This window comes from Stegodyphus dumicola, chromosome 3 (genome assembly GCF_044657685.1).
Source record: "Stegodyphus dumicola isolate Sdum_Otavi_A_Nest chromosome 3, ASM4465768v1".
Classification (NCBI taxonomy): domain Eukaryota; kingdom Metazoa; phylum Arthropoda; class Arachnida; order Araneae; family Eresidae; genus Stegodyphus; species Stegodyphus dumicola.
The window spans coordinates 277,730,200-277,793,179 of NC_140770.1; the positions used below are offsets into that span (position 1 = coordinate 277,730,200).

Genomic DNA, 62,980 nt, shown 5'->3' on the forward strand with positions numbered 1-62,980 from the left:
AAAACTATTAAGTAGGAATGTTTCCATTGCTTGGGTGTTACTTGGACCTGATTGCTCTGATGGATTTTATGATTTGAAACAGTATGAAAGACTCAACTTGTGTATCACCAAAAATGTAGAGGCTATCTTTTCTCAACTAAGTCAACCAGCATGGTGACGTCGATGTAGACTCCAAAGCAAGGTTTCTACCACTTTTGTGAGTAAAGTCTCTGAGTAAATAGGCAAGATACATCACTATCTCGAGCATCGAAAAGAGAAAGATTTGGTCTCGAAATAGCATAACCTTGTCTGTTTACTGACCTTGAAAATTCAGTTTTTTGTATACCTGGGCTTTAAAAAAAAGCAATTGTATGAATAACTCCTGTGGATATGCTTCTTCAAGTTCAGTTAGAAGTAGAATTTCAGGACAATATATGATGGACATGTAAAAGTACAATAGCAAGTATTTGAACATGTGGCATTATATTCTAGTAGCGTATGCTGCATGTATTTATTTCAAAATATCATAAATTTAATTGAAATTAAGTTATTTTTGAGAAATCCTCTGATTATTCTCTTTAGACAAATAGCCTTGAATGCATTGAATTAATAATTACTAACGATACCAATCCAATGAATAAGATTTTTCAATTCTCGCAATTTTGTCTCAACTCCTAGCAGAAAAGACTGACTATGAGTTTTATTGGCGTATAATGTAAATATAACTAACACAACTTTTCAAAATTTCTTCCCGAAAGCATGTTTTCCACTTTATCTGCTTCCTAAGTAACTGAAGTCACCAAACTGTTTCAATCAGTTGCTTCGAAACACACTTATTATGTAATTTATGACATAGAAAATGGGTACATAGTCTCTGAAGATATTATGTATAACTCAATAACGTAACGATAAGATATTACGTATAACTCATACTTTGATATATACCTCAAAAATGTGTGTAATAAAGTGTAGTTCCTTTTTTCGTTCTTAGACTATGAAAATCATTCTTAAATTCTGAAACAAACTTCTGTGTCTCCTCAGTATAAAAAGGCTTTATTGTACTTGATTATGAAATTTGTAATTTTTAACATTCTGCTTGGGGCGAAAATGCAGTTGAAGCTAAACTTTTTTACTGTATGGCAAATAATAGTTTTAAACATTAATTTAATAGAGTTGGCTGTTTTATTGGTAAATTACATTTCCCTGATTATTTGTATTTGCATTTTTATAATAGCATTTCATCCATTTAATTTTTCTTTGCATTTATTATTTGAAACATATTTTGAGCTTGTTCTGCATTAAACTACCGGACACGGCAGATATTCTCACATTTCAGAAAGTTCCCAAACAAGTGATTTTACCTTATCTCTGTTATTTACGTTTCAACTCTTTGTAGCCTTATCTACTGCCGATGCGTTTGATCTGTCTAAATCCGGGTTTTTTTTTTGGTTCTTCGGATGCCGCTGTTATGATAGGAACTGCCGTCAAGACTGGTTCATGTGAGGTTGTTCTAGGGCTTTACAAGATAACTGAGCCAGACACGTTGCACTGTGCATCAGCCGATATATAATCTTCTTGGACTGTAGGTTTCTTTTAATAGAAATGATATTGTGACAGTTACGAGTAGATTTTCCTCTTATGTTCTTGCTGTAATTGTGCTTTTCGGAAATTAAATTACTCGTACTCGCATAATTTTCTATTCTCGATTTTCGAAGGATAAAATTAGTTCAAAAAAAGGAAATGGAAATACCCAAGAAAATATGGTACAGTAGAACCTCGAGATATGAGTTTAATATGTGCCAGCATTGAGCTCATATAGCTAATTTCTCGTGTCTAGAAACAAACTTCCCCATTGAAAGCGATGCAAATCCAGTTAATCCGTTCCGCAACCCCAAAAATCTCATTGCCATCTCATCTTCAGTCGACGTACCTGGTGGTTTTCGGAAAAGGTCCAAGTACAGATTATTAGCCTTACCGCAAATGATGGCTTCCGACACCGAATCGCCTTTTAACTGCTTCTCGTTATAATCCACACCAACAACAGCTTCTCAGCATCTTCTAGGAGTTTTGGACGGTGCTTGGATGTAACGGTAATTCCTTTGGCTACATTAAGCTTCTTAATTTCTTCTTCAGAATAGTGGCGCCCAGTTCCGTCACACCACGCTTATGTTGATCTATGATTTCTTTCTTAATTTCAACGGCCAAAGCTTCCGTATTTTTCTTTGCAACACTATCTGAGGCAACAATCTTCTTGGGAGGCATCGTGAAATAATTCGTTTCACATTAAAAGTAAAAAAAACAATTAACTCACAAACGCAAACACGTAGATCAAAGACACTGAGTGATCTGACAAGGGGATCCCCCGATTCGAGCCGGATCGGGAAACCCACCACGCATACCAACAGAGTGGCTCGTTACTCGAGTCAATGCTCGCATTAAGAGACGGAGTTTTTGCTCATGCTTTCTTCATATCTCGAATTTCTTGTACATAGAAGTGGTTCGTATCTCGAGGTTCGACTGTATTACATAATATGAACTCAATAACTCATGTTCCCTGTTTTGTCTGTGCTTGCTGTGCTTCTAAATGTTTGCTATATTTAACGCATGCATGCTTATATTATTCCTTTGGATATGTTGTCTAAATTTATTGTATTGCTAATTTTAAATATGACGTAAGGGACAGAAAGACTTAAAAAAAGAAGAAAAAAACTTCCGAATTAAAAATGATTACATTTTAGGTAGTCACATAGTATATATCAAACTTAAAAATGTTAATATACTTCAATTTTTCCAAAAGTTTAATTCTCTCGCACTGTAATGTTAAAATAATAAAAGGTATATAGGATGCTAATAATAATAATTCGTTTATGAGCACATTTTTACATTTTGTAGGGTCTTCAGTAAAATTGTGATGTGAGTAAATTGTAATAGAGCAAAATCTGATATTAATTTCAAATTACTTAAATTTTAACTTAAATGTTACAACGTATGCATTTGCTTTAACAATTGCTAGTTTGTGTTCTTAAATTTTCAAAAACTTTCATTTATATACTAGTTATAAATTCATTTCTATTCTAAATCAAAGCACACAAAAAGCAAGTAAAAAGCTTTCTTGGTTCAAATATTCATTCAAATTTTGATATAAAGTGGAAAAATTAAATCCATAAATTTAATAAAAACAAGCTCATCAAAAAGACGTTTAGAATTTGAATACATCAATATATTTATTATGCCTGTTAAAATATAAAACTTTGCGAAATAGCGTTCTTTCTGTAATACAAAAGCAACATGCTCATTGATATATTCGCTCTTATCACGCTACCTGCTTACTTATTAAACTTAAACTTTCAAGTATTTAACTATACATTAACATACTAATGATAATAAAAGAAAAATATAAATGCAAGAAGTTTACATAATATGTTTCATTTTCAAATAAAAATATATTTCGCGCTTTCTTCTGTGTGTTGTTCTGTGTTCTTTCAGATTTCACTTTCTTTGTATGGCTTATATTTCTATTTTTCATATATTTTTGTCACCCGCATTTCACATCTCTTTGTGCACCTATATATATGTTTCATTCTGCCTTCTTGTAGCAAACTATCCAATTATGAAGAAAAGCCACAAACTGAGGTGGATAATCCTGCTTTTGAGTAAGAATTATTTTAAAACTTCTTTAGATGATTGTTTAGCCTTAATAGTATTGCCAAACAAGTAGATTGTTTAGTTTAAAGATATGGTTAGACCTTTCAGTTCCTAATTTTCTTTATTTTCTGTAGAGTTACCTTTTTGATAAGTCTCAAAACGTACTGAGAATGAGAATGTTGCATTTGCATAAAACAGTACACGTGAAACATTATCCTAATTTTACCTCGACCGACAATGTTTCGATAGCACCAAACTAACGATCTAGCTAGCAGAAGCAGAATGAGCTTTTGTTAAGTTTTATAACTTCAGTTAAACTGGTTTGATAAAACAGTAGCAGTTGTGCAAACACTCGAGCTTGAAGTTTTTCTTTATTTGATATTCTGAGCACATTATTTTATAGACCTCAGTCAGTCAATGATTTCTTTTCTGAGATTTCATATAATGAGTCTTTGGCTAATATAAAAGAGCTTATTCAGCAAATATTACCAATTAAGGTTTTTTTTAAAGTGCACATGGACCTCAACTTTCCATTCAGTTTCAAAGCTGTATAATCTTTAAAAGTCATTAATGCTTCTTTCAAAGATGTAAAATAAAAGATGGTTCAGTTATTAAGTTTCACAATAACTTCACATTTAACAGAATCAATCGCGCCATCAGATTTTAACTGCATACAAAGCCAAGGGATACTATTCCGATCTAATACTACTTCTCCATGCATTTATTTGTGCACTTCTGTTCTCGTTCATTAATTCAAAAAACGTGGAACGTCACACGGCAATGATTTGTTAAATTCTCAGCCATTTTGGTTCACATGATTATACTTCACATGATACAAAAATTTTTACTAGCCTGCAAAATGCCCATATATGACGTCATAAGATCTCACCTATAGAAAAATGACCACCTACAGAAGTAACAATTAATCTAGACAGTCTATCGTTGGCAACTGGTCTTTGTCTGCATGAAAATGGACGGCTGTCCACTATTTTGTGCATGATGACTGTTTCTTCCATTTTTTCGGTTTTGGTATCAAAAAGACTGCAAAAGATTTCATTTAGTAGTGTCAATAAACTGGTACATTACAAGTGTCCACCATAAAGAATGGCTTGTTATTGTTCAGTGTAGAGAATGTCGCATAAAAGTTATTGAATTCTTCAGTGGAACATGCAAGATGTGGTTTAGCATGTCCACCCTTTTTGGCATTTAACATTTTGAAGGTGAGGGGGCCCTTAAGGTTTGGGATAATTTTACAATACTCTAATCATATACCTAGAGGAAAGTTATTGTTCTTTCTCAGTTTTACTGCGTTTGCTCATTATCTTTACAAACGAAGTCCAAAGAATTATCAGGGTTAGGTGGTGGTCCCACCAAGTTGACCTCAAAACCCACCTGAATGAATTTGTTTTCAACTCTGTCTAGAGTAGGATCTCTGCTAACGGAATCTCACCGTTTCCAATTTAGAGATTTTTCAGAATAACGGAATTTACATTACTAATAAAATCCTTGGGACCTAATTTTCAAACTGTTGGCCAGTATTAAATAAATAATATTAGAAACTGTGTAGGTTATATAAATTGGAATATATACACATAATTTTTATATTTAAAAAATAAAATTAAACAATTTAAAATTTTCCTATCTACCATTATTTGAAAGTTATAAATTTCATAATGGGATGACATTAATATCTGTCTGCTTATGAGATTGCCAGGGTCAATTGACTACAGTTTACACCAACAGCATTATAGTTTTCTAGGGAAGAACAAATGTAAACATGTCGTTTTTCAAAGTGTATTGTTTCTGAAAGTCGCATCGATGCATTAAGATCGAATACTAGATTGGATAAGGATTGTTAAGTTGGGCGGCAAAACCCTAACACAAATGTTTTCCACATCTAAGTCTTCAGATTGTTAGTCCGTATTTTTTTTTAATTATTATTATTTCATAGATCTAAATTTCGGGTTTAAATTTAGATTTCAAAAGTGCCGTTATTTTGATATTGACAGTTAATGAGGTACTGGTTACGAGGAACTTTACCATGCATGAATCCAAATCTGAAAACATTCAATTAGTGTAACATGTCGTGGAATTCGAAATACATGAAACCTGAACTGAATGTAATATTTCCTCAGTTACTTGAATATTTTACGCTTTGAATTCCAGTTTCAAAACATTCTGGATTACTTGTGACAGCATTCAACATTCTGAGATAAACTTTATGGTATGTCTGCATTGAAATGGTACAATAACATTATGCTCATAATGCCAATTCTGTTGAGGATTTTAATACCAACTTTCCTGCAATATTTTCACGTATTAAAATTTTATAAAGCTATTTTCATTACATTGTTTGGGCTACTCTGCGATATGCATAATGAGTGAGACACTCGAAGTTACCCAAAAAGTTTTTGTTACACCTTTGAGATTTCAAAATAATTGACCTTGTTTCTTTCTCTTGCAATGTGGGCTCGTAATGGTTCTCTCTGGCTGAAAGTTAAAATGATATGCACATTGTTACTTAATAAAGTATTTATGACTAAAAAATTGTAATTATTAAATGAATGCATATAGACAATTGTAATCTGTATGTTATTACAGAATTTCATCATTATTGAAAGGGGTTTTATTAACGAAGAGGTGGTCATGTGTGGGTATAAGAGTTACAAAATTGTGTTCTTGTACCTGTGCTCAAGGTTCATAGCGCATGGTGTTCTTTGTTTGAGCTAATAATACAGATGTTACTAAAGTCGTGTATTTTTCTTCGTAGACGAAAAACACCATGATTTTTTTTGTCAGATATTTACGGAAATATTTAAGTTAGCTTCAACTGCATGTTTCGCCAAGAGTTATTTAGATTATCTTGGAAAGTTATGAACCAGGCTTTGCTTTTATTTCGTATCGACATAGACCTTCATTCTTTACATGTTCCAATTTTAGTAAAGGAAAACTGCGTAATGATGACAAGTCTCAGCGCACACAGAATCCTTTCGAGGAGGCACCCATGCTACCAATGAGAAGATGAATGCTGAAAATATCTCGGCCTTTTTGGGTACTAATCAATTTCATGATTCAAATGTAGTGTCTTTCCGTTCGTACGTCCAGTGATGTTGAAAACGCAAAGATGTCAGCTTTCTTTCAAAGTTTTGTCTTGTAATTTCCCGTTTTGTGTCTTGTGGCAAACTCTGTGAAACTCTCTTAACACTTTGCACCTTTTGTTTTGCATGTTTTAATCTTTTGCAGTGACTTTTTTGTATTAATGTGTTATTCATTTTTATATTCAATTATCCTTTTATAATTAATGCCAATGTTTGTACTTTATGTTCATTAAGTTAACAGAATTTTAAACCTTATATAACGTTGCATAAGTATACGTAAAAGTCTAGTTTACAGTGCAATCTTAAAATTGTGAAACGTAATTTAAAATACAGGATGAGCACAAAAACAGTCCCGGGTTTCGAAAGGGGATAACTTTAAATTCACTGCAAGTACTTGTCATACGTAAGTGCTTTTTATACGATTTGTCGTATGTAAGTACTTAGTGAGTATGAAATAAAAATTTTATGAATCAGAGCTTTTTTTTTTTTAATTTGGGAGCAGCAATCGTAGGAAAGTACGCAGGCAGCCAATGGCCTAGGAACGGTTCTGTTACCACCGTTGTACTGGTAACATTCTAGGAAAGCAGAGATGGCCTACCATAGTGCTGATCACATGTGATTCTCTCATAAATGTGCCCGCACTCTTATAAAGATCTGTTTCTTACTTGAGAAAAGCAACTTTTATAAGCATGCTGGCATTTTTATGCCGGATGTTCTTAGGAAGGGCGATTTTCATTTGAATTATTAGTTAGTTATTAACACGATACCGACCGCTAGCGGTTCAACAGCATACGCACGTCCGACCGGCCGCTCCTCTGCAGATTCTCCCTGTCCTAAAATACTGTCAGAACAATCTGATAACTCGTCTAAATAAAAATCTCCAGGATCATTTTTTTCGCTCATCGTGAACGGTAAAATTTTTTAATTCGGTGTGAAAATATGGGAGTTTACGAAGCAACGCACTTAACGCAAGTGAGCAAGGTACCTCAATACTAATGTAGATGATATAGCAAATGGCAATTGTTTATCGCCTTGGCTACCGATTGATAGCCTATTTTTAGGTAGCCCCCGAGAAAAAAGCAATTAGTAGGTTATCGTTCGGTAGGCGCTGGCGAAAAAAAGCCGATTAATAGGCTATCGGTCGATAGGCTTTGGCGAAAAAAAGTCGATTAATAAGCGATCGGTCAGTAGGCGTTGGTGGTATAAGGCCGATTAATAGGCTATCGGTCGGTAGGCGTTGGCGATAAAAAGCCTATTAATAGGCGATCGGTCGGTAAAGTGCTAAACAAAGGATGAAATGAATCTTCAGTATCTATATAGAAAAGTGTAGACACTTGCATGAAGAATAACTCTGCATAGACCCACTGTTCAATTAACTAATTAGTAAAGCAAATTAAAATCAGATTTGCATAAGGGTGCTCTGCCATAAAAGGCGCATTCGCACCTCATACGAAGGTTGCTTTTTTTTTTCTAGTCAAAAACTTCATAAAGATGTGAGCATCTTAATCCCGTCGCATCCTTACAAAGGTTTCTGTCTTTTCGAACAGCGGATGACCTGTATAATGTTACGAGTGCCTATGTGATGCCTTCCAAATCGCAATACCTCCTTCCTTGGGGTAGAATCATAAAATGTGAAGTAAATGTAACAGTACCTTATCAGAGTGGTATAGCTAGACAGGGTCACTTTGCAAAGGGCGGCACAATTTTCGAGAAAGCATTTTTTTTTTTTACTGAAATATTATTTTATAGGGTTTACTTACCTGAATCACCGAAGCAGGTGAAGAACAGTCAGATTCTGAATTGCCATCTGGAATTAAATTGAGAAGAATTCTAGATAAAATATTCAAAATGGCCACAAGATTTCAACAAATAGGTGTACCAGTATTATTACACCTGTTTTATTCGTTTGAAACTCTTGAATAAAAATGGCGAATATTAAGTAAATTATAATCAGACGGCATTCATAAGGAAGAATTCCTATTTAAGATAGAAGTATTTTAGAATTTTATTCCATTATTGTCTAGAAGAACGAAACAGGAACATGGAAGGGCAATCCTTTTGAATATTTGTAATTTGTTCTAAAATACAATCTCCAGAACAAAATTCCGAATATTGTAATACAACTGCTGTCATTATTGTTAGTTGTGAAGACAGTTTTTTTAAATAAGTCATCTAAGGCTATAAATATTTATTCTGCACTTGAGATATCTTTGTATACACTCGACATAAAAGCAACTAGAGTTCTATTGCAATTGGATCTCTATAATGCCATCAATGATATTGCTAACAAAAGAATTACACAAACTAATTTAATTTTGAAATGCTGGAATTCAAAGTTTTTTCTTCTTTCAAAAATAATCATAGTTTTAATTTATTTCCTATAAAGCATTTTCACATTTTTTGTAGTTTGTTTGTATATATGAAGAGGGGAGGCAAAGCTCTTTACTGAACCATCATCCTCAGCTGCCAAAGCGCAAATGAACGGCATGAGATATAGTGATTAGATAAGAATGGTTGGACCAGGGTTAAGCTACTGGCGCCATCTATTGATCAAGAAGAACTAAAACATAGAACAGGAATTATGGTTGTTAACTAGAACAGAAAAAAATTCTTTTTGAATGTGAAAAGCCTCTAGAAAATCTAATCCATCAATGGAAGATTTTTTGGGAATCATTTTGGCTGCAGGAAAATTGAAAGTGTGATTTTTCGGATCAACAATGCTGGGCAACAGAAGACTTCTGTGTTTCCTTTTTTCTAACATATGCCTCATGTTCCTTAAAGCGAAATATTAAGGCTGTCTTAGTTTGAACAATGTAAATTAAAACCACACTGGCAAGGAATCCTGTAAATATCCCAGAAATTCATATCCGGAATGGGATTCTTGAGTATGGAACTTGAAATTTAATTCATACGAGAATAATAAAGTTAAATTTCTGTAAAATACGTGCAATTTTATAACTATAAAATTGACACGACGGAAACGGAAACGAAAATAAACGGAAAGAAAGGAGACAACAGAATTCTTATAATCTCCTAAAACAAGACTGTGCCTTTTGGTGTGTTGAGATGAGAATTTTTTTAACTGCTTGATTAACAATGTTGGATGAAAAGCCCCTGTCAAAAGCTATTGTTTTTAAATAATTTAGTTCTTGATCAAGAGCCAGTATGGTGGAGCAAACTTAAAGTGCAAGGAAAACACAGGAATAAAATGAAGCTAACTTTTGTTTAGTCAGATGACATGATTTGAAGTGTGGTGGTAGGCAAACTGATAAAGGTTTACAGTTAACCGTAGTACTGGAGTTGGATGTGAGCAAAACGTCGAGAAACGGAAGAGAATTGCATGTTTAAAGTTCAAAAATGAACTGTAGCAGGATCGATGGAATTCATTGTTGAAAGAATTTTATTTAAATCATCTTTGTTACTGTCAAACAGGATAAAAGTATCGCCCACGTAGCGGAAACATACCGGAAAGTTTCAAATAGTACTTTTGATTCATAATAATGCATGTAGGTATCAGACAGGATGGGACTTCCCATGGCTAATACCTCATGTTCCTGCGATGCGGGCGTTGGTATACAAATAATACAATTTTAAAGAAATGGGCTGTACTAATTAATAATTTATTCTGCAACCTTAATTACATGCGTGCCATCTTTCAACACCCTCCACTGGAACATTGGGAATGATTTTACATCAAAAGAAACCATGAGTAAATTTATAGGAGAAATGCTTTAAACTTTTTTTTAGAAACTATTGAATTTCGTATGGTGTAAATGTTATTATCTAATAGAGTTGAAAATCTAGAAGCTAAATAACTGGTTCATTTGCGCTTTGGCAGCTGAGGATGATGGTTCGGTAAAACCACCGAAACTAGTCCTGTGAAAATTTGTAAATATAAATTCTGATTTTTGTTGTTGACTTCTAAATTAATACAGGCTTCTTTTGTTTTACAATAACTATGTAAATGCTCCATCAGATCATCTCATTCATGCTTGTTCCAGCAGCTGAATTTAAAGCATGTTTAACTGAATTAGTTAAAGAAAATTAAAATGTGTTTTACTTACAGTATTTGGATAGTGGTCCAATTCCAATAGCATTTGATCAGGAAAGATCTTTGGAAACTATTGAAAATAAAACCTTAAGTTCCCTCATTTGTTTTCATACTATTAATTTTTAAGTTCTTCATTAAAACGAACTTACAGATATTTTTGAATCTTAAATGGCATAACTGCAGTTTTTGTATTGCAAAAATTGGCCTTTTTGTTTTTGTACTTTGCTAGTTTTTAATGTTTCAAAAGAGTTTGTGCCATGCTCTTTTCTAATACATTTATCTACGTTTTTTATTATTACTTCTCTTACTTCTTCTTTTTCATGTCTTTTGAAGGTTTTAATTGCTTAATCACTTTGTGTTCCAGTAAAAAACCAGAAAATATGCACAATATAAATTTTGTCCCTTTGAATTATTATTTTCCATATTTTGTCCTTTATGAATAATAGGAATTATAACAACTTATATTTTATAGCATAAATGCAAACAGAGGAAAATTAAATTGTGGAATATTCCCCCCACCCAATAAAAAAAAATCAATGAAATGGAAGAAGACACGAATGTATCTTCTTAATTCAAACATAATCACCTAAAATCAAAGCCAATCTGAAATTCATCAAAAGGCATGAACAGGGAACTCGGTAATATGTATTTATCTGTGCCTAAATCCAGTAGCTACTTAAAGGATGTGGAGAAAATGATTCTCGAGAACATCCTTTAAAGAGCTGCTGCATCTCTGAGTACCCATGGGATTATTCACAGCCCCATGGATAACATGACAGTGCATACCCTCGAAATTTCGCACATGGAATGACCACTTACGCCAGTGAATGTTTTTAAATTCTGCTCATTAAAGTGAATGAGTTACACATGATATTCTTCAGGTTTGTTACCGCAAAACGTTATGTTCGGATCCTTAGATTCGCGAAGATAAATCATTACTAAGAATATTAGCTTGAAATAAATTTTTTTTTCATTCATTTTTTTCTTTATAGCCTGGTGTGTAGTTACATAAAGTTAATTTTTGAAATGCTAAAACTTATTTTCTTTTCTCCTTCCAGGAATAGGGATGCTAGACCTGTCGACCTTATCATAGACGAGAATTTTAAAAACAAATCTCCCAAAGGCTCAAAAAGTAGCATCGGTAAAAGCAGTCCTGTGTAGTGTTCATCATAAGAAAGAAAAAACGTTTTCAAGTCAACAAAAGTGCGATAAACATTTTTCTTGTGTGATTGGAGACATCAAAACGTAAAGAAAAATCGACGAAATCTTTCACGATTTCTCAAAGTCAACTTTTTGCTAACTCGATGTTTTGATTCTATGCTGTATTTACAAAAATAAAAGAAAAAAGCCAAACATTCTACCGAACTTTTGTGGAAGAATGTTATATAAATATACACCTTGCCTTTTGCTTCACAGATGAAACTTGCCAAGATGGGAGCTGGCGCAAGAACAGTGCAGATTACCGAACTGCTTAACTAACAATGAAAAAAAAAAAACTGTTCTGCGTTTGCTGATGTGGTTGTACTAGAAAAGCTATAATGAGGATTGAAAAGGACCGACAAGTTTCTAATGATTATTACCATTTTTTTTTTTAATTTCCTCTATGTAAAAGTGTCTATAGTAACTCCGCCATATTTCTACAAGCTTTATTCTTTAATCCGTGTTGTTGGAATTACTAGCATTTCCTACAGCGTACTTACTATCTGTATCTTCCCAGACTGTAAAAATGCGAAAAATATTGATATCATTTCATTGGAAAAGAATGGTCTTAAGCTTTATTTTGTTGTAGTATTTCAATACCTATTTAAGGGAGTTGTAGTTCCTTATCACTGTAAATGCATGTATTTTGTGCGACTCTTTACTTGACCTGTATTTTATCATTCCATGTTTGTTATGTTCTTTCTTCCCCCTTCTAGTGAATGATTTTTATTGTCGTTTTGTATAATACAACATTTCATGAGTTTTGTAATTTGATTCATTGATTGTAATTGCAAAGATATATATACATACGTGAGTAAATATACATACATATAATTTTCTATGAAAGAAATCATTGTGAAGGTTTGTAGATGAAATTTGTAATTATGGAATTTTAGATGTTTCTACGGTTTAGTGTTGTTATACTATTAAGGAATAATTTCCTAAACTTACAATGTGATCTCAGAGGTGCCGGAGAGGTGTTTAAAACTCAATGAATTGAAATAATTAATGTTAATTACTGCTAATTGGCTAATAGATTTTTTTTCCAAGTTTTGCTTCTATGATTTGGAAAGAAGAAACAATGTCTTGAGAAGTGAGTTTCAAAATTGTGTATTGTTAAATCCAAAACGGATTTTGTTTTCATATGCACTTTAAACTACTCATTATTTTATAAAAGAAATGTAGTGATAAAAACGGCCATTAGTCTATTCTACTTGTTTGCATTTTATGATTACTATTTTCATCGTTACATCTGCATTGAAACAATTTTGAGACTCGCTTCCCAGAAAGAATGAAAGAAAATTTTAAAAATTCTTTTAAGCTGCTTTTAGCTTTTCAGCTGTGATGTGTGCATGAAAGAACGTAAGAATAAACATTCTTAAATCATACTTCTTTATTGTTTTTTTATTCTATGTGTTGGATAAAACATAATTTTCTTCTCACCGTTTAGAAAAGTTTTTTGCGGTTAAATTAAGTTAGGTTATTTAAACATTGCAAAGCACACTACAGATATCTGCCTAAGGGAAGGAATGCCTAGGTCATAAACCCACCAGCGGCTGAGTGGTGAAGTCTCTGAACACAGGCAGTTTGGTCCGGGATTCGAATCTCCTCGAACGGCGAAGTACTACTTCTTTTTCGGATACCAAACCATCAGCGAAAGACACCTGTAATGTTGTCTTTTCAAAAACTGCATCTTGTTTCTGCAGAATATGACAGAGATTCACTTGCGATTGAATGACTAGCATCACTATCGCCAAAACATTTACCGGAAATACTAATTCGAAATACAGCAGTCCGTGTGGAAGATAAACAGGATCGGATTTGGATCATGCCTAAATTTGATGAATATAAAGTCTTTGGGGAGTGTCAGTCTGGACATTTAGACTTGATAAAACCAATTTTTCCTCACCCATAACACGTTAAAAGAGGTCGGTTTTCCTCCGTTTGCTGCTGACCACGATTTAAAAAGGTTTTACGAGTTCCCTGTACGTCACTTGTTCGATTTTCTACTTTGTGTTTGGATGAATTAGTCTGTTTGAAAGAATAGTTCCGCCTGCCATGAAGTTGAGTTTTATAGCTCGTATTTTTAACAGGTACAGCTTCTTAATCATCCAATTTCTGAACTAATTCAGATAAACTCTTTATTTTTTCCCAAAGTATCAATAAAATGCTCCTTAACATCACTACTGACTCTTCATTTAATCTGATCCATCAGGACCAAGTCTTTGAGCGATTCAAAGTCTGTAACATCGAGACTATGTAGCCACTCTTCAGGGTAATTGCTTAATTCGCAAGCAAAGTCTTTCCAGGCTGTATTTGGTATGTGGTAATTTTAATTCGAAATGATTCAGCATTTGATTTGATTCTCTGGAGCACAATTTTTTTGATGTATGAATAATCTTCTAATTTGTCCTTCGGTTCTCTTAAAATAATTTGTGAAATGTCTATAGGCAGAAAAAGGTAGGAGATGAGTGATGTAATCTATTTGTTTTATATTAACTTTTTCACATTGTTTTTAAAAAATATGCAGGTAGGTTGCAATGGTAAATTTAGAGATTAGGTGTTGAATATTTGTTTCAATAGCTGGATTTGAAACAAAGGCGGCATAGTTGGGATTTGAGATAGCAGATACAATACCGGAGTTCTGTAATAAAACATATATGCAATACTATTTCAAAACACAATATTATAATGGAACATTAAATGAAAACCACTAATTTTTTTTCAAAACAGATGAAAAGTAGCTCTCGTACAATTCCGGAACAAAAGAAAAATACCTAATGCAAAGTTTTATACATATTAGTTCATACTTGGTTCGTACCTATTTCATTCACCAACTAGTCTTGAAAGACTATCTGCATTTTTTAATTGTGCACCAGGGCAATGAGAAATATGAATATTATAACGCTGAAGTGCCATTGTCCATCTCTCTAATTTGGCAGAATGCGATACCGACTTATGCAAATATAATAATGGATTATGGTCTGTGATCAGCTCGATATTTGATCCAAACACCCAACACTCGAACTTTTTTTAGCATCAGTGCTAATACTCCCATACGTCACTGAGACATGGTATTGTTTAAAAATATGCAGTTTGAATTGACGCCAGTTAATAAATCTTTAGTGGCATATTTTATTTGGTGTCGTTTTGATTTCTCAGACTTTTGGTTTAGGGGTAAACGATTTTCATAATCTATTTTAAAGTTATCTTTTCCTGATTCGACAGACATAGCTCAGTCCCTGCTAACTATTTCATTCTTCAAAAAAATCTGATAAGCCTTTTAGATCCCAGTTTTTAGATTTATCTACTAAATTCTAACGTAAGATCTGCCGGTGTAATTTTCATAAGAATTGGTACAAGCAGGTTTCCATATAAATTTTGAATCTATTCTAAATTTCTGATCTAGATCTCTGCCCGATCAAATAGTTTTCTTGAACCAAAAATGTCGCTGGTATACTTAACAACAGCCCTAAATGAGAATTAATTAGAAGATTATTTTGTTCATATCTAGATCGCAAAATTTCTGAAGCTGCATCACAATTTTTTTTCTTTTAATACTAAGCCTTCCAAGGAAATTTCGAAAGTAAATCAATTTTTTTTCAACTTTACTCAAATTGGGATTTCTATCGATAGAAATTTTAAATTTTCCAATGAATTCTAACCATTGCGAGGAATCGTCAAAAACTTTATTTACCTTTAATTTGGGCAATTTGATCGAATGCATTTCAGTATTTTGAGAAAAGAACTAGCTAGTTATTAAGACAGTACTGTTTCGAGAACGACTCACACCAGAAACACTATTAACTTCAAAATTTAATTCTTCATTTTTTTTCATTCAACTTACATTTGTTTTCTATTAAATTATCATCCTTTTCATCAGTTAAGTTCAAAATTTCATCATGAATGAAATTCACGTCATTATTTTTTTTCCGTTAATTGTGACAAAAGAATTTTCGAAACTTTCGAATCATTTTTACTGATAATCTTTGATAATGTTTTTAGTTGATAGTATGCCCTTTTGAGAAGATTCTTTTTCAAGTTATCAATATCCATCTCGAGCAATAAAAACGAAACTTACTCCTTTTTTTTTCACGTATCCTAGTCGATGCACCACCGCCACAAAAGATCAAAATTTCAAAAGCTTAAGATGTTTAATATTTTACACAATATTTATATTCATATATATTGGTGACCCAATTTAAATTTAATCAAACATCGCTATAATCAAAAAATCGAATTATCTAAGAGGAACTTAATTCCTCCTATTCAACTCACGTCTCAAATCTACATATATAAAGAATTATATAGTCTGTGCGTTTGGTTGTCCTCTAATAACTCAGTCACTACTATAGCTATCGTCATCAAGTTTTCTAAAATTCTTTTCTAGGTTCTGTAAAAAGTTGACGGCCACTTTTTTTTTTTGAAAAAAAAAGTAGATAAAATCACAGATATTAATTAAAAACTCAGAAAAAACGATAATTTTTGCCCTCATTTTTCCAAGTGGCAACAGTCTCGCAATCTGGAGATGAAAGTCTGTCTTGGAAAGCCACTGCTCGCTTTCAAATCCTAGAGTTTGTTAATAAAAAAATTTTTTTTAAGTTTTAGGATGAAATAAAAACAGCATTGCCAAACGTTAAATACATTATTCCCGATTCCAAAAGCTCGTGAGTAGCCATTTAGATTACTCCCTTCTTCATACGGTTTTAATCAGCCAAAATATTAATTAAACACCCTGAAAGCAGCCAATTTTCGCATTCATTTTTGTGAGTGGCAACAGCCTCGCGCGTTGGAGTTAAAATTGTTTTATTTCGAAAAATGTTGCTACTTCTCTCTTTCAAATCGTAGAGTTTGTCAATAAAAAATTTGTGAGTTTTACAAAATCATATAAAGATTTTGATCAGATTAAATATAAAGAAGAATGTTTGTTTGTGTGTTTGTTGGCATTATTGATTTCTAGTCATTTATGATAAATTTTTTGGCACATTTCATCGACTAAAATTGAATATAGGTGGAATATTGGATGAAACTTGAGCCTTTACAACCATTTTATTAGAAAGACTAAAGTCATTCAAAACTGATATAATGAGAGTGAATTAGTTTATTTTTCTATCGAAATTTTTTATGTGGGTTCCATATAGCATCAGACTGAAAAGTGGTGACTCTGAATCGTATTTTTTTGCATCGTAATTAGAGAAGGATTACAGCTGTATCGTTCTCTCTGTTGTAAAGGTCAGTTTACACCTGTTAGAGAGGCTCGGAGCGAGTCGCTCGTTACGATTACTTTGACAGTAGAAAACGCATGGAGGTAGGACTTACTTCCTACCTCCATGAGAAAACGTAGGGGGAGATGAGTCAGCGCTTCCGTTTCTACTTTGAAGCTGTTGAAAAATCTATCTGGGCCGTTACTCCGAGCAGCGTTCGCAGGGACGTCGTGACAGTGAGTTCTATAATGCCGAGATCAAGCGATAGCCAAACCATGGCATTTTTTAATGCATACGCATCTTAAAAAGTGTTTTAGGGAACACTTCACTACTTCATTAAGATGTTGCATACTTCTATAATTATGTGAGGCTTATATTAATTCTTCTACAAGCATCCCTACATGAGGATGCAATAAATATATGATATTATAAACTATAAAAATGGAATTATGAAAAAATATGTAGATCTGTTTTATTGGGGATATTTAAATTTCTTGCTTTGTATAAAAACATTCTGGGCTATAATTCGTTACAATTCAGCTTGGATGTGTGAGTGCAAGTACTAAAGGTGTATTAAGGTTTATGCAAATTATGCTAGATGAATTCTAATCTTCTTAAACTACCCGTTTTAGCATTTTAAAAATAAAGTATAATCACTATATTTAACCATTATTAATTTTATTGATATCACTCTGTGCGTTGCCCAGAAACACAATTTCAGGAGGATCCAAAAGTAACAATTTGCGATAAATATCTTCCTGTTGGAACTATGTCATAATATATATATTGTTTTACCTGTGGTAGTATATGTAATGCTCCCAAGTTTTTTGCTACTTCTTATTTATTTAAGATTTTCTGAATAATTAGGTAAATATTATACAGTTTACTTCTGTCGTGTTATGGTAGCTTTGAATAAATATTCCATGTGTTAATTTTGCATTCTCTAGAAATCACACATTTCCAGTCAGAACTCTGCATAATTAATTACATGCACAGAGAGCTACTGATTCTGTGGATTCTGGATGAATAAATATATTCTTTCTATTAATAAATAATAAAACACATTATTACTTTCACATTATTTTATAAATGATTAATTAGGTGTAAATAAACAGTTGTATATAGTAGAAAAACTTTGTTAATTTGAATTTCAATAACCACAGCTGACTAAATAACTTGTCTCAAACTGAGTTTCTTTTAAATTCTTGTATCTGATATGCAATAAGATTTTTGTAACTTTGGACATTCTCGTCCGAAATTCATTTAATACTTCATTTGTTACTCCTAATTCATTTGGCAAGCTACCCAGTCACGTACCCATTTCCTTTTCTTCTTTTTTCTTATTTTTCCCTCCCAAGAGCAGAAATTAATTCGTTTGAAACTGCTTCGTAGACTTCAAGCACTGCAGCCAAAGAACATCTATGTTATGCTCAATGCATATTCTTTCCTGCAGCTGCCACATCGGTATCCATTTCGTAAACAAACGGAAGCGAGTTGTCAGTCCACTCTGATTGGTGTAAACAATCTATCAGAGTACAGGTCCGTTCACTCGGTTCGAAACTCCCGGACGAGCGACTCTCTACGAGCTGCTCTGAGAGGCATTACTCTCAATCTAACTTAACTGGCTTCGGGTACGTCCGCTAGTCAAATAATAAAAATAAAGATCCGAACCGTTATGGCCAATATACCTCGCCAAGCGCGATTTTTCCGGCTGTAGGACATAAGGCATTGCCTCCTAGATATAGGCAATGGATAAGCCCAGGGGGCACAAGACGTTGAAAACTGTAGACCGCAAAGACTACTGGCAAATAGAAGTGAGGAAACGAGAAATGACCATGAGTCACAGAGGCCTATGTAAAGCCAAAATCATACACAGAAAAGGTGGTCATGACGGAGCAGTAAAAAAAATTCTGACAAAGATATCAGTGTATACATTCATTAGTGTGAAATAAAGGCACATCTTAAACATAATCATAATGTCATTTATCTATCACCATTATGTAACTTATAGGTGTCTTTGTCACCTATAAATTGCATTCTGATGACAGGTTAAAAAAAAATCTGATGTGTACACCGCATGACTTCCTTTGATATACATAGTGTTACGGATTTGGTATTTAAATAGCTAATACTAGTTGAATTATAAATTAAACTGTTTATTCCAAGTGAAGTGCAGCGCGTGACAAAGGAAAGCTAAGCCGGAAAATTAAAAATACAAGAGCACGTGCATTTAACATTTAATAAATAAATAAATATCTGTTTTTGATTTCGAGAAAGTTCCAGAAAATTCTCGCGCGTGATTTAAAATCTTATAAAAAAGAGGAAAACCTCTCAATTCAGGGATTAGTTTGTTTTTGTTTTAAGAGTTTGTTTAAAAAACTGCTCTTGTTGGTTGTAGCGAATTCGCGGATTAGCTTTCTTTAGCTGTTTTGAATTAAGTTCTCTTGAACGTTTGAGTAGTTAAAAGATAACTACTGCGAGATATTGTAATACTGCACGAATATCTGAGGAAATTTAAGCATTTTTGTTGTGATAATAATAAATTTTGTCCATTTTTCATCGGACTTGTGCATCCAATTCAAACGAAAGCGTACGCACGCGACAATATTTTGATTTTTATGTACCGATGTTTATGTAACGATGTATCGAATAAATCACGAATTTTGTTTTGTCGCGGAGTGAGAACTGAATTAATTGAACTGAGAAATACTGAATCGTCTGTTAAAAACTGTTTTTGTTTTGTTTTGTTTTTTTCCTTAATTTCTTTTAAACATCATTTTAGATTTATTATCGTATTTCATTAGAACATATGGCAACGATTAGATAATTCTTCAAATGATACAAAATTTGCGCATTCTGAGTTGTAATATGAATGTGTTTTTCATCATTTTACTTCATGCCAATTATTGCTTATCAGAAGAATAAGTTTTATGAAATTTTAAAAATGCCTTACAATACATCCTGCAAGAGATGGCGCCACCGGAGCTCCAGTCAACTAAAATGCTTTTCATCCCTACTAATAAATGGCGGGGAAAAAAAAAAAAAAAAAAAAAAAGTTTTTAACAGAGCACCTCATTTGTTCAAAGTTTACTTATTCTATGGACGGCGGCACAGGAGCCTCCGTCGCTAGTAATCTCTGAGTTCTAGCACAGCATGTGCACAAGTACTTCCATATTACTGGATACAACTTATTCGATTCTTCACACATTTAAAAGTCAAGTATAATATAATGGTAAAGGCCGTTAATGGCCGATTGCCTCTTACTAAGTGATAAGACATAGACATAGTTATAATATGAACGAAATATAACGCTGTTAAGTGAACCTAGCCTCAGAGTGTCGCTATGGGAAACAAATATAGTGAATTTTAAAGAGTGCATTTATTCTATCGTGGCTTATGCGCTATCGACGAAGTAGATTGAATTCAATCCAAGTTTAAATGAAAATTAGGACAAAATGCGTAGAATTTAATATTCCGCACAAGGAAGTCGGGGTGTACACATCAGATTTTTTCATTTACACATATATACACGTTTCGAGAGGATTTGGGCCCTTTGGACTAAAAATATTTAAAAACAGTATATCTTAGAATTTCCGGTAGACAGTCTCGCGCGTAGGAGATAAAAAATATTTTATTCCGTACAGTGCGTTGCCACTGCTCGCTTTGAAATCGTTGAGTTTTCAAAAATTCGTAAAAGTTTAAAAAAATATGAAATAGATAATAAAACAAATTCGAAGTTGAAGATTAGAGCATCCAAGTGGACTGCGTTATTCAAAACTGGATGGCTACCATTGTTTTATCACAATGCGAGAAACATGCATACATTCAATGCAAATTCTTCATTATTTAATTTCTTTAAATACTCGTATAATATAGGGCGATAATGTTTGATGGAAATAATATGAAAAGTGATACAGATGTTTAAAGTTGATTCGAAGCAAAATTCCGTTTCGGGACTTAATAGCCCTTCTCGCCTAATTATTTTTAAAATTCTGGAATTAATAGCCTTCTTTGAAAACAAACAGAGCGTAAATTTATTTCTGTATATGTCTTTTTTTTTTTTTTTTTTTTTTTTAGATATCTCTTTGTATATCAAGAGGGGCGGCAAATTCAGAGACCGCCCCGGGGGGGGACCTCTAGCTACGCCGCTACGTGTTCAGTTAAGTTTGTTAGCATTCATAAGAAGTTGTCAATCAGGATGGATACCTAGAATTTGGTTATTGCGGCTAATGATCTTTCCTGAAGGAAGGATGCTGTCACAAGGTCGAGGAAACAGACCGACTAACTCTACTTGAAACTAAAAATGCGTAGAACCCTGCGCTAAATCGGCGCCATCCATCTTACACAACGTAAACAAATAAAGCTGCGAAGCGTCGTGAGTTAAAGTAGAACCGGTATGTTTCATTAGGATATCCGAGATGAAAAATATATTCGTTGGCGTTTGCTGGAGCGCAATAAGCATTAGAATCAGTAAAAGTCGTACGTCGGAAAAGAAGAAATCCCGGTTTCCTGCTTTGGTACGGACGCACTTGCAACCAGTCATATTTGTGTTCCTAAAATTAGATATTTAATTAGCCAGCTATTCGTAAATACAACAACTGAAGTTTCTTTTACGCAATCAGTATCTTATGTAACGCGGTTAGAACTCGAAATATCTGGATTAATTGGGACCGTATCCCATGCGGATATTCACAAAACTAAATATATGGAAATTTTTCCCCACCGCCTACCTAAAATTAAGGGAACGCAGGTGAGAGAATTTTATTGTCCGTTTACCCTTATTTATTTAATCTACTTGTAAGGATTATGTTAATTTTATTAACAGTTAAATTTTAAGTTAAAGTTTCTTTCGTGTCAAATTCTTAATTTCAACTTACTACTTCCGGCCAGAACGTAGTCTGTAGTAGAATCACGTCTGAATATAGTATAATGAGGAAGTTCTTTGGTCTTAGCGGGAGAGAATGAAAGGTTCTGATTTACGCCACTCTCTCCCACTCTCAAAGCTGTTATTACTCAGGCCCTTGATAGCCTCGCAGTCATCTGGTGTCAAACTTAACATAATTTGAATCGTAATAAGGGAAATCGGTATTCTCAAAAATTCCGATTTTGTTTCAAAATATCTATGTTAGAACAAGGATTTTATATATAAATCTAATATATACCCCCAAGTCGCGCTTTCTGGACATGAAAAACGCAAGTCGGCCCAGTAGAACAAGAAATATAGAACGGTCTATTTTTGGATTTTTGGATTTTATTTATTCCAAAGGGGGCAATTTGCCCAGAAGGACTATTACTTGCGTTTTGGCATTTTGAGCTGACTCACTACAAGCGTTGTTTCAGTTTTCAAATTGTTGCCACCCAATATTATTATCGCCTTGTATTATATTTAAAATAATGAAGAATCTGCATAAATGTAGGTATGTTTCTCGCACTGTGATGAAACAATGGTACCTAGAGCCATCCAGTTTTGAATAACGTAATCCTCCTGCGAATATAGGCATCTGGATGTCCAAATTTGAAATTTGGAATTTGTTTTATTATCGATTTCCTATTTTGTAAAACTTTAACGAATTTTTGATTAATAAACCGAACGATTTTGAAGCGAGGAATGGAAACGTTGTACCGAAAAAAAGAAGAAAAAAATTATCTCCAGCGCGCGAGATTGTGTATCGGATATGCTCATTTTAAAATTATTTTGTGATATTTCTGTTGAACAGAATTTTATGGTGTAAGTTCGAAGAACATAATAGTTAATAAATAAAGGTAACACACAAAATGGTAATAAAACGCCCCATTGGACGAAATTTAAAATCTGACACCTTTCATATTTTTATTATTATTATTATTAATATTCCTTTTATTTCTTTTTGCGTGTGTGTGTGAGCCAAGCATGACTTACATGAACTATGAATCACATAATAAATATAGAAAACTTTTACAGTCGTCGAACTGTTATAAACACGCTGACACTTTCAACGCCACAGCCTTCCCACTGTCAGGCAATAACTGTGGAGACAGCTTCACTGCAAAGGTTCAGAGTACAACTCTCACCTCTGCTTGGTCGTTCTCGGAACTCCACGTACTCTCGAGACTCTCCACGCGATGCACTCGACGATACACAAGAGTATAGCTCTCGACTCAGCACAGTCTAAGACAAAACTCGACGATGCACTAATTCGCGATGCACGAAAAGACTCTCTCGATGCACTCGAGGACCAACTCGGCGCTAGACTTCGAGACACTCGCTCAATGACTGACTATCAGCTCGCTAGACGAGGCACGCACACTCCATACTAACTATCTCGCACTCCAGACGAGGCACTCTCATTCGCCCTCTCGACGAGGCACACTCGAGGACACTCACTAACTGACTGACTATCAGCTCGCTAGACGAGGCGCATACTAACTGACTGCGGACCAGCAGGGTTTATATAGCTTTCGGCTTGTGTTCGAGCACATTTTGGGCTAAACCGGTAAGAATTCGTTCCAGAAGGTTCTCCATCCGTCCATGGCATATCGCCAATTTTGTCGTCAAACGGCTGATTTCTCACCAAATGTGGCAACCCTGCCTTCCCTTGCCATTTTATGGCAACCCAAAAACTGCTTTGCGAGGAAGCTCTCTCACCGCTCCTGTACGTTTCGTAACAATACAATCACCCCACGTACTCCAGAGCTGTGTCTACGCAACATATAATCAAATTTTAAAACTTCATTAGCTAAATACTGTTTTTCATAAATATTACAGTCATGTTCAATTTATCGTATTTAAACGTTGTTGTCTTTCTCTTCTTTTACTAACGGCAAACTTTTTTATTAACGCAAAGAGATTTCCATTCATACAGACATTCTATAACGCCACTAGGAGAACAGCTTTCAACATATTGCTCAAGTGATAGAAAAAAAAAAAATTTAAAGCTTTCAGATTTTACATTACGCCCAAAAGGGCGTTTTTTTAACGTTTTGCGTGTTACCTTTATTTATTAAATATCACATTCTTCGCACTTAAACCATAAAATTCAGTTCAACAGCAATATCGCAAAATAATTTTTAAATCAATATATTTTTAGAATTTTCGATACACAATCTCGCACGCTGAAGTTCTTTTTTTTTTTTTTTTTTTTTTTTTTTTTCCCCTGTCGTACAGTGTCGCCATTTTCCGCTTTGAAATCGTTTAATTTGTTAATCGAAAATTCGTTAAAGTGTTGCAAAATATGAAATCGGCAATAAAACAAATTCCCTATTAGGCCTACCATGTATCCATATTCGGTGAAGGATTACGTTATTCAAAATTGGATGGCTCTAGGTACCGTCGTTTTATCACAATGCGAGAAAAATATATGCATTTATGCAGATTCTTCATTAGTTAATTTATTTAAATATATCACAGGACTCTAATATTTGGTGGCAACTGTTTAAAAAGTGAATCAACGCAGAAAGTGAATCGACCCAAAATGCCAAAAACGAAATTAATAACCTTTGTGGGCTAACGCTCTTTGGCCTAAAAATTTTATGAGATAAATTTGTATTTAAAACTCATAAAATCATTAATGATTTTAAAAAAGAAAAATAACACATAATTCAATAGGAATAAGAGAATTCTCATTACAAAATTCATCTACAATTTTATATTACGAATAATAAAAGTGAGGGACTCCCTTGATAAGTTTATAAAAACTAAAGTCTTTATAAATTTAGTTGTTATAAAAAGGAGAAATTATTTAGTTGTTATAAAAAAGGCGTAAAATTAAAAAGTGACTTTAATGAATCCAATTAACGTAATCTCATGAATCTTAATGACTGATAATAGCTGAAATTACTCCGCGTTTATTACTTTTAAGTAGCTTAGTATAACAATTAATAACAGCATAAAATTTTACGAACAATGAAATATGTTACGTTTCGCAGGACGACTACACACTGTCGCGTGGAAGATAAAAATATTTTTATTTGGGCAGTGGGAATACATTTCTTTTAAACCTCTGAGTTTGTTTCGTTACTGATTTGAATCGCTGAATTTTTAATCAAAAGTTCATTAAATTCTTACATAATCGAAACACGAAATAAATGAACACGTGATATACACGAAATAAATTAAAAAGAAATTCGAAATTCGAGCGTCAGAGTGCACGTGTTCGGGGACTCTAGATGCCGCCGTTTTTCTCCCAATGCGAGGAACATGCATTCATATATACTGATTCTTCATTATTTAATAACAAAAATAATGGCTTATGGTTTTGACAATACAATCAGCTTATTACATTTCGTATAATTATATTCCACGCTTTTATTATTCGTGACATAAATTTGTCGAAGAAGTTTGTAAAGAGAATTATTTAAACTGTCCTTTTATTTCTTGTTCATGATAAGTTACTTTTCTACTTAATTAAAGCTTTTATGAGTTTTAAATAAAAGCTTCTTTTATAAAACCACTTTTTTATTTTAGTTATTATTATTAGCTCAAAGGAGCGTCAACTCAGAAGGGCTGTTAATCTCGTTTGGGCATTTTGCATCCATTTGCATTTGCATCCACCGAGTTTTTGCGTTGATTCACTTTTCGTACTGTTGCCACCAAATATTACAGCCCTGTAATATATTTAAAGAAATTACATAATAAAGAATCTACATAAATGTATGTATGTTTCGTGCATTATGGTAAAACAACGGTGCCTAGAGCCATCCAATTCTGAATAACGTAATCCTCCACCGAGTATGGGCATCTGGAAACTCTAATTTGGGATTTGTTTTATTATCGATTTCATATTTTGTCAGACATAAAAAAATTTTTGATTAAAAAACTCAAAGCGAGAAATGGCAACATTATGCGGAAAAAAAAAAAAAAAAAATTATGGTATCGGAAATTCTAAAGATGGGCTATTTTAATTATTTTGCGATATTGCTGTTGAACTGAATTTTATGGTTAAGTGCGAAAAACATGATATTTAATAAATAAAGGTAACACACAAAACGTTAAAAAAAGCCCCTTTGGGCGTAATGTAAAATCTGGAAGCTTTCAGACATTTTTAATGATAAATTTATTTTTTTTAATGTTTTAAGTCTCAATGACATGTTATCTATCGCGTATGGAACAGACAGTCTCTCAGCAATGAATAAGCAATCTTTTAATTATGGTATAGTGAAAAGTCAAAAATATTCCAATTTTTTTCCCCAAAAAACAGAAATTGCATTACAAGTCTTACATTAACTTTATTTAAAAGATTCCCCCCCCCCTGCTCTCTTCAACGGCGCGAGCTGTGAAATTGTAAGATCGTTAAACGACGGTTGGTACAAAAAATCGTTTCAGCATTACATTAACAAAAAAATTCTAAATCGAATTTGAAAAAATCGCTTTCCTGCACTGTATTGCCGTCCACAATAAGTATGTGCACAAAGTTTGAGCTTCATAGCTGATCAGAAAGTAGTTTACAAATCGATGAGAAACCATCAAACAAAAATCGATGACTATAGCGACAAATATGCTGAGTGAACTTATATTTTCTCCCACCTTTCCACATCCCTTCGTAGCGTAATTGGAAGCATAGTCGACGCGCATTTGATAGGTTCAGGGTTCGATTCCCCGCGAGAGCATTCCACAGTTTTCGCGTCTCCTGCTTAAAAAAACTGAATGACTTTGGTTTATTAGATTATGGCAAAGCCTCGAGGGGTATCTGCATAAAGGCAGGGATGCCTTCGTCGAAGACTTACTACGGAAAACTGCTTCGTATATACGTTACACATGGGGAAAACACGAAAACGCCCATACAGACAGCCCGTTTGCGGGATTCGAACCTCGAAGCGAACTACCAGTGTTCAGCGACTTTACCGCTCTGCCACTGGTGAGCCCTGAATTTTTTTTTTTTTTTTAACTAAACAAAACCGTATAACAAATCTTATATCTGCTTAAACAAAAGACATTTTAAGAGAAAATCGGTTTAGAGTTAGAAAATATATACCGTATTCCCTCGCATATCCCCCCCCCCCAATTTTTAGCTAATTTTACCGCCCGAAAATCGAGAGGGGAAAATTATGCGAGTCGTTTAATTGCTGAAGATTTTTTTTTTTTGTTTGTTGTTGTTGTTGTTGTTAATTTTCGATTGCAGCTTGAACATAACAAAGGAAAGATGTCATGGATAAACTATAGGTAACTGTTACAATGTTATTTCTTTAATAGAGACCTACATTCCAATGTGTTTACCTAGTAATATTAACATCACAATACAGACTGAGACAGATACTGAGCTGATATCTGATAGATACCTGACGGTGATTGAGCCGGACACGTTGGCTGACTCGGTTACCTTGTAAAGTCCCAAGGATGAATGAATTTTCGCTCCAGATCTCAGGATGGATATCGGAGGAACGAACAAACAAAAGAGAAGGGAGTAGAACAAACCCAGATTTTGGAAGACTGAGCACATCAGCAGCAGATAAGGCTACTATGTGATGGAACTTGAATAACAGAAGTAAGGTGAAATCACACATTTGGAAAGTTTCTTAAGTGTGAGAACACCTGCCATGTTCGGGTAGCTTAACGAATAAAATGGCTGAAATGCTAACCAAAAGGTCCAAATACAAATTGAATATACTGAATAACAATGAAAAAAATATATATATTACGCCCAAAAAGGCTTTTTTTTTTTTTTTTTTTTTTTTTTTTTTTGGGCGTTTCGTATGTTACCTTTATTTATTAAATACCATATCGCACTTAAACCATAAAATTCAGTTAAACAGCAATGTCGCAAAATAGTTTTAAAATGAGCATACCTTTACAATTTCTGATAAAGAGACTCACGCGCTGGAGATAAAAATGTCCAACCCTCCGTACTGTGTTGCCATTGCTCGCTTTGAAATCGTTGAGTTTCTTAATCACAAATTCGTTAAAGGGTTACAAAATATTAAATCGATAATAAAACAAATTTCAAATTCGGGCTTCCAGATGCCCATATTAGGTGGAAGATTGGATGGCTCTAGGTACCGTCGTTTTATCACAGTGCGAGAAAGATACATTCATTTATGGAGATTCTTCATTATTTAATTTCTTTAAATATAACACAGGGAGATAATATTTGGCGACAACAATTTGAAAAGTGAATTGACATTTATAGTGAGCCAACGCAAAATGCCAAAACGAAATTAATAGCCCTTTGGGCTATTAATCGTGGAAACACAATTTAGCAATAAACTAGCCGTCATAGTGGAAAACTATGGGCAATGGAGGAAGGGAAAATATGTGGATATTTCTTTTTTTTTTTTTTTTTTTTTTTAATTTTCAGAATCTAGTGCTAAAAGCGAAAAAATGCGCGAGGAAACACTGTTTAATTACTGTGAAACCCCAAAATAGATCATTTTAACGACACCTGCACTTCTTGTGTCTGTAGGAAGAAGTTGAAGTAAGGAAAATATAATTGCTGACATATTTAGAAAAACGATGCTGATTTGAAAGAAGTTTATACCCACAGAATGATTGTTTTTTAAATGCTAAGGGGTGCAAAGAAGACGTGTTTTCCTAATTTTAACGTTTTGACATTTGCTTTGCAAAATTCGTGTCGCCGCATTTGGATTAACCTTCCAAGATCTTTGGCCTACGTCTTATGCGTCATTTTCTTTGGGCTTCCTCCACTTCCAACGTGGCAGGAGGGTTGCGCAATTTGTTGGATTACAGTGGCAACGGCCCAAGTTGCGACGAATATAATTTGGCACCGCAAGTTTCTCCGAGCGTTGCGTAAATAGTGTCTGTCATTCAAATCGTTCTTTGTCTGCAGATACCCTAACCCAAGAGAAAATACTTCACTAAGCATCTCATTCGGACATTGATCTCTCTAACAAAGTGGAATACTGATCAGCAAGTTTGTCAGTCGACCATGGTGCAGCTTGGAGCTATTCCTGTATCTCTTTGCATCTGTGACCTTTTTGTAACGAAGTTCGTGACGTGCAGTTAAGTGAATAATGAATTTCATTCATTATCTTTCAGTCAGCACTGGACCCTTTGTTTCAAATCCCAAACTTTTAAATGAGTTTTGCAAATAATACCATTCTTTTTTACATACGCCTAAAATAGTAATAACGGAGAATAAAAAAAAAAGTCTTATGATTTTAATGAGTCCAGCTACAGCAATTTCATAAAAATGTTCAATATTTCTGATTTGGCATTTTGTAATATAAATGTATTTTAATTTAAAGCGATCATATTAAAGACTAGAAAAAATAATCTTAAAAACTGGCTTTGAATGGCTTTAAATCGCCTTGTTTGTCACTCGCTCAATAACAGACAAATTAAAACTGAAATATCTTACGATTTACCAAATGGCAACACACTTGCGCGTGAAAAATAAAAGTATTTTACTTCAGGCAATTGATCATCGGTCATCAGGATACAATAGGCATTTAGATTTAAAATATGCTTATATTTGAAGTTTTTGCCCGAGGCCGCTGGTGTTATTTAAATGTTTAAAAGCACAGGAGTGCTCACACCGAAAAGGAGAATGGACGAGTGCTGCCACTAGCGACTAAGGCTGCTATCACATATCCGTTTGTTTCGGAAGAACAACTGTTTGGAGCAATTTTTCTGCTTTTTCACAATAGTCAATCACCACAGATCACTTTGGGGTTAATATGTAAAGAGGATACTGGTTCTCCATTAAAAACAAGATGATAGCTGATTGGTTGAAAACGAACAACTTGCAATTTTTTTTCGAAAGGAAGGAAAAAATAGCACGTCTTTCTTTCAATACTAAACTTAAAAGGTAGTTCTCCAGCCTCCTTAGTATGCCCTTGTGGTGTAGTGGTCAGCACGCTCAGCGTGTATTCGGTAGGTCCGTGGTTCGGGTCCCGGCGAAGGCATTGCTCATTTTTCATCTCTCCTGCTTTAAGAAAAAATTAATATCTCTACAGTGGCGCTCGAACCCAAAAAGGTGGGGAATGATGATTCTTCACCACCGGGATTTGGCGATTTTGTCCCCTAATCCCCAGTCGCCCTTTAAAAGGGGATTATATAAGGTATTTCTCTCGCCTTCTTAGCATGCGTCCGTGGTGTAGTGGTCAGTACGCTCGGCGCATATTCGAGAAACGTGGTTCGAGTTCCCGCGAGGGCATTGCTCATTTTTCACGACTCCTGCTTCGAAATAACCTAATGTCTCTACTAACTAAGCAGAAAAATTGTCTGAAACAGTTGTTCAACAAATACGTATCTGATATGGGCCTAAAAATGTCTCTTGAGCTGTTGTAGGGGGAATTTGAAGATTTAAGCTTCAGAAACAATTAAAAATTTACAATTTTGGATTGGGATGAATGTTTCTTGGCCTTTTGACAGTATGTTCAATAGTTGGGTCATAGTTTACAAGTTCTCTTATATGGTGGTATTCTGAATTTTGCATTTTCTGGGAAAAGTTATGGCAAGTAGAAACTATTTCGTAGCGTATGAAATCGATCTTCATTTCTTTTAAGTATTTGCTTGTTCCGAACATACTACAGAGCGTTCGAAATCATCCTTAGCAATTTACTTTGAAAAACTTCTAATTCTTTACGATAAGTTTTAGCAACAATGCTTTAGGCAGGAATACTGTATAGTATAATGGGTCGAATCATAGTGAAATATAGCATACGTTTTGTTCTTACGTGAAGTTTCGAGTTTCTTCTTAGGCCAGGATAAAGGGCAATAACCCCTGCGTTAGCTTTTCGTGATTCCATTCATAGTTTGTTCCTTAAACAATGATTTTAGGCAATAGCAACACATTACTTTTAAATAGCCGAATTTGCTGATTGAAATTGAAAGGTAAATATCGCACATTTTGGTGAATGGCCACCATTGGACTAGCTCGAGATAAAAATGTTTTATTTCGGACAGTGTTACCAGTTCTCGCTTTCAGTCACTGAATTTGTTAATCAAAATTTCGTTAAATGTGCATAATATAAGACATAAATAAAAAACCAAATTTGAAGTTTGGGCTTCGAGGTGCGCATGCTCGGGTAAAGGGTTACACGTGTTCAAAATTTGTAGTCGTCATTTTTACACGGTGCGATGAGTATACATACATACATGCAATATAGATTTGTAGATAGCTGTAATAGCGGTGGTTCATTGGCGATGGTTTATTTCGGTGTAATAACTCGAACAGGCTTTATTGCGTAGATAGAACGATGAAACTTGCAGACAGACATGGCCGTCGATTGAAAACATTTCATCTCTTGTTAAAGCAATACTGGAGCGCAATATCTGATTCAATTCATCATGGGCCCAATACACCCCACAGTATCGTAAGCTCCGCACATCATGACATGCATGACACAGCGAAGCCAGCGACAAGTTGACAGGAGAGAAGGAAATGAGAAAAGTGACGCATTCAGAAGAAAGCGTTTGAGACGGGTTTTGATTGGATTCGCAGATTACCTCAAAGCACATTAGGCCTATCTGCCTAAGAGGAGGTATGAACTCATGGAGGACTTTCTAAGGAAAACGGGTTTGTATGGGGATAACCGCGAGAACGCTCAAGCAGCCACCCGTTCGCCTGGAATCGAATCCAGGTCGAAGATACCTGCCCTACAGATTTACGTAAAGCCGTATGATGCGGATTAACTTTTATAAATGATGCAGCTTACATTGTATATTATAAAGCGTTACTATTTTTAGGGCAGAAAGGGAGAATATCCAAATTAAAATGAAAAATAACAGGAGTTATTGTCAATTAAAATTAGGAATTTCCTTTACCTATTTTTAGCTTATATATAGCTAAAAATAGATTTTTAGCTTATATATAGTTACATATATAGCTTGTAAATATATACACATATATTTACAAGCTATATATATGAAAGAAAATTACTAACTCTAATATAAAAATATTCCTTTTAGTTCCTCGTTTTAATTAGGCTACATCCTCTTCTTAGAATCCAACATGCGTCATATCTGAAAACTAATCCGCATATTGTCATATTATTAATCCTGAAATGCTTTCAGCTGAAGTCCAGTCACCATTCAAAATTTAAATAAAGTCTATAAACAAGCTTTACTGAAATGCGCAATAACTTTTTCCGTCTTCCTCTCGCTGTGAAAACTTACGTTGCTCATTTCTTTGCTTTAACCGTTGTCAAATGATATAATCCGTATTATAAAAGGGTGTTTGTTGCACCCAAAATGATGTGTGAGCATATTATGCTTATCAAGAATGTCCACGAATAAATTAATTTTTTTCGGGGGGGGGGATGGCTGCCTCCATTATGTCATCTTGTGAATCTACGCATTAAAGCCTTTTCAAATAATTAACAGACATAACATCTCATCATTAACAATTAAGTGAAAAATTTGCTCTAATTAATTAAATTTCTTAATAATTTTTCTTCCTGTTTTTATATTTTACGCACACATAAACGTTTAATCGTAAACGCGTTACAAAGCATGTGCGCAAGATAAATCGTATTACTGTATTCTCAACAGCAGCTCTTAGCATATCAGGAGGAATGTTACGGACATGTCGGTGTATCGCATCTTTCAGTTACGCCAGTTGTTAAGATTTTCACCATAAACAGTGCTTTTGAGATAAGTCCATAGCCAAAAGTCACAGAGATTGATGTCTGGTGACTGGATGGCCAAGAAGTGGGGTAATGTCGGCCTATAATCCGATCATTCGTGAAATGTTACCTAAGCAATTGTGTGACACATGTACCAATGTGCGGTGGCACCCCGTCCCGCATAAAAATCGTGGTGTCTAAAATGCCACTTCGCTGCTATCACGAAACGTCTTAACATTGAGGCTAAGCAAGCTGCTGTCACAGTGCATGTAACAGGTCCAGCTGTCGAATGCTCTTCAAAGAAAAATGCTCCAGTTATGAAACTAGCTGTCATACCTTACCAAACGATGACTTTAGGATAATGCAATGGAACTAAGTATGTAACGCGAGGGATTTGTTTGGCCCGAATCCTGCAGCTATGGGTGTTGACATCGTCATTTAGGTAAAAATAGACCTATCTGGCCACAAAATGTTCCATGGCCAGTGTTCGTTCCATCTGTGCAAGAAATTCCAAAGCGAAAGATTCTTTTCCAGCACGATCCTTAAATTCAGGCTTCAAAAATCACAAATTAGCGATCTGTGAGAAAACGATTTCCAAAATGAGGACACTTTTGCTAGTGATTTGCAATCTCACATTTTCTAATCACTAATTTGTGGTTTTCATGGACGATTTCTCCGTTACACGGATGGCGCACTCGACCTTTATCGCCTTTACATGGTAATTTTGTTTAAGTCAATGTTTCTTAAGGGTATAGAGCATATTAAACCCGTGTAACAAAAAGTTAACCCTTTCCGGCACGCTACGTTTTAAAGTCGAAGTTTTGATTTTAAAAAAATAAAAATAAAAAAAGGGTAGGCAGTCTAATTAGGCCTAGAAGAGTACACAAGTAAAATTTTGTGAAGATAGCACTTATCGTTTTAATTCTGTGGGTGTGCCCAAAGTGGCACATTGATTGAATAGAGCTTCGAAAAGAGTGCTGAAACGAGCCTTGTTGTCAATGAACTGACCGAGATGAGATGCGGAAAAACAAAGCATACAGACTCTCAGTTGTCCTAGATGATCGGTGAGCCCGGTCTGGGCACACCTAGGGTTCGCCGTTTGATTTTAAGCAAAATTTCAAGGTAAAACTTTAAAACTAATATAGAATAAGGAAATTAGCATACAGCCAAAAAAAATAACATAGACATTTCTTTTCAAACAATTCCTTTTAGGTATCTAAAAAAAATCTGGAAGATTTCTTTGAAAAATGAGGGTCTTAAAAAACTAAATATGGTTAAAATATATGGACTGGTTTGTGTTGAGCTGCCATCTACTATGAATAAAGAAGGTTCAGAGTAACCTATAGTAACCTATAAATCCTTTTTCATTCAATTTTTCTGTGCGTACAAAAGGAAATTTTTAGGTGTGCCCAGACCGGACACACTGTGACGCAAAGGCTTAAGTCAGATTCCGACCCTTATTTCGTTTAACAATATTGCATACAACGCCATTTCCCTCCTGGTGATGAGTTTTCGTATTTTTTTTTTTTTTTTTTTTTTTTTTTTTTTCCCGCGGAAAATAAATTCCCTTTATATGATTACCAAGTTCGATAACAGTTAGTCCAGTCATTTTCCTTTTATGACCATTTCAAAGCGGAACTTTAATTATAACCCTCCTGTACATTTAATGTTGAAACAAAATAACGTTTGCATAAACCGAGTTCAAGAAACGAAACATTTATTTTTCATATTTTTAAAAACAAAACATTCTGAAACAACATATTTCATCTACCAAATCAAAAACGACGTTCTAACTTCAAAACATTACAGCATCACTGTTGGCATCCCCCCCCAAAAAACATATCGAAGGATTACAGAAAAGCTGTTGCCACACAACAAAATATAGTTACGAAAATAATGAGGCAATGCTTTACACAATAATAAAACAAAAACACACTTTTGAAAAATAAACAATAATAATAAAATTCTTATTTCAAAATAAACAAGTAAAAATATTGTCTTGATTACGCAACATCCTCCCCCATTTTTGAGTTAGTGGTAAAGGACTCGAAAACATAAGTTATCCTTTATAAAAAAGTCTAGTATATTAGGTTTCTCAACAAGCCGTATTGATGAAGTAAATTTCTGTTTTACATGTTCTGTGTCGGTCTGATCGTTTTTCTCATCCTCACTTATATTTGATACTCACGTATCATACATCCTTACTTATATTTCTCTTACACTGTTACACATCATAATCAGTCAAGTTCAATTATAGTTTAAATAAAGGAACACAAGATGAAGATAATAATAAATAATTAAAGTGAGATTTTAACATAAAATATCACATTTCTATTTATTCTTCCAACTTTACGCGACAATTTAATTTATATAATAACAGAAATACCTCCAGATTAGGACACTAATTTTTTTTTTTTTTTTTTTTTTTTTTTTTTTTTTTTTTTTTTTTTTTTTGACGTTTCATTTTCAGTGGTTTCAATATTATTACAACTTAAAGTGTTCTCAGAAATTATATTAACTTGACTACTTGTATCAATAATTGCAGGAAAGTTATTGTTCCCTAGCTTAACTTGAAATGTTGTCATTTTTTGGATGAAATTTGATTTTGATAATTTACCGCGGGATATTGGGAATTTAGTTATCTCAATTGTGGTGCTGTTTTTTGACGCAAATAAGACCTAGGATAAAATGGTCTTGGAGTAGGATATCTTGGATAATTAAAATAGGGATGAGAATTTTTTGCCTGAGAACAGAAAAACAGGGCACATTATTCGTGCTTTGTGGTTCTTCAGATGAGCTTGAAGTTGGGAATAATTTTAGTGATAGGTTAATCCAGTTCTGATGAGAATTTATTTATTTATGTGATGTAGCCGCTCCTCAATAGACACCAATGCCGGCTAGCTCTAAAACGATTTATAAACAGAGCACACAGGAACGGTTACAAACAAAAAAAAAAAAAAAAAAAAAAAAAATATATGCATAAAAATGAAACATATACCAAATGGAACACCAAACATTAAAATAACGGTAACATCTAGTACATAGTAACCTATCATCATCGCGGCTAGCCGACTGCCGTTTTTCCTCTTCGCCACTAGATGGCGTTCAATAGAACAGTTCGGTTACAGTTAAATAGTTCTGTTACATTTATTATTATTCTACCTGCTTCACCTCTCAATGGGTACTACAGGTCAGTCATGTCATCCTGATCGTTGCACCAGCAATCTTTTTTGGTTGTTTATCTTTTCAACCCTATTATTAATAAACAGATTTAACATTAGTGTATTACTTTTGTTGGGTGTTCCAACTTACAATGTTTTGGATATGTTAGTACAAAATTAGCAAAATGGGTTAGTTAGTTTAGAGATATTTACATATATACATGAAGGGAAGATTGCTGCCTTTACATTTCATCAGGTGCCTAGACCTGGTTATCTGCTATGATTATGTTTCTCTTAGAATAGGTGTATTCTATGATGGTTCTGACACCCCGCTGTCCTTAGAAATCCCGAAGAAGGTCTTTGAGGCTATGTGATCGCTGGAGCTAAGCGTCTGATGGGAGAAATGATTGGACAATCGTGGATGTAATGTGAGACGGCTGCTGAAGAAGTTGAGACATCGCAGGCGCATTTGACTTTTTGATAGCAGAACCTGCTGAAGTAGACGGGATTTGTAAAAGCTTGTTAGAGATAGAAATCTGTTTTGAACCTCTTGGTGGAGACCACAGGAAAGATGGAGTTTGGTGTGTCGACCGGTATCTAAGTCGTCTTAGCGAGCTTGCCAGATGGACATGAAGGCGCAGAAGATCGTGTGTGCAGCGGCGACTACGGACAGTGGAATCTCTGAGTGGATGGAAGGGTGACTTGTTATGTTTTGGACCGATAATAACATATGATATTCTTCTGGTAAACCTTGAGTGAGCATCTTTGGCTTTAACTTTACTATGTCTTTAAATCTATGTCTTTAAATTTACTGTAAATAACTGAGGCAAATCATCAAAGTTAGCATGTTGCCAGAACTGGAAAAATATGTTAGAAATTTATCTTTTACTAGATTTCAACTATCTATGTCAACACACTCGCTTCTCCTTTCAAAAATTTTTGAAATAAGGCTATTTTTTATTTATTTATTTATTTAATTAATTTATTTTTTTCCCAGAAAGGTTATTTAAACTGCAGCGTTTCTTAAAGAATTGTAAATATCTATCAACGAAATAGTTTTTTGTTCCATCAAAGACCACAAATGTGAACGTATCTTTATTTACCGAAAAAATATTAAAGCATTATAAGATTGGGACCTCCAGGATTGAGATCTTGTTTCCATTTAAAACTTGTTAAAATCAAAAAATACATTACTTAAAAATAAAAAAGAACATTAAAACATTATCAATAGCTTGTATTATCCAGTTAAGCTTTTAGTGTGAAAGCTGAATTAAGTGCAGGAACCAGACAGGAGAAGGGTTTAAAGATTCACAATGCGTCGACTTGACGCTAACAAATTACGCCTCGCTCGAGCAGTAACTCAACTAACAAGAACTAAACTTAAAGATATTAACAAAACAGTGGAATTTTCCCCAGGGCTCAGATAATCCTGTTATCTAAAACCGCGTCGAAGTCTAGTGGCAGCAAAGAAATAGCAATTACGCCACGTTAACCAGCAAATTTATGCAGAACCAGAAGCTCACGTTACAAAGGTACAGTGCTTGCCCACTCTTTCTAACTTTCCTTTCTAGAACTCGGTATTTAAACCTCTTCTTCTAGTGGTATAATTTGCATTCCTTCAAATTTAAATATTCTGGCATTGACAATTAGAGGAATGAAGGCTTATAGGAAAGAAAGCATAAACTTAACTGGTTATTCAAAATAAATATAAATCCCCACAAACTATAAAATATTAAAATTATTTAATTTATAGAAATCGAAAAATTCTAAGTATACATTATTAGCAAACACCTTTTCTTAATGAAAATATTAGTAAATTCTTTGTTTTCATTAACATTTTTTTTTTTTTTTTTTTTTTTTTTTCAGGAACAACGGTTAAAGCAATTTTGAACAAAACTGAGGTTAAACATTTTTCCTTTTCGATCCCAAGGGGGGAGGGAGGAATTCCAAAAATTTACTTCGCTTTTTGAATTATGTAAATTTTGAAAAAGATGAAAACATTTTATAACGCGCTAAAAATCAAACAATTGATGCTTTTTAACTTATAAAGGGGAGCACTATCAGTAAAGGAATTTTAATTTCATATACTTATTGAAATCACTACACAGAAAAATCAAAACACTGCATCCACGGACCTTGACTAATTTTCTTTGAAGTACACTGACTCGATCTCGACCTTGACTAATTTTCTTTGAAGTACACTGACTCGATCTCTTTACTTTTGAACTAGAGGATATACTTTTTCATCGGTATATCCGTACGTACGACATGCATCTCTTTCGCTCAGCTTAAAACTTCACATCCGGCCTTAAGTTTCGCAATCTTTGGTCGCAATCATAATGCATCCAATTACAGAAGTGTTTGAAATGAAGAATATATTCATATTTTGGAAACGTTAAATTTTTAAAAAAATAGTTTTGGGCAAATAACGAAATATAACTTTCAATGCGGTCTTCCTGTTCCTATACTTATATTTGGGGAAGTTTTATACTCGTTATGAAAAAATAGATATGCAAGAAGTTTGACTCCCGTACGACAAAAACTGGCCTGGATATTTAATTTCAAAATTTGCAATATTTTATGTCATTTTAACTTGCCTCGAAGGATCCGTTAATTAAGTTAGAATAATTAGATGAAATAAGTTTAAATGAAGTGCAGCAAAAAATATGTACACTGCGCAAAAAAAGGGGGCATCAGTTTTATACATCCCGTTTTACTGGATCGATTGACGAAATTCATCTAGCGTTTTTCGTGTCTCGAAAGCGCGACTTAGGATATGTATTAGATTTATATATAGCGTTGTTCTCATATAGGTATTTTGACACAAAATCGGACTTTTACTGATATGACATGCCATTTTTTTTCCATATTTTGATACTATGGCTCAAATTATGCCTATTTTTTCCATATTTTGATACTTTGGCTCAAATTATGCCTATTGTTTTTCCATATTTTGATACTATGGCTCAAATTATGCCTAAATATTAAATTTTGTAAAATTTGGTGGAAATTTATGGAGCATTTTTTTTCAGTTTGCGCCAAAAATAATTCACTTGGCTAACTTTTTAATTTATTAGCAACGTATTTTTCTTTCTTTTCTTCCTCTTTCCTTATTTAATAAATAAAGGTAACACACAAAAGGTTAAAAAAAAAAGTAATGTAAAATCTGAAAACTTTCGAATTAAAATTTTTTTATTATAAATTTTATTGTATTTTTCCTAAATTTCTTATGGGATATGGCAAATATTCACGTATGTTTCCTGCGAATGATCCTGTGTCATCCTCCTTATGACTCTCCCTCAAATTAACTTAATTGTTTAAATATTAACTTAATTATTTATTATGCATTTTATCGCATTTTTCCTAAATTCGTTATAGAATATGGTAGATACGTACATACGTTTCCTACAATTTCGTCATCTTCCGCGTGATTCTTTTTTTAACTAAATTATTATCCTTGTTTCTACAAGACAAGTCATCCATCAACCTTCTTATCATTTCGTGTTTTTGTCATCTAGATCCTTTTGCTGCTATTTATAACACATGTATTTTCATAGCTTAGCGTACTCCATTCTAAAAGCGATTTTTTTCCCAAAATTCTGCGAAGTACTATTTGTAGTACTGCTTTGTATCTGAATCCAATATATTGGACCTGAAAAACACAATCTCCATAAAAAGCCTCCGTGGTATTCAGTGTGGTGACCCAATTGACATAAACTGTGGGGACTTCTGAGAAATCAGCCAGTTTAAAACATCTCCCAAGAAGGATTGGGATTCTAAACATCTCACAACCCTTGACTTTTCCATTGATGCTTTTTCCTACTCCACGAGAATCAGGTGACGTAATTGTTTCGTTTATTTCTGAAGAAAGGGTGTGTCACCGAGGGGGGGGGAGGAGGTTGACTTCACCTAAGAACAACATCCACAAGAAAAAAACTACGTGAGAAAGGTGACGATTACGCTAGTCATGTGGTTGCCGAAGTAAATGACGCAATAGCCGCCCAAACTTAGTCTGTGACGGGAGATCCAGAACTTCATTTTGCGAAGTAGCGTCGATGTGACAGGGTAAGCGGAGTACGAATAGTCTCGCATACATTGTGGATACAACTTTAAAGGTAAGCCAAATATCTAACTGCAGCTTCTGCTTACTGTTTATTCCAGCAACTCTCAAACATGTTACAACTGAGGGCTACTTTTATAAATTAAAATAATCTGCGGACAACCTTATATACTCGTGCCTTTCGAAGGGATTTCTTTTAAAATATATTACTACCAGTTGTTTTATAACTTTTATAATACTAAACGCGTGGCTTGCTAGTCGTCTAAATTAGTTATCATAAAACCCAGAAAAAATATAATGATTTTAATGCATTGCTATTTCATACAAATTTTCTGATTAGACATCTCCTGATTTAAGTTCACTTTTATTTAAATCAATCAGGTTAAAAAGTCGAAAATATATTCTTCAGAATTGAGTTTGTTCCTGTTAAATCGCTTGGTTTTTAAATCAGTAACAGGCAGATTAAATTTGAACGTTAAATACGTTACGTTTTATTAAAATGGCTAAACGCTAACGCATAGAAGACAAAAGTATTTTATTTCAAGCAGTGGAAACACATTGCTTTTAAACAGTTGAGTATGCTGTTAAAACCGAAAGATAAATATGTTTCGTTTTGCCGAATTGCAACAGTGTGACGGCCCGGATATAAACATGTTTTATTTCGAACAGTGTTGCCACTGCTCGTGCTTTTTGAAGTCTCTGAGTTTGTTAATTGAAAATTTATTAAACTCGTACAAAATATTAAATAAATTAAAAACAAATTTGAAAAAATTTGGCGGCTCTAGGTGCCGTCGTTTTTCGTCGTAAAATTTTTCATAAAACCGAGAAAAAATATAATGATTTTAATGCATTGCTATTTCACAAAAATTTTCTAATTAGACATCTCTTGATTTAAGTTCACTTTTATTTAAATCAATCAGATCAAAAAGTCGAAAATATATTCTTCAGAATTGCGTCTGTTCCTGTTAAATCGCTTGGTTCGAATTGTGGAAATACGACCCGCAAAATTTTTTCCACAATTCGAAAAACATACAAGCATGCACAGAAACTAATTTTTCATTATTTAATAGCGAGATAGTTGCTATGTCGTGAGCTAAATATTCGTACTTTTCACTCCTGGCTCCGACATACTATGTATACTCAACATCTACAAATTTAAATATCATTCCAGATTTTTTTGAGAATGTATTTAATACAATTCTCATCATATTTATATTTGCAAATTATATATAACTACAATAACATAAATCTCTCTTATATGAACAACGAGAATAAACCCAGCGTAACTTTTCTAAACTTGAGAAAAGTTTTGTAATTTAAATACCGTAAACTTAAACATAATAGTCCTTATCTTCTAAAACGAAGTCGATTTGATAAATATCACTAATATCCACAGTAGATTCCATTTCATTCACACCCACACTCAGTTTGATAACGCAATCGCATCGCAAGAACTGACTCAAATCAAAACAAAAATAAAAATGTATGGAATATCATGCTCTGTTGCCATTCAAGCGATGTACAATTTTTTCTACTACAGTTGTTGCCAGACTTATTCTGGATGTATGTGAGAGGCACAGCAATAGTTAACCCTTTGTTGCATACAAATAATCTAGAGAAGTTAAACGAAAATGTTTGTTTTTTTTCCTACTTAAAATAACCTTAGCAATAATTTAAAAAAAAAAAAAAAAAAAAAATCTGAAATGTTTCAGATTTTAAATTACGTCCAAAGGGGCGTTTTTTTAACATTTTGTGTGTTACCTTTCTTTATTAAATATCATGTTCTTCGCACTTAAACCATTAGATCCAGTGCAACAGCAATATCGCAAAATAGTTTTAAAACGAGCATATCTTTAGAATTTCCGATACAGAGACTCAGGCGCTGGAGATAAAAATGTTTTTTCTGCACAACGTTGCCATTGCTCGCTTTGAAATCCTTGAGTTTGTTAATCAAAAATTCGTCAAAGTTTTAAAAAATAGGAAATCGATCATAAAACAAATTTCAAATTTCAAATTTGGTCTTCCACGTGCTCATATTCGTTGGAGGATTACGTTATTCAAAATTCGATGACTCTATGTACCGTTGTTTTATCACAATACGAGAAATATACATACATTTATGCAGATTTTTCATTATTTAATTTCTTCAAATATAATGCAGGACTCTAACATTTTGTGGCAACAGTTTGAAAAGTGAACCGACATTTATGAGTCCGACGCAAAATGCCAAAACGAAACTAATAGTTCTTCGGGATTCAAATCCCTTTGGACTAATAATAATAATAATAAAATTAATTAAGACACAGTAACACGCCGAATAAATACTAATTTGTTGTTTGACTTCTGAATTAATAATAAAATTATTCAAATTTCGTTTTAAATAATTGCTACAGTTTGTTCACTACAGTAGACAGCATGCAAATACGTACATGCACACAAATCTCTTCCCAACGATTAACGGTCATTGCATTTGAAATCATTTCCTGCCTTGTTTGCAGTGATCATTACCATCTTCTAAATAGTAAATCTACACCTGACATGTATATACAGATCCCCCAAAATACCTCCATTCCGTCGATTGTGATTGAATTCATTTTGCTATGATTTTGTAACCTGTACCTATTGGATTCAAATGTCAAATATTCTAGAAATTCCTTGCCAAACAAATATTTCCAGTGGTGTTTTGGCTCGATAAGCAGTCCATTTGGGTTTCAATTCACTCTTTTCGACAGATCTTTATCTACCCACTCCACAATTTTCTCAAACTGACATTTAAAATAAAATGTCTAAAATGACTAATCATGAATAAAAAATGGTAGTACAAGAAAATGTAAGCAATATTATATAATGTTTACTATGAGAAATTGTACTAACTTGGAAACAGAAGTAGCAGCCATTTTCCAAATAGCAATGCTTTACTTAGTGATGCTATACCGCCATCCATGATCGACAGTTGAAAGTTCTAATAACATAGAATGAATAAACACAGGAATGGACTCTGTTAAGGCATTTACAGAAGATTAAAGAAGTTTAAACTTTCGTCTATTAGAGTAGAAATGATGCAACAAAGAGTTAATTAAAATTCATTTAGTTCTATGTTGTTATTAATCAATTAAGTGAATGGGAGAAAAGTTATATTTATTTTTAATAATTCAAAGTTGTTAAGAGATTTATCTTATTAAGTAAAAATTAAATCAATGTGCTCCGCACGTTAATGAATCTGCCATTTCTTGCACAGCTGTTGAATATTTGGATTAAAATTTATATATTCGCTTAAATTGGTACAACATTAGGGATGCTAAACACGTCCCACATTCTATATACGCAGTTTACAGTTTGGATAACAGAAAAAGAAGCTTAGGAAGCAGTTCTAAGCAGAAAGCAGACGAAAAAAATGTAATGCGTAGTAATTGCAGTCGTATTTATAAGCTTGGAAAGTCTTTGCTTTTTAATCCTGAGCAGCGACTGAGCAAAAGATTTCGCACTGTTGTTACTTCAGAGACGTGACGTAACATGCTGCAGAGAGAGGCAAAATGGAGCAAACGTATCTTTGAAGAGGGAATGTGTTTAAGAATTTAAAGGTCTACTGCCAACTGGTTCCAATCAAGTTTAATAATTTTGTTAGCAATTTATGTATTAATAACAAATATATGATTTTTATATTCCTTTTGAACTCAATCTGTATATATATATATATATATTACAGAAGTGTTTTAAATTAAGACAATTTTCATGTTATGGCAACGTCAAATTTAAAAATAAAATTAATTTTGGACAAATAACTAAATATAAATTTTAATGCGGTCTCAGGCTCTTATATTTGTATTTTGGAAAGTTTTATGCTTGTCATGAAAGAATAAAAATACAAGAAATTAGATTCCCGTTACGACAAAAGTTCACTGGGATAATTAATTTCAAAAATTTGAAATATTTGATGTCATTTTCAGCTTGCCGAATGGCATCGCTTAATTAAGTTAGACTAATTCAAGGAAATAAGGTTAAACGAAATGCAGTAAAACATGTGTATTATTTGATAGGCCGTACAAGGATGTCATGTGGATAGTCAGATTTTTTAGTTCTTCTTACCGCGTTTTACTCAACGAAGTTTCTAAATTCAGGGTACAACTCTAATTACCGTGAACTCACCGGAGGGCTGAGAGTCGGCTGATTGCCACGAAATTCGTAACCACAGACATTTCACACGTATTGTTTTTTAATCCCTGCGTTACCTTTGGCAACAGACAAAGGAAATGTTTCGTAAATTTTTCTTTTTTTCTTTTCATTCCTTCTTACAATTTTAGACAAATGCACCGTATATTCTGTAAATTAATTAAACAGTTAATTAAATATTATCATAATCCAACTACAATTGCGCAAGCCGTTCAGAAATATTATGACTCAATACAAACAATAAAACAATGTTTTTGATTAGTATCGATATGTGAGAACTTTACAAAATTTATTTATAAAACGGGAGCAAGAAACAGGAATGAAATTATAATCCCGTTAGAATTGTTGTCAAAAATATGTTCTGAGGATTTCACTATATTTTACTGATTATATATATTATTTATTGATTACTATATTTCCTCCCGTACCCCCCTTTTTTTAAACTAATTTTATCGTCGAAAAATCGGGAGGAAAATTTTATGAGAGTAATTTAATGTCGGGAGAAAACGGTTACAGAAAGAACATATCAAATGAAAATTTAATTTAAAAAATTAAAAAAAAAATAGTATAAAAAAGAAAATCTGAAAGGTTTCAGATTCGCTAAATATCACGTTCTTCTCACTTAAACCATAAAGTTTAGTTCAACAGCAATATTACAAAATGATTTTAAATTGAGCCTATCTTTAGAATTTCCGATACACAGTCTCGCGCGCTGGAGATAATTTTTTTTTTTTTTTTCCTCTACAACGTTACCATTGCTCGCTTTGAAATCCTTGAGTTCGTTCATCAAAAATTCGTTAAAGTTTTACAAAAATTAAATCGATAATAAAACAAATTCTAAATTTCAAATTTGGGGTTCCAGCTGCCCATATTCCCAGTAGGATTACGTCATTCAAAGTCACAATGCGAGAAACATACATACATTGATGCAGATTCTTCATTATTTAATTTCTTCGAATATAATACAGGGCAAAAACATTCGGTGGCAACAGTTTGTAAAATGAAGAGGACATTCAGAGTGATTCGACGCACAGTCGCAAAACGAAAACAATAGTCCCTCAGGGACAAAGTCCCTTTGGACTAATAATAACATAACAAATGGATAAAATACGGATAACTATCATAATACTAATTGTTTAAAAGAAAGCTACATTCCAATAAGAAACAGAGTAATACTAATATTACAATTAACTTGTAAAGGCCCAGGGGCACCTCACGTGAATAAATCTTGATCGCACTTCCCAAGAGGGGCACCAGAAGAACGAATGAGAAAGGAGACGAACAAAAAGACCCGAATTTCGAAAGCTCAAACACATCAGAAGTAGGTAAGGCTGCAATAAAATGAAACGTAAATAACAGAAGCAAGAAATCATATATTTGGAAAGTTTCTTAAGTTTGAGAGCATCTACCACTTCCGGGTAGTTTAACTAAGAATCTGAAAAAATTGTATTTCAAATAATAACTGCAAGTTAAAATAAAAAAAAGGATGAAAGGATAATACAAAATACAAATACAAAAAAATGATCGAGGGAATACAATTTACCCATGAACTAGCCCTCAGAGAGAAAAACTTTGTAGAATAAAAGAAGTATAAAACTATGCGAATATTTTTTTTAATTTTTTAAAACTTAGAGCTAAAAAGCTAGAGGACGAATAGGCGAGAAAATACGGTATGTAAATACAGTTAGAACCGTCTTTTATTAACACTACGGTATAAACATTTAAAAAGCATCAAATTAAAAGCATTGTAAACTATATACAATAGCTACGTTACTCGCATCAAAACTGTACATAAACGACCTTAAAGAATACAAGAGTTGCTTTTAAATCTTCTAGCTTTTTTATGGGCATAATGTACACTGCACACAAAACAATGGGGGGACAGTTCTACATCTCCCGTTCTACTGGAGCGATTGACAAAATTCAAATTGTGTTTTTCATGTCTCAAAAGCGCGACTTTATTGGATTTATATATGGCATTGTTCTAACATAGGAATTTTGACACAAAATCGGACTTTTCCTGAAATAACATACCATTTTTTTTTCTTATTTCGATTCTACGACTTAAATTATGCCTAGATATTGAATTTTATAATTTTTGGTGAGAAATTTATGGAGAAATTTTAAAATTTATCTTAAAAAAGCGCAGTAGTTACTCTCAAATTCTCAACGTAACATTATGTTTGGATGAAAATCACAAATAAAAAATATTTATTGTCATCGAAGGTGCCTCATGTTTCTTGCTAGCTATAATACTACAAGAACTACGCGATAGTCTATGATGCTTTTCACAATAATCTTTGATGACAATGTAGTATATTCATTTGTGCACTACAATTAAAAAAAAAAAAAATCATTAAAAAAACTGAAAGCTTTCAGATTTTACATTAACATTTTGTGTGTAACCTTTATTCATTAAATGTCATGTTCTCCGCGTTTCAAATATAAAATTCAGTTCAACAGCAATATCGCGAAATAATTTTAAAATCAGCATATCTTTAGAATTTCTGATATACACTCTCGCTGGAGATAAAAATTTTTTCTTTTTTTTTTTTTTTTTTTCCGTACAGTGTTGCCATTGCTTCCTTTGAAATCGCTGAATTTGTTAATCAAAAATTCGTTAAAGTTTTACAAAATATTAAATAAATAATAAAAAAAAATTCCAAATTCCAAATTTGGGCTTCCAGATGCCCATATTCGGGTGGAAACGTTCGTTATTCGAAATTTGATCTACCGTCGATTTATCACAATGCGAGAAACATACACACATTTATGCAGATTCTTCATTATTTAATTTCTATAAATATAATACAGGGCTGTACTATTTGGTGGCAACAGTTTGAAAAGTGAATCGACATTTATCGTGAACCAAAGCAAAATGTCAAAACGAAATTAATAGCCCTTCTGGCTAACGCCCTTTGGGCTGAGATTAGAATTTACTGTATTCAATGAAAATATCGCGGACGAAAACGTCGCAGATCAAGCAAGGCAAACGAAAACGTCGTCGTACAAAACATTGTGGGAGAAAAGAAAACAAGAAAACATCGCAGTTCTAAAACTTCGTCGTAGAAAATAGAAAGCAAAGTACTTCAAAAACATCATAGTTACGAATCATCGCATGACCGTAACATCGCCGACATGCCTTTTTTAGGCTTTAAAACATTTAAATGCGTGTTAACGTAATGATTTGTGAGTGAAAGAAATAGGGAATATTTTTATCTCTATAGACCACATTTTTTAATTAAATAAATGAGCCAAATAAGGGATCATGTCGGTAAACTTCTTGTTTTCGATCTTAGCCAACCATTTGAAATGAGCAAAGCAATTCTAGTTTAACATAGATTTTCAAAAACTCTATCCATTTTAAGGCAAAGCCGTTTAAATGCATGGGCCCAACGAGCATAAAGGCCCCATGCTAATCCATTTACATTGAATTCACATTTTATTTATGTGAGTAGTTGTCGTGGGGGATCCAGCACACTGGTTTGCCCAGGGGCGCACAATGCTGTTAACTCGACATTGATTTAAGGAGATCAAACACAAGTCCCTCTTCTTCAGGAGCCTCCCCAAAATAATTCCGCCAATTTTTTCCCCCTCTAAAAACACATACCCCGAAATAAGGTTGCTTTACTACTTAAGTTTTACATTGGCAGGCTCTCTTTTAATGAGAGATTCTGTCTGAATATTAAGATCAGAGGTTTTCCAGAATTTACGAACGAATTTAATTTCCAGAAACGTTCATAAATTAATTTATGCATTAAAGGCATTATGAACAGTTCATAGGTTAACTTTTGCATTTTCCTAATTAAAATTCTGAAAAGGTGCCTATGCATATATTTCTCGATATATTTATATTAAACTAGCGAAAGCACCCGATGGTAGTTAAGTTAGATGAGAGTAATGCATCTAACAACAGAGAGAAGGCTACCGCTGTAATCCTTCTCCAATAACGATGCAAAACATACGATTCCATAGTTGTACATTTTTCAGTCTGATGCGATATGAAACCTACATAAAAAAAATTCGATAGGAAAATTAAATAATTCTCTCTCATTATATCAGCAACAATGGCACGCAGTTTTTAATGATTTTCGTCTTTCTAATCAAATGGTCATAAAAACTTAAATTCCATCCAATATGTGACCTATATTCAATTTTAGTCGATTGAATGTGGCAAAAAATAGATCAGAGCGGATCAAAAATTAATAACGCGAACAAACACACAAACAAACACTCTTCTTTATATACATTTTGCAAAACTTACAAATTTTTTATTAACAAACTCTACGATTTGAAAGCGAGCGGTAGCAACACTTTTCGAAATAAAGCATTTTTGTCTCCGACGAGCGAGACTGTTGCCACTCGGAAGAAATAAGGGCGAAAATTAATGTTTTCGGAGTTTTTAATTAATATCTCGGCTGATTAATGTCGTACATGGTCGAAAATAGCTTTCCACGAATTCTTGGAATTGGGAATAATGTATTTAATGTTTGGCAATGCTATTTTTATTTCATTGTAAAACTTAAATTTTTAATTAACAAACTGTACGTAAAAATACCCCCGAAAATTTAAAAATACAAAAAGTTTAAAAACCCAAAACTTGAGTTTTTCTATCCCTAAACTTTCTCGAGCTAACCTCTAGTGTGCATCATGATAACTATGTATGCATTTATCATATTTCTGCTCACTACTTAGATATTTTTCTGATGTGGAGGTACATGGTTTTGAACCATTGGCATTCTGTAATTTATAATCATTGCCATTGGCAAACTATACGATTGGATTTGGTGGTGTGTATTTGGTGTATTTAATTACGGCAAAGCACACTAGGGCTATCTGCCTAAGGGGAGGGATGCCTTTTTGGAGGACGTTCTAAGGGAAACTTGCTCGTATACATGTTACACATGGGAAAAACCACGAAAACACCCATGCAGCCAGCCCGTTCGCGGGCTTCGAACCTCGGACCCAACTACCAGTTATACGATTGGAAAGTGAGCAATGGCAACAACTTTCGAAATAAAACAGACTTTCATCTCTAGCTTGGCGAGACTGTTGCCCCTCGGAAAAATGATCGTTTTTACGAGTTTTTAATTAATAGCTCTGATTTTAGATTTTTTTTTTTTTTTTTTTTTTAAGTGAACGTAGACCTTTTCCAGGACCCAGAAAAGAATTGTGGAAAGTTTGGTGACGATAGCTATAGTAGTGAATGAGTTATTGGCGAAGAAACAAACAAACTTTCTTCTCTCTATATATAGATTAGTTAAATTCTATTGCTATAGTTTAAAGGATATTTTTTCTCATTGCTTAATGTTATCAAAATAGTCTTGGACAAGCGCAATCACATTAACTTTTAGGAAAATAGGAAATGCAACCAAAGGAATATACGAATACTTTTACATACTCTTAATATTCCTTTGGGTGTTTTTGAACGAAGTGAAGTTTTCCCGATTTCTAAACTTCGGGTATTTTAGACGACTTCTCGGCTCACGAAGGTTACTAAAATAATCTGGATGCGAGGGTACTGACTGAGGATGAGCAGAAGAGGAGAGTAGAATGTGTCTGGCATGTCAGTTGTGGAGAAATCCGTCTTGACAGTTCGAATCCAGGGTGAAGGTTCTAAAAGTAGTTCCTAACAAAAATCTCGAAGGGGGACTTATAGCTGGCTTGGTCGGTGAACTTAACCATTCACACCCAGAATGTTGATGTGAACCAACTCTTTCTCGGAATTTTTAATACTTCTACTCTTCAAAGAAGAACGCTGACTCCATTACTGAATCTGCATTGTGAAATTGTACCCAATAAAGGAAGATGATTTTAGGAAACTGCGTCAGACAAATGCAGATTAAAATAATAATAATAATAATAAAAAGGTCTGTCGCTCGCTTTTATGATATCTGCGTCTGTTAATCAAAGGTTCATTTAACTCGTACAAAATATGAAATAAATAAATAAAACCTGAACGCTTTCAGATTTTACATTACGCCCAAAGGGGCGTGTTTTAACGCTTTCTGTGTTACCTTTATTTATTAAATATCATGTTCTTCACACTTTAACCAGCTCAACAGTTGCTGTTTAACATTCAGTTCATCAGCAATATTGCAAAATAATTTTAAAATGAGCATAGCTTTAGAATTTTCGATACACAGTAGCACGCGCTGGAGATAAAAATGTCCTCCCCCCAATAAAGTGTTGCCATTTCACGCTTTGAAATCATTGAGTTTGTTAATCAAAAATACCCTAAAGTGTTACAAAATATGAAATTGATAATAAAACAAATTCCAAATATCAAATTTGGGCTTTCGGATGCTCATATTCGCAGTAGGATTTCGTTATTCAAATTTTGACGGCTCTAGGTACCGTTGTTTTATCACAGTGCGAGAACTATACATACACATTGATGCAGATTCTTCATTATTTAAATAATAATACAAGGCTCTAATATTTGTTGTCAATAATTTGAAAAGCGAGCTGACATTTATAGTGAGCAAAATGCCAAAGCGAATTTAATAGTCCTTCTCGGCTAATTGCCCCTTTGGACTAATAAAAAAATCTGATGTGGACGCCACATGATTTTCTTGTACGGCCTATTAAATTACACACTTTTTTTTTTTTTTTTTTTTTTGTGCATGTCATTTAATTTTATTTTCTTGAATCATTCTAACTTAATTAACCGATTGGAAATGACATCAAAAATTGCAATTTTATAAATAAAATATCCCGATCAATTTTTTTCGTCTGGGAATATAAACTTCTTGTATTTTTATTTTTTCATAATGAGTATAAAAGTTTCCCAAATATAAGTACAGGAACTTGGAGATCGCACTCAAAGTTAAATTTCATTTTTTGTCTAAAATTAATTTTATTTTTAAAATTTTTATTGCACAAACATGAATATTTTCATCATTTAAAACATTTCTGTAATTTTAAGTGTATGCCTACGACTAACGATTGAGATAGTAAAGGACGGGTCAGGACTTTTAGGCTGAGTAAGGGATATGTGTATAAATATGTATGTGTATATATATGTGTGTATATATATATGTGTGTGTGCGTGTGTAAGATAAAAAAAAATATGTAAATCAAAATTATAATTTAAACTAACGGCAAAACTTTAATTTCTCCCTCTCTATTCTAAAAATCGTAATAAGTTCTCTGGATTGCGTCATTTCTAGATCATTCCATTTTGCATGGCCTACGCAGCGCTGATGACGTAATAATTGGGAACTGAAACTTTTAACTCAAAATCCTTCTCTTCCCGTGCTTCCATATAGATTAACTACGCACTTCAGCTTCGCTCTCCACCGTGCTAGTTCGCAATTTCGCTTTCTGTCGCAATAATTTCAAAGATGTAAATGTCCTGTGAATAGGCACGACTAGAGTGCCAAGCGATTGTGGCCACATATGTCAACTGGAAATAAAAATGGAATTAAAACTGCATTGACTGCCAAGTTTCTTAGATATTACGAACTCAACATATTAGCATACTACGCAATCGGAATTCTTCCTCTTCAGTATGGATCTACGATATATCCTAGCTAGGTATTACGCATCAAACAGTGTTCCTACATCAGTACTTCTCAATTTTGCTTTATTACATATATATGAAACATGAAAAAAAAAAATACTAACAAATTACTAACTTAATTGTCAACATTATTCTTGCCTTTTAATTCTTGGTTTTTATTCGGCTATATCTCCGTCCTGGAATCTGTGCTGCATTCTATGTGTTGAACTCGATACGTCTATCTGCAAGTCCGTCATTCCATTTTCGTAACAGTTTTAAGCTGTATCTTCTAACATCAAATTATCTACAGATAAATCATTTACACACTTTTGGTATTGCCGATTACAATAAAAAAAGGAGATGCACAATTAGATGTTGTATCAGTCCCATATACAAAATTTCAACTTTCTATGATTAATCGTTTTGAGTTATGCTAGATACAAACATACGTCACAAAACAACTGAATCCATTTTTCAATTCGTTTTGGAATAAAACATCTTTTATTCTGTCCCTACGCTGTACAGATGTCACGGGGAAAAAACTGTTCAAATGGATTTGGGAACGGTCAGAATGGATATTTCCGTGGAAATATATAACTCGAAATTTTTCGCGATTACGCTACTTCGTACAAGGAAGTTAAGGAAAATAAAATGGGCTGCATGGGCGAGATCTGTGTGGATTCTTTTGTTTAAACGTCAATAACGGAAAATAGGAGGACTTGGTAAGGGAAACGATAGACCATTTGAGGAAAAAAAAAAAAAAAAAAAAGATATTAAAATATTTATGCCTCCAAAGTAAAAAATTCTTAGAACTAACATTTGCTAACATTTTTTATGTGTATACTATGTGTTGTCATCAATAAAATCTGCTTGGCGAGATTTGCAGCATTAACACATTTTTATATGTATACTGTGTATTGTCGCCAGTCGAGTCTGCTTGGTGACATTTGCGCCGGCGAAATGTAAAATTACCCATTTATCGCATTTTGTTAGGAACGTTACGAGATTAGTTGAGAACTTTTAGCTTTTGCAGAATTTCGCCTTTCCAGGCTTTTCCCTTTCAGTATTACTTCAGTTATGATTTTATCAGTATTATTTGAATTATGATTATATAAGTATTATTTGAGTTATGATTATGTAGTTTCAGTTTTATTTATGAGTTATTTGAGTTATTATTTGAGTCATTTAGAATATACTTCTAATCTCTCTCTCTATATATAAAGAAGAAAGTCTGTTTGTCTGTACGCTAATAACTCAGTTACTACCACAGCTATAGTATCGTCACCAAACTTTTTACAATTCTTTTGTGGGTCCTGGAAAAGGTCGACTTCCACTTTTTTCAAAAAAAAAAAAAAATAATAATAATAATAATAATAATAATAATCTGATGTGTACACCACATGACTTCCTTGTACCGAATATTAAATTATACGTATTTTTTCTTGCATTTCATTTAAACTTATTTGAATTAAATCTACTTCGTCGATAGCGCATAAACCACAATAGAATAAATGCACTCTTTAAAATTCACTGTACTTGTTTACCGTAGCGACACTCTGGCGCTAGGTTCACTTAACAGCTTTACATTTCGTTCAAATTACAATTCAGAATGCATAAAATTTATATCATTTGAAGTATTATCTAATCGTTGCCACATGTTCTATTCAAATACTATAATAAATCTAGAATGATGTATTAAAAGATATTAAGCAAACAAAACAAAAAAGAAACAGTTTTTCACTTACCATTGAGTATTTCTCATTCAATTAATTCAGTTCTCACTTCGCGACAAGGCAAAAATACATAAAAACTCAAAATATCTACATTAAAAATTACGAACTAAATCTTAAACACTTATTTCCTTGAAAAATTCCAGAAAGGATTAAGCATGATTTAATTCGCAATAATAAATGAAGGCGTTATCTTTGTTGTTGCGAAGCTAAGTTTCTCTAGATTGGCAGCAAATCCACTATTCTGCTGTTTCAAATGTAAACAAGCAATGGCCGCTATCAAAAAATTATTAGGCTTAGCGGCACTTAAACAACTTTAAAATTGTTGCTAATTCTAAAAATATTGCATACAGATTTACTAAAGGTATAAAAACCTTAACCGGAAGATAAGAACAACATAATTCAATCATTTTTAAAGCAAAAAATATACAATTTACAAACATATAAGAGTAAAGAAACTGAGATCACTGAGCCGGGTAACAGAGTGGATATATATATATATATATAAATATATTTATATACGTTTCGTGCGGCCGATTGCAACCAAAAAACGAGGTGCACATCTACATGTTATAGCAGTCCTATATACAAAATTTCAACGTTCTGAGGCTACTCGTTTTTGAGTTATGCGAGGTACGTACGTACGTACAAACGTTCGTACAGACGCCACGAAAAATTCTCTTCAGAATTCAATTTAAAACAGCTTTATAATTTTTTTGGAGGAAACGAGTCTTTTATTCTTTCCTTTTGTACAGATATCACGCAAAAACATCGTTAAATTGCATTCGATAGCGGTCAAATGGATATTTTCGTTGAAATACGCTGCCTGAAACTTTTCGCGATTACAATACTTCCTTTTTACTTCGTACAAGGAAGTAAAAAGTAGTTAAAATCACAGATATTAACTGAAAACGCTTAAAACGCTAATTTTCGCCCTCATTTTTCCGAGTGGCAACAGTCTCGCACGCTGGAGATAAAAATCTGCTTTATTTCGAGAAGTGTCGCCACTGCTCGCTTCCACATCTTAGAGTTTGTTAATAAAAAATTTGTAAGTTTTACAATGAAAAAATTATAGCATTGCCAAACATTAAATACATTATTCTCGATTCCAAAATTTCTTGGGAAGGCATTTCGACTATTCCAATCTTCGTACGACTTTTATATATTTCAATTTTCGTACGACGAAAATTGAAATATATGTGAAATATTGGATAGAACTTAACTTTTACGACCATTTGATTAGAAAGACGAAAATCATTACAAAAACTGAGTGTTATTGTTGCCGATATAATGAGAGAGAATTAGTTTATTTATCTATCGAAATTTTGTATGAGGGTTCCATATCGCATCAAACGGAAAAATGTATGAATATTAATTGTATTTTTTGCATCGTTATTAGTTACAGCGGTATCGTTCTCTCTCTGTTGTTAAATACATTACTCTCAATGTAACTTAATTGGTATTCGGTACTTAAGGTAATTATTTGATAAGTATCAGAAAGAGCCTTTACTGAAATGACTGTGCTTAAGTAATGCTATAAAAAAAGGCAGAAATCTCAACAATAATACAATCCTCAAAGAGCACAGCATATTTTACCTGAACAACGTTTCAACAATGATTTAAATTTCTGGAAAATGATTCTGATACTTATAATTGGAAATAATCAACATTAAAAAAATTTGAAGCAGTGTGATATTGCGACAATTTTCAAAAGAAGCAAACAATTTCCTGAGACTTGAATAGTATTACATATCACAAATAATTTTTAAATTACCAACTAAAGAAGAAATTTCGGTAAATCTTTACATTATGGTAACTTGGCGATTTTTTGGCGACCAATCCTGTTACAGATACCGGCTAGTTTTTTTTTTTTTTTTTTTTTTTTTTTTTTGATGCCATTTTGTTTTCGCGAAGTTTTTTTTTTTTTTTTTTACTTAACATTTTTTTCAACAATCTGCTAGCCGAATTACGCTTATGCTAGAACTTTTATGGAACAAAAGTGCTTAATCATGACGAAGATTAGGTGCGAAATTGGGAGAAAGTGTAGAATCGCCCACTGCTTGCCGCGTTTTTAAGAATTGCATATACACGGTATCCATGTACATGCCGACCTATTTTCACTTAAAAAAAATCCCAGAATTGCACAAAAATGGCATTGCGCACACTCTTGACTAGGCCATACAAGGAAATCGTTGTATCCACACCAGATATTTTATTTATGTACTACTGGTTTTCGTATGGTAATATTAACAATTTCTAAGGTTTTGATCATGGTTCACGAGAGGTGGGTCACCTGTTGACAGAATAGTTAATTTGTTTATATATATTAAATATATATTAATTACCGCGTTCTTTTTCAGGTATCAGAATGACAGACTTTTCATTTCTTCGTTTTAATACGAGTGTCGTCTATAACAGCAATCGATAACGAACGTGTGTGGCTGAAGAGAGGCAACGAAATTTAGGATTACATTTTATATCACTATTAATATCAGAGAAAACAAAAATGAACCGAGAACGCAGAAATAGAGCAGAGACTCTCCAGAGATCCGAAGCAATGTCCAGTCTCATCAATCAAATAATGTTCTTTATGCTCTGTGACAGATGGTTCTGCCCAGAAGAGAAACTGACGGGTTTATATGCGCTGTTGTTCTACAATGTCATCTGCTACCTACTCATGTACACCCAAAGACTCGTATACCTACAGGATATCACTCCTGTAGTTTTCGTATCGGAACATTCCAACGTTCGTCACCTAGCTATGACAGCCACAAAAGTGATGCTGGAATTCACGCGGGCTGTTACTTTCGTGGTAACCGGTGTATTCATGCTACTTGTATTCGGCCTCGAACAAGGCTTGGAGCACTTCAATCCAACATGGTACTACATTGGAATAACGGCTATTTACTTCACACTCACAGAAAGAACTTGTCAGGAGAAGATACCATCGCTGTTAACATACTTTCACTGCGACATGTTCGAAAGCCTCGAAAACCTCTGGACACCAGTTTTAGTACGCCTGTGTTCTTCTGTAGCCTCTGGATTAATGATTCTGCTAGTATTTATTTGCACCCACGAGAACTGGGCTTTGCTTCTGGCGGCTAGTTTCATCAACGTTTACATGACCATTAAAGATTTAGACCACCATTGGCAAGCTCTTATGAAAGAAAAATTAAGCATCGAAAAATACAGGTATGCCAGTCTGCAAGAGTTGAATGAAAATGATGATGTGTGTGCAGTTTGCCTTCAGGCAATGTCTTGTGCTCGCATCACACCATGCCACCACATGTTTCACGCGGAATGTCTAAGACGTTGCCTGAAGGAAAGACCAACCTGTCCAATGTGCAAATATTTTCTAGAATAGGAAGAAACATGAATATTGTTTCGAAAAATTATTTGTGATTGAAAGACCGCTTCAATCTGCTAACTGAAATTGTTTTATACATTCTTCCTCCCTTGGTGCAAATGGTTTGATATATTTCTAAGCAAGTTTTCATTTTTTTCCTGTTTCTAGCATAGCAAGTTACTTTTATACGTTTTGTACATAAGTACAGAAGTATTAGTTGTAATTGATGCCAGTTGATCTGGAGAACATTCATTTATTACTCATTCAACTAAAAACACATTAAGTTAAAAATGTCTTCATTAGCTTAATGGAAATGAGCTGTGATTAAAACATTATACCCATACAGGGTGCTAAAGTATTTTCTAGTCGACCGTGAAAGTTGGCGAAGATCCCGCCAAAATTGCGTCAACGGTTCTGGTGAAAGTTTGAAGGAACTAATTGCTCTCTAATTTAGCGAGATAATCAACTGATACAGATTATAAATACCGCATATTAAAACTTAAATTACGAACTCAAGTTCTGGGATTAACTGACAAAGAAATTTATTCAACTGTTACCAATTATTCCGGCGGTCAAAAAATGTAAAATAACAACAAAACTGTTACCTTCTTCACGAACTCAAAGCCAATTAAATTAAATATCAATTTAAGTGGCGTCATGTTGCTACACTTTGTCTTTTATTACAAATTCCACAGTTTGTTAATATTTTGACTACGCGTATCAGTATAATCAGCCTTGCAATAGAACATACTCCATTGCTTGCTGTTCTGTAGAAGGCAGATACTAAATTTCAATCTTTTTTTCCCCTTCCCTGCCCCCTCTAAAATGCAATACAAACATAGAGAAATAGTAGTTAACTTCCTTATAAAATCTAATCTGACTTATTCAAGATCAGGGTTACATGAAAACCAAAGCGAAGTCTTATCAGTGTGTTGTGATGTCACACTTAGACATTGTTGGCGATAAACTGCAATTTGGCAACATTGTCGAAAATGATAAACGGCAAAATACGTAAGTAACCAGTATGTTAACTCGAGATTAGAATATTTTTTATACATATATAGGTCAATTAAATGAAAAAAATTCCGAGATAGTTCCTTCATTTTATCAAATTATTAAAAAGTTGTTATAAAAGAAGCCATGAACAAACAACTTTTAGCCTGTTGTACAAAAGTCCTCATACTGACAATATAATATTAATCTTACGATGAAATTCCAACTCGAAGTAGATTACACGCAACTTTTTTCAAACACAGTATCAAACGTGGTACCTTAAGACGATAAGTGAAGACTTCGTCAGTTGTTCTCATATATATAACTGATAAATACAACTTCCTAAAGAGAAGGATGCCTTCGAGGTGGAATTTCTAGAGAAAAACTGGCTCGTATCTACGTTATGCATTTGGAAACACGTTTGGAAAACCACGAAACGCCCAAGCAGCCAGCCTTTCACCTCGAATCGAACACACGTCTTAATTACCAGTATTCAGCGACTTTACCGATCGACCGCTGGTGGGCTTGTTCATTTTCAGAAGCACGGACTTTTATCGTGGATATCAGTTGCTGCTTCGGAACTTCATTAATGTGAAATGCCATTTCTCCTCCCCCTCCCTCAGTTCTCCGATTTCAAACACCACAGCTATCTTTTCTGCGGTTGTTTTTTAGCTCCTCAGCAAGGGTGTCAGAACCTTCCAAAGAGATCAGCAACAACAAACACTACGATATTCAGAGTTGCTGACTGTAATAAACGTGAATTCAATATCTTCTTATTTGAATGACCTTAAATAACATGGATAACAAGAGCAAACATGAAATTATAAAAGAAGCCAAATAAAGCATATCAATAACAATTGCATTGATAATAAATTGTCTATTCTAGTCATTTCACGAGTTAAATGAAACTCTCATCAAATTAATGTTCCGGAATGCATGTAAGTCCAATGGCTCCAAATGAAATATCTGCAATGATTACATTAAACCCTTGCGCAAATCGCAAATAAACCTAAATACTAATTCAAAAGTCAAACACAAAATACTGCTGTCAAAAGGAAAAAAATAAAACAAATGTTTATTGAAAGGATTTTTATTATTACTTAGTAAGAACGTGATACATCCCCTCCCTCCGTCTTTGCAAAGAATGGAGATTTTTGCGTACGACAATTACTGAGGCAGCTCAAATTTCGCGGTAAAGAGTGCATAGTTTTTCCATGCCCTTCATGAAATGTCTTCTTATTTCTTTATCTGGGCCGATCTCCGCAGTGAAACCAGACAGTTCCTGTGCCTTTTTTAACACTTCGTTTAACTTCTTGTAAATTAAAAGCGCTTTATCTTCTTCCTTACCACTGCTTTCACTCTCGGCTGGTGATCATCCAATTCATCATTCGTTATTTCTCGATTAATTCTTTAACTTGACCTTCTTCTATTCCTGATAATATTTTGCTAAGAGCTGGTTTTACAATTTACATGATTTCTATGGCGTCATTTTCAGTCAATGGAAGTCCTTTAAAGCTGTTGATAATTTCTGGCCAGAGCTGACGTCAGAAAGCAGTCAATGTTGATGAGTGAAAGTTTAACCGCATATGAATGAAATTCTAGCATTGGGTACAGTGCAGGATTTGCGTATAAGCTACACAAGCTATAGCTTAGGACCCCCCCGAAAAAAAAAAACCCTCTAGGTATCCGAAAAATATATTTGGCACTGACATATAATATCTGGACTTGGTCTTCTGAAGTCTAAATCCGGCCCTGATTGGGGATTAGACACGTACCAAAAAGGTTACATGGGCAAGCAGCTACTTTTGAATACTGTTATTTTCATTGTTATTTTATGTAAATCTGAGCAAAGATATTACATGCGAGTGGAGCCATCAAATTTGTGTTTCAAGCAAATGTTATTGTTTGATCTCAATTGCAGCTATTGTAATCTGTTGGCTGTTTGTAGAACATAGGATATTTTTTGAATAAATTTGTTACATTTATATTAAAAAAACAGGTTTATTTATTTAACATTATTCAATACACATAAATTTGCTCTGTGTATATTCTTAAAATTACGATGAAACTTTTATTTGCAATTTCTCAATTTATAATGTTGATCGTATTATCTTCATTATTCTTACGTTTTAGCTTGCAAACTCTTTTAATTTAATAGACTACCTAAAGTTTTAACATAGAGGATTCACTGGGAATACATTAAGACTAGCAAGATAAAAATTTAGCCCATTTTTATTTTCTTCCTTGTACATAATTTGGTTGCAAAATGTGCAAGTTTTAACAAAAATAATAAGTAAACCATCAACTGAGAATTTGGTAATTTTTCCTTGTAAATATACCAGCTCTACTAATAGTCAAATACAATACAATACACATTACCATCTCATGTTTCCTCTTTTAAAATCTACATTAAAATGACCGGTCAAGTTATCTGAATACGGTAAAACATATGTGGGCTATCTGCCTATTAAGATTATCATTATCTGCCTATTAAAATAATTATAATAAATGCTAATAAAATGGCAAATATCGTTATCGAACGTGGATGACCATTACTTGAAATAGCCCGATTAAAATATTTATCTTAAATACAATTATTAACAGTAGATGGTGAATGCTTTACTCACCCATCCTTTAAACATGTTTCCATGCACTAGTTTCCAAAAGTTAAGTAAAAACGGAAAACTGATTGATAACTCATAAAGTATGCAAGCAAAGTGGGCGAAACTTGCACATGCTTAATGCGATTAAGGTCGGGAAAGCGTCTTGGCCTTTCAAACTGGATTATAGTTTCTTCTTCAAGAAACTGGAGAGCGGGTGTCAGAGGGAGTATTATCTGCTTGCAAAATGAATGTATCGCCATCTGCGACAACACACGGGTGAAGAACAGGATCCAGTATGTCGTCTTTGTACCTCTGAGCATTCAGAGTTCCATGGAACAACATGTACAGGTCTGTGCGCCCACCTAAAGATACGAATTTCCATACCAGAACACTATCTATCTCTTGCTCAGGTATCCCTTTCCCGTATATTAGACGGAAGAAATTAAGTGTTTACTTCTCTCCGTATGTAAATGCATCAAGAATCACTCTGTAAAGTAAAGCGGGACTCAGACATCCATTGATTTCAATCCAGTTTACATTACTTTGTGACCAATTCAAACATTCCCTCCGGTGTTGAGAGGCACACAGGACTCACAGTGCCGGTCGCCTAACATACTGTTACGAAATGTACAGGCGCGGTAAGATGGCTTCCCCCCAAAGCAGCTTTAGGGTTGCCATAAAATAACAAGGATGGCAGGGTTGCCACATTTGGCGATATACCATGGATGGTTGGAGAACCTTCTGGAACAAATTCTTACCAGTTTAGTCCAGAATGTTCTCGAACACAGGCCGAAAGCTATATAAACCCTGCTGGTCCACAGTCAGTTAGTGTGTCTCAGAGAGTGTGCCTCGTCTAGCGAGCAGTGCGGAGTCGATCGAGTTGACAGCTGGGCAACGAGTGGGTCGTCGAGTGCACTGAAGGAGTCTGTTAGTGCATCGTCGAGAAAGCGTGTTGAGCTCCGGGAAAGACTGAACTGAAGAGTCGGAAGCTGTGCTCTGTGTGTTGTCGAGTGCATCGCGAGTTGTAGCATGGAGAGTCTCGAGAGTTCGTGGAGGTCCGAGAACGACCAAGCAAAGTCGGGTGCTTTGCAGGAAGCTATCTCCACTATTATTGCCTGAGAGTGCTGAGCCGCTGATTGTTCCAGCGTGTTTATAGTAGATCTTCGATGACTGTAAAAAGTGTTATTGGAGCTGTCCTGATTAATATTGGCTAAATAAAGTGTGTTTCGGTACTTCATCAAGTGTCGTCGTTATTCACTCCAAATCTATGAACCCCGTACGAACATGAAGGAAGAAAATAACGTAACAACTGGTGTCAGAAGGAAAAGAAAAACGTAACAATACAGATATCTTTCATGCAGCCTTTCGTGTGATGTCATGGCTGATATTGTCCTTCAGAATTAGAAATAAGGGCAGCAGAAAATAAGGGAGAATATAAGCTGAAACTGCAGTCCTGTTGCGACCTGCTCTAAATCACAAATATAAACATCTGCAGAAGTCTCTTTGCCTACCTTTGGTAGGTCTTCGAAAGGCCGAGCCAGTAGTCAGAAACTGGTTCTACAATTGGCTTACCACAGAATAGACAACATTCAGCCATTTTGCAATGTCAGACTATCGTTGGCCTGCTTCTAATCGGCCTACGGCTCTATAACGCAGTTCTGCTAGCAAATGTCGTCTCGAATTCAGTTTTACGCTTAAGTTATCTCAAAATTGTTTAATACATCGCCGTTCCCTCCTAAACAGCTCGTTTTAAGCTGTGCCGTGTTTTCGAAAAGCGATGGTGTCGCCACTCCTTTGAATACGTCTATTCAATGCAGCTTGCTTTTATTCGAATCATGCTCGAATTTCAAGAATTTAGAAAAATATTTTTAATATATGCAACATACTTTAAATAAGCATTGTTTATTGTATGACTTTTGATGTCCTGTGTTAAAATATTTCTGTTGCTATTAATTTCCTGCAAACTAGAATATCACATACCTGCCAACCTCTAAAGATAAGAAGATTTCTCCAAAATTCAGAAGAACACGAAGAATTAATATCATGCTTTGATATTAAAAAAATAACAATTTATGCAAATAGAAAAAAGAAAATTGTACTTACATTAGTAAATCTCAATTAAGAAGTAACTAAAAAATTTATTAGGAAACATAAAACAAGAACTTAATGTTACACAAAAAAATTATTGCAATGAATTTAGAGTGCATTTTTTTGACTTATAGCCAACAATTCTTTGCAAAATTTCCTGTCATAATAATTAGTTTCCTCATAACATTTAGCAATTAAAATGTTTTCTAGAGTTTTCGGTGAAATTGAAGAACGAAACATAGTTTTGTTTTTCTTCACAACACTGAAGATTCTCTCGCACTCAGCATTACTGTGGGGAATTACGAGAATAGCACATAAAACTCTTAATAGTCTATCATATTTTGGTGTTCCATCAGCTCTTTTTATTATTTTTAAGGTATCAATGAGGACATCAAGTCTATCTTCTCCAGAACTGGCAAAGTCTTCAAACTGTGCAGCAGAAAATTGGTTCTGTAGTTCATCTAAAGCATCATTATGGCATTCATTTTCTTTGATTGTTAACAAAAATCTAAATTTATCAATAAAAAAACGAATCTTTTCAAAAGATGAATTTTCAATTTGTTTCAAATTTGCCACTTCAGCATTTAAAAGAATTCCCTGGTTTGATTTCCAATTATAAGATCATTGTCATCCTTTTGATTTGCCAA

The 62,980-nt window shown here is 33.9% G+C and overlaps 2 protein-coding genes across 7 annotated transcripts in view; both read left to right on the plus strand.

Annotated features, from left to right (window-relative positions):
* Positions 1–13,361, plus strand: part of LOC118195103 (fasciclin-2-like) — a 292,303-nt gene extending 278,942 nt beyond the window's left edge. For 2 of the 6 annotated variants that reach the window (XM_085814201.1, XM_085814202.1), the window contains 2 exons: positions 3,576–3,632; positions 11,832–13,361. In XM_085814201.1, coding sequence (XP_085670327.1) covers positions 3,576–3,632; positions 11,832–11,934 — 160 coding nt within the window. In that variant the 3' untranslated portion in view covers positions 11,935–13,361. Of the gene's footprint in view, positions 1–3,575; positions 3,633–6,564; positions 6,677–11,831 lie in introns of all 6 variants that reach the window. The other 4 variants (XM_085814204.1, XM_085814206.1, XM_085814203.1 and 1 more) reach the window with 2 other exon arrangements.
* Positions 13,362–39,799: 26,438 nt separating this feature from the next.
* On the plus strand, positions 39,800–59,638 carry LOC118195469 (uncharacterized). Its single transcript, XM_035366823.2, has 2 exons — positions 39,800–39,954; positions 55,664–59,638. The coding sequence occupies exon 2, from the start codon at positions 55,810–55,812 to the stop codon at positions 56,665–56,667; it is 858 nt and encodes a 285-aa protein (XP_035222714.1). The 5' UTR covers positions 39,800–39,954; positions 55,664–55,809; the 3' UTR covers positions 56,668–59,638.
* The last annotated feature ends 3,342 nt before the right edge of the window (positions 59,639–62,980 follow it).

Coding starts and splice junctions, on each gene's coding strand:
- LOC118195469 (XM_035366823.2), top strand. CDS start 55,810: ATGAACCGAGAACGCAGAAATAGAGCAGAGACTCTCCAGAGATCCGAA.